The 71,672-nt window shown below is 48.2% G+C and overlaps 2 long non-coding RNA genes across 2 annotated transcripts; both read left to right on the top strand.

Moving 5' to 3' along the window:
- The first annotated feature begins 8,268 nt into the window (after nt 1–8,268).
- LOC116454476 lies at nt 8,269–12,694 on the top strand. The gene is made up of 2 exons (XR_004244114.1): nt 8,269–8,476; nt 9,788–12,694. It is a non-coding gene; the product is annotated as an uncharacterized LOC116454476 (long non-coding RNA).
- A 49,659-nt stretch (nt 12,695–62,353) lies between these two features.
- LOC116454527 lies at nt 62,354–63,914 on the top strand. The gene is made up of 2 exons (XR_004244129.1): nt 62,354–62,473; nt 63,013–63,914. It is a non-coding gene; the product is annotated as an uncharacterized LOC116454527 (long non-coding RNA).
- Nucleotides 63,915–71,672: the final 7,758 nt, after the last annotated feature.

Raw genomic sequence — 71,672 nt, forward strand, 5'->3', positions numbered from 1 at the left:
ATTCTTGCCCTGAACAAATCCTCCTTTCAGGGCTTCTGTGTATCTTTCTCTCTCATTAGCATTCTTTTTTTTTTTTTTTAAATAAGTCATAAAGACCTGGTTATTTTTAAAGTTCACGTCTTATATGCTATGCAGATGCAGGGACCAGAGAGACAGAGAAGTAGCAGCGTTGTTAATTCATTCTGGGCAGAGATTTTTTTTCTTCCTACCTTTAGATGAGAAGGAGTTTGCTTTTGGCTGAAAACATTCGAAGTAAGTGCAGCACTTTGGGAAATAGCACATAAAGGGACTTTAGAGGGAGGGAGAAATGAAAAGGATGGAAAAGTCGAACAGTGACAGAGGTAGTCAGAGAATTTACAAATTATTTTCTCTGACAATGTAGACAGCTCCAGGAGGCTGCCTTCTCTTCCAGGATAAAGTCACTTGTCATTCCGTTAGGGAAAGACAAGGGATGTGTCAGGAGTTATTTGAAATGTAAAGTATTGGTTTTAGCTTCTTTCTTGCTCATTATGGTAGTAGCAAAGTGCTCTCTCTGTGTTGATGGAGAGGCTGAGATTGCAGCAGGGAAGGAGGGCTGCAGGACCAAGGGGGATCAGAAAATACCAGGGTTGGGATAGACCATGGAGAAAAAGGATTTGGGGACCCACAGAATGGAAGATATGGGGCAAAGGAGTAGGTTTGTACCAGGACTGAGGAGAAATGGGGATTATGGATAGCTCTGTAGGCTGATCAGCTCAAGAAAGACTACAGGGAAGGGGGACAGCCCAGCATCAGGGACCCCCTAAGGACATGGGGCCGCACAGATGAGGACACCAGGAGATGCTCAGGTGAAGGGGAGCACTGACTATTTGTCTGTCACAGAGCCCCCTTCTGTCCTAGTCCTCTCTGCCTCCTCCCCCAGCCTGGGTTCCTTTAGTGCTCTGCCTGTGTTAAACAGGAATGCTCTTCCCAGAAAATTCCTGGGTGAACTTTCTCCTCTCTGCACCGGTCCTGCTTGGAAGCATCACATGAATGCAAAGTGCAGCACAGACACAGAGCAGCATTGCTCTGTACAGCAGGATCTTTCTTCCCACACTCCCTGACCATTTCAGACTAATCCAACTATCCAAATAAAAAAATCCCCACATTCTTTCTCTGGGCACATCAGATACTCCCACCATCTACTCTCCCCTGATCCCACTGCAAAGGAAGTTTCAAACCAACTTTCTATTCAGTGCTGCAAACCCTGGCTGCTGAGGGACTCTGGAGTCAAGGGCACGAGAAACTCCAGGCTCTGGAAAAGTTGGTTTGTGGAGAGCACACTCCCTGCTAGTCCGTGGAGTGCTCTGCTGCTCCCAGCTATCCCAGCTTTCCCTCTTTGGCCTCTCCCTGTAATGGCTGCAGTTAGCAAGAGCACACCGGTGGCAGATAAGCATCTGGTAACCCATGGCAACCAAGTTCCTTTAGAAAATGGTCTTCCGATAATTTCCTAAATGAACAGGCCTTTTTTGTCTTGTTGGAAATGGGGGAGAAAAGAGGATAAGAGGATGGGAAAAGGCACCAGGTGCGTTTGTGTGGACAGGTGCCACAGGCATCCCTGGGTGCTGCAGGATCAGACAATTTGCTCACTTGTGGGCACCTTTCTCTTTCCAGCCCTCACAGGATCTGGGGATTTGGATATCCCACCAGCAATTTCTTCCAAATCTCTCCATAACAGGCTAAAGCCGCAGTGACAGGCTGAGAGGGATGGATGACCTCAGGCAGAGGCACAGACAGGGCAGCAGACAGTGAGCCGGGTGTTTGTGCAAGCCGCTGTTACAGGATGAGGCTGATTATATTCCATTCTGGATTTGATTAGATTGCATAAGTAGACAGACCAGCAGAAATGAGCTGCCTGGGAGAGCAGGACATTTAACTAAAGGTCAGACAAAATTGCCCTGGAAACTGGTAGGTAGAGAGAAGTGTGGAGATGGAGGTGGAGCTGTGAGGGCTGGCTCCTGGTAGAGACACGGGAACAGAGCTTAATTGCTGGAATTTCTGAGAGTTTGTACAAGCCTCACCTCAGAGGTGCCCTACATAAACTCACTTGTACTGCAGCCCTCACACTGCAGTGCTCCCCTTCCACATGGCAGCACCCCAAATCCCCAGGGCACAGCCACCTACACTGCCCACCCTCCCTGCATGGCCGCGAGCATCCCCTGAAGACCACCCCTTCTTGCATCCAGCTGAGCTGACCACAGAAGAAGGAAAACACAATATTCCACTCCTGCCCTCCACTGCTGGGATGGCAAATCCATCCTCACCAAAGGGAAATATTTTCCCTGTTAACAAAACCAAAACTGCAGGGGAAGTGACACTCACAGACTGTGTTGACAGCATCTGTATTATTTTTAATATATATTTTTCCCCCTTCTCAATTAACTTTTCCATAAATATATTTTTCCAGCAGGCCAAATAATTGGATTTTTCTTTGCTAAAAGAAGGGAACATAAATTACTCCTGTTGGGTGCAGATTAGGTTATGGGATTTCTTTTCTTCTGTCACCGTCAATGCCCCAATGTCAGAGAGCTTTAATATTTAATGCATTCCTAATTAGTCTCCATTGGCCCAGGGCACTTAACAAAACCTGACACCAACCATCGAGTCAAGTTCATTTAGAGAGCACAATTACCCAACCATCATTTCCATAGTGCAGCTGGATTAGCCACGAAATTCCCTTCCCAACCCCCAGCCTTGCTCCCACCTTCCCACAGTTGCAAGTTAATTATGGGAAAAAAAAAGAAAAAGGAAAAAAAAAAAGAGAGGATTTGATTCCAGTGACAGAAGATACAAATTATCTCATTTGGTCAGGGCAATGACATTTCCAAGATTCCTTTAATCTCTAGGAAGCTCTGCCGTGCTGAGCGGCATTTACCGAAGGATGTTGCTGCTTGTGGCACTCCTGTTGCTTTGCATGCTCCAAAGATCTGGATTTCATGTTTCCCAATGCACAGGCTGATCACCTGGGAAAGGAGGGGGGGAAAAAAACCCATCTGGAAATATATATAACTTTAAATAATACTTATTTGCCCAGAGAGACTTGGCTTGTCTTGAGAGACTCAAGAGGCAGGAAGGGGCACAGGCTGGGAGAGCTGGGGTGGGGAGAGATGGTGATGGCAGAGGCAGCAAAAATGAGCTGGGGATGAAGGGAGAGCCCAGTTTCACTGCACTCAGCCAAAACACGGGATATCCAGGCTCTCCAGCTTTTGGGAGCTACCCCTGGTGTCACCCAGGTGCAGCTCCTGATAAATCCGAGCGAAAGAAGCTCTGAAGCGCTGTGTGGAATCTCCGACCTTTTGCTGCTGGCTCAGGGGACACAGCAATGCAAAGTTCAGCTGCATGAGTTCCCATCTCAAGAAAGACTTTGGCTCTTTGGCACAAGGAGCCCTGAGTATAACTGAGCTGGGTAAAAAAAAAAAAAAAGACAGAAAGAAATGTCCCAGGACTTCACCGCTCTGGAGCACAATAATAACCCAAACTCCTCCGCTGCCAGCTCTTGTTGCCAGCAGAAATGACTCTGTGTGGCAGACTTGGGCTAAAAATTATCATTTAAGTGGCCAAATGTTGTGAACTGATCCTTTCTAGGATGTCAGTAACACCGAAACCAAACCGCTTTGTGGGGATGAATAGGCTTGACCTTCATTTTCAAACGATAACCACAGGAGCTTCTCACAGACAATATCAACAATTACAGAAAAAGATCATATCTGTAAAATCTGTCACCCCGTGAGTAATTTCAATTGCAATCACAAATGCAAAATGTATGTTGCATGCTGGAGAGTAATTTAATTTGAGACCTCAAAAATGGTCAGATAAAAATATAGGCTATATTAATTAATACTTAATACCAGTTTCCTCCTCATACTTTCCACAATGGTCATTGAGGATAAAATTTACCAAAAATACTTTGCTAAATAAACAGGCACAGCTTTTATGATGCCAAACTTTTCATTTCTCAGTTAATTGCAGCATTTGTAACCAAGCCTACACTCACAAATCATACGATGCTGCTGCTCTTTGTATGTTGCTGGCCTGAAATTGCAATTGGTGCAATTGGAAATGTTTGATCCAAGCTCATCGATTTCAATTCTTCTCACCAGTACCATGGAAATACTTTTTTTTTCCAAGAAGAATCACTCAGCTCTGCTATCTGTCTGTATCTGTTCAGTATTCAGGAAATAAATCCCTCCACAGCTTCTAAAACTTCTTAAACTGAGCACTAGGGAAGCCTATTCCAGGAAATGATGATATTTCTCTTCAGTGAGCGAGAAATAACCACTTGTTGATCCTGTGAACTCATCTTCATCCTCCTCGTGCAAAGAGGCAGCAACTGCAGGGTTAATCTGGAATATTAACTTGTTAGATTGTTGTTCTGCCCTGGGGCCATCAGGAGCTTAAATAGCCAACAGTTAATTAAAAATAAACTGACACTTTACTTTAAGGATAGTTTTAATAACCATTTATAAATGTTACATTAAAAATTCATACACTGTTATCAACTCCTGCTAAGGATTTACAGCACAATGGAGGTGTCATGAATGTTTTATAGCTTCTGTGGAAAACCTCTTCCTGAACAGACATTTTCAGAGGTCTGTGTGTCTTTCCAGGGCTGCAGCAAACACCCAACACAACAGCAGTGTGGAAAATATAAGGAGATTCCCGAGATGACAGGGCTTGAGTTTAGACTTTGCTCTGCAGCCTACACGGCCAACACATCAGAGGCATCAAATACTTCAAGGAAGTGTTAAAAACTCCTCCTGATTTCTGCTCTGAAGCAGCCCATTCATCCATGAGCTTTAGGAACAGCCACACAGAGCTTCCCAGCATGGACTGCATCAGTTTTCTCAGTAAGAACCCCCATGAGGGTCACTATAAACAGTCAGGGGCCTCCAAAAGTTCAGAAAATTTGATTACAATCTAGAGCAGGGAAAATAACCTAGTGCTGCAAGGTAATCTCCTTTGTCAGCCTCTCCAAACTCACACACAGAGGCAAACACCCTCCCAGACACCAACACCTCGGCCCTGTGTATGGGTATAAGCTGGTCTCAGGTACATTTTTTACTCCTGTTTGCAGCTGAGGAGAGCCAGCAAAGCTGTTGTGCTTGGAATAAGTGCTCTTTGACCTGGAAAGCACGGAGAGATTCGTGCTGTCGAGTCAAGGCTCCCGGCTCTTCCCTCCCTGCCTGCCTGTGGCTGCAATGTGTGATGGTGCCTTCCCTCCCCATCTGCCAGGAGGGATGATAATCCCTCCCTGTCGTGGTGGGCTTGGACAGATAAACCCATTAACGAGGGGGAGGTGGCACGATAGCACAATGAGAACTGCTCCTGAAATTATTATGGATAAATTGGTCTTACTGTCATCATTAGCTACCTCAAAATGAGCTTCCTTTGACAATGTTGCTGCCCCTTTTGTTTTAAAAACACACCAACACTGCCATGATTGAAGCTGGCTGTCTATATGCTTCTGCAAAACAAATTCAAGCTCATGGTTACTGCTTGTCTGTGTTGCTTCTCTCTCACTCTCAAAGTGACATTAAGCCGGGGAGATGCTGAGTGAGGGAAGGAGGAGATGTGGCTTCCAAGGCCCTGTGAGGCACTGAGGCACAGAAGTGATTAAATCCACAAGGTGAGGGCTGACCACCTCCCTTGTACTTAACACCAGCCGTGCAAACACAGGCACTCGCTGTGCAGGCGCTGATGGAGAACAACCTTCAGCCTCCTCAGCCAGCCACCAATCAAACTGGCATTAACCTTGCTTGCTTTTGCCTTGCCTTTTTATTTTTCTCCTGTTTTGCTGCGTTTTAGGGGAAAGCTTCTCTGAGTATTTGCTTCTCTGGCATAAAAAAGTTTAAAAATTAATGAAAAATACTTGGTGTCAGGCAGGTGCCAAGCTCTAATTAGGGTAATTGATAATACAATGTTCGAAGGTAGCAGAAGCCCTCAGGCTGCCATGCAAACACCCCTGAGGAGCAGATAAAGATGAAGCAGGCATTTGTCCAGGTTCATTTCATCAAATTTGCACCCTTAAAAGCAGCCAAACCAAGGCTGGATTTTATCCTCCTGCCTACAGCTGAGGTAGGCTCCTGGCAGGATCTTCCAGGCACCCGCTTCTCCTCTCGCTCCCTCTCCAGAACCAGGGAGGGTGAGGGCAGCGTGCTCAGAGATCAAAGTTACACAAATGTGAAACCTCTTGGGACTGCAGGAGCTTCTGACCTGCAACCTGTCCCCTGTGGCAGCCTTTGGGTGGGCCTGGTCCTGCTGTCCACTGCCAGCCCAGCGTGCCCATTGCTCCCCAGGCTCCACTGCCAGAGCCAAGGAGGTGACAAAATGTGGGCTGATTTTAGTGGGTGGCAGGCACAGAGATCCTTTAAAATGCTGTCCTCTCCATCCTGCATTCCCGTTCCCTCTTCCTCTGCCCTGTAATCTAAATGATTGTTTTCATTCAGGGCAACTTCTCCTCTTTTCCCTCCAGTGACGACAGTTTTGTTCTGATGGAGTCGTGAGGTTCACCAGATATAGTGAAGGGCTGTTTCTGCAAGGACTTCAAAAAGCTTGTTTCATTCGCTTGGTCCCTTTCATCCTTTGTTGTCCCTGGTTGTGTTGGGCTCCCAACTGCTCCCCTGCCTTATCTACTCAGATTTCTGCTGAGGGCTCAGAGGCAACACAGTCAAAATCCACATGTGATGCCCAATCTGAAAACTGCTGCTCCCCAGCTCACACAAACGAGAAAAGGCTCAGAGGGGCTTCACACACACACAGAGACACACAGAGACACACAGGGGGACCCAGGGACACACAGAGACACACAGAGACACACAGGGGGACACAGGGGCACACAGGGGGACACAGGGGGACACACAGGGACACGCGGGGGGACACAGGGAGATACAGGGGGACACAGGGACACACAGGGACACACAGGGGGACACAGGGAGATACAGGGGGACACAGGGGGACACAGGGACACACAGGGGGACACAGGGGGACACAGGGACACACAGGGACACACAGGGGCACACAGGGGGACACACAGGGACACACAGGGACACACGGGGGGACAGATGGACACACAGGGGCACACAGGGAGACACAGGGACACAGGGGGATACAGGGACACACAGGGGGACAGATGGACACACAGGGGCACACGGGGACACACGGGGGGACAGATGGACACAGGGACACACAGGGGGACACAGGGGGACACAGACACACAGACACAGGGACACACAGGGACACAGAGCCTGTGGATGCCACCACCACCTGTTCCTAAAGAGTTCCACCTGCTGATACAGGAGGATGATGTTTCTGTGGATATTCAGAGGATGCACATCCCATGCACTCCCACTTCCAGCTGCTTGTGGCCACACTGACCAACTCTCAGAGATTTTTTGGGGGATACTGGGCACTTTATCTGTCTCTGCACCCCCTCCCACCATGCTGCAGGCACCCACTCTCTGCAAGTTCCAATTCCAGCTTGCCTGCATGGGAATTGTGGCTTTTGGCACTGCCTGTCCTTGCAGAGGCCACATCACACACTGCAACACCCATGCACTCACTGCTGTGCACGTCTCTCCCACACCCCCACCCTCCATTTCTTCAGGAGCACAGGAAAAGAGTTTAAAAAGGAGAAAAAAAATACATAGCTTTAGGCTGAAACTGGGCCAGGACATCCCATCCCATCCCGTCCCAACTGAGGGTTATCCCCAGCTCTGTACGCAGTGCCAGCAGCTCCTGGCAATTTCCACAGCACCCCATTCTTGCTCTGACTGTGCTACAGCTGCTGTGAGCCAGGAAAAAGGGGTGTTTTGTGGATCCAATTTGTAATTTTACACCAGATCCTGAGAAACTTGATGCCTGCACTTCTGCCACCAAACCAGGACTTGGGAGAAGCCTCTACCCAAGCATGGATTCAAGGCTTTCCTGCCCAGAAAAACACACACTCTGTGGCATTCCCAGCTCCTACCTGGGCCAATTTGCTCCTTGTATTACTGCCTCGGGAGCATCATTGCCATGTGTTCACTCACCCATATCTCCCTGCAGCATTTTTAATCTAATCCTCTGTGTAACTGCAAGGCGAGGGTCATTTAGAGCTATTTTTCATAAAAACACTATCCCAGTCCAAATAATAATAATGCAGAAGGAAAAAAAAATTAAAAAAATAACCAGAGAAGTTGTTGGAGAGGAGAAAACAGGCCTGGATTAAGCTCAGAGACTTGTCTCCCTCTACTGGCTCCCAGATAAGGCAGACAGGAGTCAAACTCCTTTCTCAGGAGAAAAACAGCACTAAACACGCTGTCACACCGTCCTTTTTTTTTGGACTTTATTAATGCACACACCTCTGAAAGAAACAAGGGCAATCTGAAGAGGTTTTATGAAACGTGTCTCCAGTTCATTATTGCAAGTTAGGAATCAGCACTGGAATATTCCTACCTGTGTTCTCCTCTTTATTTCCAAGGTAAGATTTCTTCCTGCTGAGTATTTTCCTAGCAATTCTCCTGATCTCGTTTTCAAAGCTCCATCTCTAGATTTCCCTCTGATATTATTTGTCTGCCCTTGCCCCACAGCTTTCCTGCAAACCTGCTCCAGCACAGTGTGCAGCATCGCTGCTGTGCTCCCCTCCAAATCCCTCACCCAGCCTCACAGGGAAAGGGATTTTCCTGCCCAGGAATGACGGGAAGGCTCTGCCAAGCTTTCCTGTAGGACTTTTGGTGTGGGAGAAAGGGAAGGAGAGGCAAAGAGCAGCCACATGCATGGATCTGATTTCAGGATGGAGCCTTGGAGGCATTGGCACCACCTCTCCCTGTGATATATCATTCCCAAATGGATTCTCTGCCTTGTACATTGAACGTCTGGGAGGGGGTGAGGGAAGAATCAAAATCTATTAACCAAAAATTTTCATGAGGGGTATAAAACTCTGGACTTAGCCACAGTCTGCATCAGGGTCTGAGACAAGCCACAATTATTATCCCTGTCCTCATTACTTTTTTTGGTTATTTTCCATAAAAACAATATTTCAGTCCAAATGATAACCATGCAGAGGAAAGGGAAGGAAAGGGAAGGGAAGGGAAGGGAAGGGAAGGGAAGGGAAGGGAAGGGAAGGGAAGGGAAGGGAAGGGAAGGGAAGGGAAGGGAAGGGAAGGGAAGGGAGAGAACTTGTCAGAGAGAAGAAAACAGGCTAAGGTTACATTATACTGCTAATATTTCTATGTCCAGAGCGTCCACAGGTTTGGGGTTCTTTGGTACAAAACTTGGCTGAACTGTCTGGATCTTCAGCATTTTCTAAGTTTCTTTCTGCTTGATAATCTGCCTCTTGAAATCTGTAAGAAAGGGAGTCTATAATGAAATGAAATCTCTAAGAATGTTCCCTGAGTCCTGTGATCATCTGTATTACAAACAATTAGGCTCTTTCAGTGGCTTGACTCTCCAGAAATTACTCTTCCTACTTCTTTCTTTTGGTTGAAATGTTAAAGGAAATCAATGCCGTTAAGAAAAAGACATCATAATTTGCAGGGGGAAGGGCAAACATGGTCATTTTTAGCCATCATGAAAACAAAAATTGCTATCCCCAGCTTGAGAAATATTGTGATGAAGTTGTTTTTCCAATCAAAGCCCCATTTGTGCTGGACATGTTACAAAGATCCTGGTTTGCCTGCAGGTAAGAGCTCATTGGCATTTTTACTAATGTGCCTGGAAGGGAAGCAGGACACTATAATTCTGAAGAAAAATAGCTGAGAATTTTGCCATTTATGTTGTTTTTGATTTTCAGATGTTGTCCTGTTCATACACCATCCAAAAGGCACTGAAACTGCCCTAGAAAGTTTTCACCTGTTACACAGAAATGCAAAAAAAGGAAGAAACATGAGAAAGGAACATGGGACCTTTTTGGCAGCTATACTATCACAGAATCAGAATTATTAAAAGTTGGAAAAGACCTCCAGGACCATCAGGTCCAAGTGTGCCCGATCCCCGCCTTGTCAGCCCAGAGCTCTGAGTGCCACATCCAGCCCTTCCTTGGACACCTCCAGGGATGCGGACTCCAAACCTGCCTGGGTAGCCCCTGCCAAGGCCTGAGCACCCTTTCCACGAGGAAATTCCACAGCACAGGGTGCAGGAAAGGAAAAAACTTGCCCATCTGAAACTGTGAAGGGCAGACTGGGGAGAAGACAATAAAGAATCAAAATGGAAGATAATAGGAGTGACACCAAGTTCCTCAGCGAAGAGGTAGAAGAGAATGAGTGGACAACACATGATATAAACAGTGAACCTTGTGTTTAATATCAGGAATTTTCAGCCTGGATTGTAGATGCTGGGGCATCCACAGGCTATCTCCGGGAGATCTGAGAAAGCCAGCAGAGGAAAGTGAGCCAACTGCAAGGGCTTATTTTAGACTTCCACCTCCAGCAGGCAAAGCCTTAGGGGGCTTCAAATCCAAACAGGATGGAAATGAGTGTTTTCTCCCCAGCCAGGTCAGCCAGAGCCCACCAGCACCACAAGGTGGGGTTAGTCCAGCGTAGATCCGCCGCCGACAAGCGCCAGGTAGTGAATAATAATCGCAGTCCCACTTCCTGCGGCTCTTTCTCCACAGAGGTTTGTTATTGACCCAGCGCAGTTTAGCTTGTGAGATGTGATGAAATCAGCGCCGCAGGGCTGATGGCAGTGGCTGCAGGCTATTAAAGCTCAGATGCCATCTTTAACTTGTGCTGGGGGCTCTTCTTTATTCATGACATGACAGCCAGAGGATGAGGTGTCAGGCGTAACACTAACATTTCTTGGCACCCACTGGTTTGAATCGCTCACAAAACTTTGCCTTATTTAGGAGCCGATTTGTGTATTTATAATTAATATGGATTAGCTGTTATTATCTATGCAATATGGCAGGCAGGCGGTGGAGAGAGGCTCACAGCTGTTCAACCATGCAAATGATGCCCACAGAAAGTACAGTTTAGTACTGGGATATTAATACCAGCACACAGAAGAAGTTCAGGACCAGGGGTGGGGAATATAAATAACTATGGCTTGGAAACTTTCCCAAGATTTCCCTGGCCATAGAGCTGAGGTGCAGGGCATAGACCCAGGCATTGGTTCCTCCTGTATTCTCTAATGGTTCTCACTGTTCACAGCAGTTATGAATGAATGAAAAAAAAAATATCACAGCTGGCCTCAAAACAACCATCTAAGCTTTCTGTGCTTGCTCCCAGCCAAAAAATTCCCAATGCTTTTGTTTGCACCTGGAGTTTTTGAAGAAAGGCATCGGATTTGACAAGCATTTAGTTGGGAAGGTTGATCTGTTCTAAAAATAATCCTCAGGGAAGGATCTGGCTGCATGGCCCATTCTCTAATATTCTGCTCAGTGGAAGAGGTACTGCATCCCTGATGGGTCTGGGGTCAGCCAGAAACCCCAATTTGCTCAGCAGCCCCTCCCAGGCAGTGCAGGTGAAAGGGACCTGGATTGATGTGCTCATCCCTCTGCATGGGCTGTAAATCTGAGGCACTCTGGACAGGCTGCACTCCCTCTCTATGAACCTCGCCCAGCACAGCACATAATTCTCTCTAGGAAATACTGGATGAAAATCCTGGCTCTGTTTTTCTCTCCAGTCACAGAGGCTTCTGCTTTTAGACACTGAGTTCTGCCAGCAAGACGCCCTAAGGTGAGGCTTTTCCCTGGATTTCAGGCTCAGCGATACCTTCAAAGCCATTGCTCCTATGTCAAGCCTGGCTCAGAGACTCCTCGTCAGCAGCACTGTGTTAAAAGTCCCAAAAGCTCCAGCTGCAACTTATGCCTTGTTAGAAACCAAAGCCAGTCAGTGTCCAAGAAACCAGGACTCAGTGGTTCTTGTATCTTCAGGATTCCTTATCCAAAACCACCAGGATCTTGTTCAGGAAAAAGGGCCTCTTTTCTGCAGGAGAGCATGTCCTGCTCTACCAGCACCTATCTGGCTGAAACTCTTCTGGTAAAGGACTGGGAGAAGATGATTTCCAGGCCTGCAGTCTCAAGAGAAGTAAAAGTGGGGCAGAAAAGCACCGAGCTCCGGCATAGCCTCCTCCATATGGGTGATGAATGCAGTAGGGTTTGGCATCAGCACTCACACAGCTCCTCTTGGGCTTGTTAAGCCTGCCTAACTATATCAGATATACTGACAGGAGTCCTGTTAACAGAGCAAATCCAAATCATCTCCTCTGCCAATATCCCAGAAAAGAGGAAAGGAGTGAGAGAAGTGGGATGCCACAGAAAGGCTTTGATTTTGCACTGCCTTGCACAGAAAGGGCTGCTTGGAGATACTGAAACAGGGTGAAAGGGAAGAGGGGAGCAGGAGATCTAACAAAGTGAACAGAAATTGCAGCTGTCTTCAGGTCTAAATCTGCACAGGACACACATATGTCTTCAGGAGTCAGAAGCTCAGCCTTTGCCTATTTCCTTCACTGAATCCTACTGCAAGGTGCTTTACCTCAGCTGTGGTACCAGTGACACCTGCTCGGGGTGACAGAAAATCCGCAGGTCTCTTCCATCCCAAGTGGCCATTCAGCATGTCCTGACAATGTGCAGCACAGGGAGGAGTGTTGCCCAGTGTTGTAAGCAAGGCTGGGCCTTCTGACAGCACAGACCAGGACTGACAATTGCAGTGCTTGATCTGCTGGGTGGGCAATTTATTAAAACAGATATCTAGGGCTTTAATCACTCTGCCAGGCTGCCATCTGCTTACCTCATGCTCCATCCTGGCTCAGGCCAGGTCTCCATGTAGGAGAGGAGAGCACTTTGGGGTCTGTGTCATAATTCACTGTGTGCACACTCAGACTGTGCTGTTTGGGGCTATGGATCGTGCCACATGTGAGCAGCCCCAGTGACGCTTCCTGTGAAATTAGAGGGGGGGCTGGACCAGCACAGGGAGTCCCAAGGTTTGGTTTGGCCTCTGGGCTTAAGCTGGGAACAGAAGTGATGGGGGGAGCTAGTTCCCCTAACCTCACTGCCGTGTCAGCAGGGCTCGTGGAAAACATCTGGCAATATTTACAGAGATGTTATTCACAGATACAAAGTCAATTCATCTCATCCACTTTCTTGCTGTGATTCTCAGTGGCAATAGTGTTCTCCAAAACCTGAGCTCTCTCTGTCCTGTGCATAACCTTAGAAACCACATTGCTGCCCTCCAGGTGGCTTCTGCCAACAGCTGAAAAACAGGACTTCAAAGTGCTCCTGAGAGGGGTTTGGACTCAGTTTGACTGTGTCTTCTTCACATCACCCATCTGGACCAGACTAACAGGACCCAGATGTGGCTTGACTGTGAGGCCTCCTGTTAGTGCAAACCCTTTTCCTCCTCAGAGCATCCCCAGCAAGCAAGTCATGAAGGAAAGGTCCATCACGGGCCCTTGCTCACCTGGTAGAGAATGCTCCTCACATGGAGGAGAAGGTCCCTTTGACTCAGAGATCTTAAAGGTTACTAAGGTTTGAGAGCATTCCCCAAATGAGTTATCTACACCACTGGCTGTGGACTGTACAGTCTGGGAAGGAAAATTCTTTCTACCCCTAAGGATAGGAGTTCATTGGAAGAGTTGCTTCAAAGCATCCTGCAGTGCTGTGTGGTTTGTGCCTCTGACAGCCAGGCTGAGCTGCACTAAATGGTTCAGTGTCCTCACTGCTGTCCCCTGAGGCAGCAGAGTGGTCCCAGAGCACAGTCAGTACCCACCAGCTACCAACGATGGAACTCAGACACAAACCAAGAGCAGAAGTGTTCAATAAATTCAGATTTCTCTCGAAAGACTGAAGAAGGCTCCCAGAACCATATGCCAGAGGAATGGAAAATATAAATATCTCATAATGAGATAGACACTGGAGTCTCAGGGAGATAAGAGAAGTGCAGGGAAAGGAACACAGTCTGCAGTGGGGCAGACGTGGAATAGGAAATATTTCTGCCGTAAGGACTAAGGGATCCCATGGGTGACAAATTAAATGCGTTGTTATTCCTGGGCAGGTAGTTTTTGTTCGTGAAGGCTCCCAATTTTCTGCCTACATTTTCCAGTGGCTAGTCCACATGGGGAGCAGCTATGGCTGGGCTGAGCCTCGGAAGGAAGGGATCCTCAGGTGGCTTCGTGCCCACTGGGCAGGGGGATTTGGGTAGATTTGACTGAAAACAGACAGATGGGCTTGGAGTCTTATGGAGCTGAGAACAGGGATTAGTTAGAAACCCCTTCACTCCCCAAAGATAAATTTGGGTTTATTGAGATGCACATGAGTCATGGGATGAGACATGGGGCGCATCACTTAAAGCATCGCTGGATGGAGATCTCTTGTCATCGTGCAAAAGGCAGTGCAATACTGGGTCAGGGCACAGGATTCTGCCTTTGCTTAAATAAAATGATTAATACCAGATAAAAACAGCCATGAGATTTTAGTTCCATGACAGCTGGTACCCACCCGGTGTCAGGGACCAGGGGCGATTGGAGAGCTGCCACCTTCCTGCTCCCAGACCTCCTCCTGAGAGCAAACTCATTCACCCAGCCTCCCTGAGGAAACTCCACAGACACGAGGATTAAGGAAATATTTAGCCAGCCAGGCAGGGGCACTGTCCCAGTGAGAAGTCCATCTTAACCAGTAGGGGTTCAAAACTAATTTGTCCATTTGATTTCCCAGAAGCTGATGCCTTCAGTGCAGTAAATGAGTCCCGTAAATGGAGGTCACAGCAGGGCCTGATGTTCGCTTTTGCTCCTGTCAGGAGCCGAGCATAAGGGCTTTCACATGCCACTCTGCATTTCAAACCAGCAACAGCAGCCTGGGAGCATTTAAGTGAGCCCTAATTAGCACTGATAGATTTCAGGGTGCTCCGAGCTGGCTGAGCAGCCTCTGCAGAGCTGGGAGCAGTCTCCTTCACTGCCTGAATGACAAACAGGTTCGCTGGGACTTGGGTTTGAGACAGCTCAATAAAAGCAGTTATGACATGGCCACAGGCCTTGAATTAACAGCTGATCCAACAAAGAAAAGAGGTGAAACAGCAAACAATTAATGCTTTTTCTTGTGCCATTTCCTAAAGACAAACTCCCAGAGAGCTGCAGGTTTGGAGTTCAGCTGCTTACCTGTGTTTTCTCCAGTCCTTTGGATCTGCAAAGCTGGGGATTGCTCATATTAAAAATTGTGCCAAGTCATAAATTCCTGGTGGTTTTAAAACTCTCTGTGTTTGTTTGATACTTTATGAACTGTTGCAGAATTATTCTGATTAGGTTAAGTGTCTGTAGCTTGTTTTAAGCTTGGCATGTCTCCAGTTGTGACAAGGATGTGTGGGTCAAAAGCATGTGACCTGTATGTCTTTTACTCACAGGGCTATAATTCTGCGTGGCTTTTGTTCTGGGGAGGGGGAGGAGGGGGGAAGAAATTAAGTAAATCAAAAGTAGACACAAATCATTCCATAAGAACTAATAAATCCATATATTTATGTCACAGTTTCACCCCCAACATTTTCCCCTTAGAGACACCTTGCCAGAGGCATTTTTGGCCTTAATCATCCCCATTTCATAATTAGCTCTGGCACTCCTCCACCCACAGTAGCTCTTTCCTGTGAGCTGGATGCTTTCTGTGGAAGCTGGGATGTTATTTTATTCCATCTGAACATGAGGAACTACTTTCCTGTGCAGTGACTGAGCACTGGAACAGATTGCCCAGAGAGGGTGTGGAGTCCCCCTCATCCCACAGCTGTGTGGACACAATCCTGTGCCCTGTGCTCTGGGATGAGCCTGCAGGAGTAGTGAGTTTGGGCCAGATGGCCCTACTGTGATCCCTTCCATCCTGTGACTCTGAGACAACTTTGCTTTTCTTTGTTGTCTTCACACACCCTCCAGATGCAGCCCCTGGGAATATGTGAAAGGCAGTCTGAAAATATTTGGGCAAACTCATGAGTTACCATTCATGAGTCTGGGTTCAGAACTGCTCTAGGCCAGTGGCCATGGTCACTTCAAGCCATGCAACCGCTCACTTGCTGACTCCACAACAGCACATCCTCCATCCCCAGCTGGAGCTCTCCTGTGGCACAGGGCAGATATTCTGATGTCTGCACAAGTTCAAACAGGGTGCACTGACTTTCCAGTGTGAAATAAACTGGAATCCCATGTTTCTGTCTGCTCACTGCAGTGACATTAAACAGCAGCAATGAAACAACAGCAAAAAAAAAGTGTGTTGTGTTTGGAAAGTTAGTGTAGAAGGGCAAAGGGCTTTATCTACAAAAGCAAGGTGTGCAGGAGGGAAAGAGGAGAGCAAAAACCTCAAACTTACACAGCTTAGGGGGGGAAAAAAGGGCAGTTAAGAAGGGATTTAATTGATAATGGTTTAGATAATGTCAAGTGAAGTTTCTATTCTCAGCCCAAGTGCAGATGATGAGGCAAAAGGACTAAATGTAGAAAATAAACACCCATTCAAAGCTAAACTGAGAAACCTTTTGTCACACAGAGAATCCTAAGTGTGTGAGAAGTCCCAGCAGGAGAGGTTCTCAAGGCAAAATAACACTGGGGGCATTCAGGAAATAATTAGCTGACTTCCTGGAGGGAGCAAGTGGGGAAGGCAGGAGAGTGAGAGGAGAGGGACGACTGGAATGAGATAAAGTTCTAATAGAAAGAAGGGATGAGGAATGTGGGGCCTTTAACTCATTCCACGAAGGTGGAAAAAAGTAAGCAAGTAAGTAAAGGAAGCAGCAGCTCTGTTGTGCTCGATTTAATGAGCTCCTCTGGAGTGGCAGTCTCAATCAGAGGTGTCAAATGAGGCTCCTGCTCAGTCAGAGCTAAACCACCCCAGCTCACAGCATTGCCTCTCCAGGTGGCCCCTTAGCACAAACAAGTGACCCACGGGCTGCTCCTGGTCCTGGCAGCCAGAGCACGAGTGTTGGTGGGGGTTTGGTCTTGTTTGAACCATCCCCAGCTGGACCCCCCAATCCAAATGGTTCCACGATTCCATGACCTGCGTTGCTCCTGCTTTGATCCCCATTTCAGCCGTGGGTAGCTGCAGTTGCTGACAATATTATTACTGCCATTATCGATGCTGCTGAAAACCAAAGCTTTTTGTAGGAGCTCCTTCCAGCTCTCAGGGGAGGAACCATCCATCCCATCTGGCTCAGACACCAGGTGTGGATCCAGAGAGTTGCCTTCTAAACACGCCTGTCTCTCTCAGCTACCTACAAATAACCATCACACTGCCAGGGCCTGACTTTTGGGTGGTCCAAACGGAGAGAGGCAAATGTTCAGCCTCAACCAAAGCTTCAGGGACTTGGGCTTTTTGCCTGGAATTTCTTTGGAGTACTTTTGTGTCATTACCCTCTTGCAAATAACTTTTGATTATTCTTGCGCAGGAAATTTCTGCCACAATTGCTGTAATCTCACTGGTTTCTCATTTTTTTCCTATAAAAGTGATAAATGATGATGCTTTTAAAATTAATTTCCATTCTAGCAGCTCATGACAGCCCCTTTGTCTGTGTTACTCGGGACACAGCAAAAACATTAAGAACGGGTTTTATCATCAGTGCTAGCACACAAGGAAACCTAAAACAGAAAGGAAAAGCTAAGCACAGCCAAAAGGTGAAAGAACCACAAAAAGATGCTTTTCTGTATCAAATACAACATTTGATTTTCTCCCTCACAACCATACCCAAACCAAAGGATGTTCTTTTTAAGAGAATATGTGGAAGGTTTCTGAGCTCCAGCCCTGAAATTCCTACATCTCCTCCAAGCAGGATAGCAAACATCTTACCCCGACTGCCTGTCAACCCTTAATTGGAGCACTCACCTTTAAGGAAAAGAGTTCACTGTTTGGGGCTATTCCACAAGTGACTTTTCAGCAGTAACTGCTAATGAGGACAACAATTAGCACTAAATGTGCTCATGGCTTTTGCCAGATAAGTAGAGGTCCACCAGGAACCAAAGGGAACCTGTCTCAGGATCTGACCTGAGCATTCAGCTCAGGCCACTGGGAGATGCCAGAGGCTGACCACTGTCACCTGATCCCTGTCACTTCTTACCATCGCTGCTGGATCTGAACCACTGGCTGGGACAGCCAGCTGCACTCATGTCCCCAGACTGTTTGAAAGACACAATCTGTGCCACCCTCAGCCCTTGCTTGGGTGCAGTGCTCGTTTCCATTCCTTCCTCTCACAGCCTGCCAGTGCAAAGAGCAAAAGCAGAGCCTAGCACCAGACCCAGCTAGGAAAAGGTCACTGAAGCCTAAATCACACTCTGGCTGCCCCTAAGGGTGCAGGGGAGTAGGGCACTGTTGCTGCAGGCTACAGATGAAATGGGACAGAAACACAGGAGAAGAGCCACAATCTTCCCCCGAGACCCCTGACGGGGGGCAAATTAATGGGGAGAAACAAAGACTGGAGATTAACGTTTGGGCTTAGTGAAGGAGAGGAGATTGTAGGATTGGAGATTGTGTTGTCTGGGAGGGGCCAATAGAGAGTGCACAAACCCTTTAATCTGCCAGGCTGTGGCTGTTGGGGAAGCGTGTTCCAAACCTGCTCCATGGCACTGTAGATCCTGTTGGCCTTTGTGCTGGTTTAATTGGAGCTTTGCAGTAGCCCTTGGTCACTGCTAATTGTCCTAATTGAGATGGCATGAGAGTGTGCAAGTGGGAATATGTGTCCGTGTGGGTTTCAGAGGAAAATCCATCCTCAGCCTTCCCGGCCATTGTCCGATGACTTGGGCTGAATTATGTGATTGCATCAGCTGCCTGCTGTGCTTTAGAAAAGCTGGGTGGATTTATTGCAAGCTTATGAAGACCCAGCTTTAGCCTGCATTGATGGCACTTGATTACTTAAGGGAAGGGGAGAATAGAAAGAGAATGAAGCAGTTGCTTGGTTTTGGCACATTCACCCTGCTGAGGTGGGATCTGCAGCCTCTCTCCCTACACTCAGCCTGCCTTCTCCAGCTGGGAGGGTTTGTGTGTGCACCAAACTGGATTAGACCAGGAGACCCCATTTCATGTCTGGATTTTCTCCAGGCTGAAAAGAAGAAATGGGGTAGAACTGGGAGCCTTCAAAGCATCATGGTATGTTTGAGTGCAGGAGGAGACAGCAGCTTATCCAGCCTCTCTACTTCATGTGATCTCATCAAGAAACCGAACACACATCTCAGTATGCCTCTGTATCCAGACTAATTGGGCAATGTGGTAATTGGCCTCAGCACAGTGGCAGGTGCCCTGACAGGTGTCCCTTCTCCCCAGCAAGTGCCTTTACTGTAACCAACTGTCCATAATGGTGTGAATCCCTCCAGAAAGCAGAATCCACCACCTCGCTAAGGCTCTCATCTCTAAGCACTCACATGAAAGCCATGACCTGAGCCAAAGGAGTTCCAAACTTTGCAGTGAGAAATCCAAGAAAAGAAACACCCCTGTACGTGGCATTCCCATAGTGGCAGCTGATTTCCTGGGGTCTTCCAGGGTGCTTTGTTGTCCCTCATTTCACAGGGAGATGAGGTGCAGAGCTCAGGGCCCTGGTCTCAGCATGTGGCAGTGACCCAGAGCTGGGCTGCTGTGACACCAGGACTACACCCTCCTGGGATATCTGTGTCTGAGACTCTCCACCACTGCGAGGGCCTGGGAGCTTGCACAGATTTTGGCAGAAGGAAGCTTTGGCAGCCCACAAAGATGCATCACTTTGAGTTAATTTATAAGAACTTGGACAGGGAGAGAGTTCATTTAATTGAAAGATGTAATTATCAGGTGTTGGAGGCAAAGGGGCTCATTAATTTCTGAGACATGCTGTTGACTGAGCTGTCCTCATTTTCATTTTTCACTCCACATCAAGGCTGAATCCGTGTGTCAGAGAGGCCAGGAGACACCAGATCACTGTTATCTTCCACAGGGCAGAGGTTTCTCTTTCTCCCAGCAGGAACCCCAGGTGTGCAGTCCTGCCCTGTGCTGCCTGACACCAAGGGCTCCCATGGGGGTGTTGGCATTATCTCATTATGGCCTGGACCCGGAGAACTCGCAAACCTCTGGTGACAGCATGGTCTGGGCTCAGGTGGAAGGTGATGGATTACCCAGGCCACCTCCACTGATGGGAAGGAATCAATGAACTCCCTTAACACATCTTCTTCCTCTGGCTTTAAGGCTCGAAACCCTAGAAGTGTCCAAGGCCAGGTTGGACAGGGCTTGGAGCAGCCTGGGATAGTGGCAGCTGTCCCTGCCCGTGGCGGGGGGTTGGAGCGAAATGAGCTTTAAGGTCCCTTCCAACTCAAACCATTTTGAGATTGTGTGGTTCAGCCTGAAATGAAGAGGGCCATGGTGCTTAGAGGCTCCTACAGGAGGGAATCCCACTGGGGACCAGTGAGAGGTGGTGGCTTTAGGCTTGTCATGTCCTTTGGCAAAGAAATCCCAGTCACAAACGTCTCCATCAGGATTTTTACACCTATCCCACTATCACTCCCTCCTCACCCTTGTGCCTCACAGAAACCAAAACTACCCTGCTGCCACCCTCCTCATATTGGTATTCCCTCCAGCTTGCCAGTCTGCGCTTAGATTTATGATTTATTTAGAATTGGATTACACCAAGGCTCAAGGCCAGCACTCCCTAATCCGTCACCGTCCCCGCCACGGCCAAACACAAACATTTGTTTTAGCTGCATCAGCATCCCTGGCTTTGGAGAAGGATGCATTGTTAATTGCTATAGCAACCACGACTCAAGGTTTGGGCTCTTTTCCTATTTTTTTCATCCTTCTTCCCCCGCTGAAAAACACTGGCATTGTCAAGTCATAGGTATTTATAACTTCATATAACAGTGGCATATCTAAGTTATGCTGTTGAAATGCATCACAGCCAGAGTGGTTCTGTTATTTGTTTTTGTGCTGAATAGCAGCAAGAGCTTTAAGTTATTGTCTTTGCACATCCATAAAAAGGGGAAAAGAAGGGATGGATAATTGTTGCTCATATTTACAACGATTGGATGCAGAGTGCCAGGGTGCAAGAAAGGCTGCTCCCAGCAATGTCACCCAAGATGATCCTGAGGACCGTGTTCCCTTCAAATATGCTGATGGTGGATGTCTATTTGAGTTGGGAAATGAAGGTTTTGGGCTTGGATGAACAAACTCATTATGCCAGGGATATTTTTTGCCCCAGCTGGCTAAAGTTTGATGAGCTAAGATATGAGCACTCTCGAAAAAGTGGAACCAACACAAAAATAATGAGTAAGCCCTTTGAAATTACTGAGCAGAAGCACAAGCCAGGAAATAATCCATCTTTAATGCACCATGAGGCACAAGCAAAGCGTTTGCACTCAGCCTTTCCTTGCAGTTTTCTAGTCAAGACCTTGTGGAGATTCATCCTTCACAAGGCTCGGTGTTCTGACCACACACCCACAACCTGCTGGGACAACCCGGAGAGCACAGGACAGGAAACCATCAGGCTCTGGTCTCTCCTCACGGGCTCTGCAGCCTCCAGAAGTCCACAAAAAAATCTCCTGTTGCAGGGACTGGAGGAGCAGCAGGAAAGCCAGAGTATGAGATAATGAGATAATGGATCAGGCGGTAGGAGAGGCTTAGAAGAGGAGCCTCCTAACAAGAAATGCAACTCTCTCTTTCACTGCTCTGTGTCCAGGGGCAGTTATCCATGCCTCATCTTCCCATGATCCCAAAGTCTGCATTCCGTGACAGTGTTAGTGCTTTGGTGACCCAGACTGGTGGGGCAGGGCAGTCCTGCCAGACCTTCTTCTCTCTGTAGGGAGACAAGGAGGATAAGGAGAGCTGGGGTGATGGACAGAGGCCGTGGTGCTATGGCAGGGGATAACACGAGGACCCGCCTCAAAGAAAAGGAGAGACTTTCCTCCATCTCCTGGACCCATTTTTGGATGAAACCCATTTGTTCCTCTCAACACTGCACACCCTTGGAGGAATCCTGAGGTAGACACGTTCATCTCCTCCGGAGTGCATTTGCCCTTGTACTCACTGGCTATTTTATTGCTCAGCTTTGTCCAATCAGTCTTCCCCAGTCTGTCGTGGTTTTGGGTAGTTTTGGGCAGACTAGGTCACCATCCTGATGCTGAAGGGGAAACCTCCCCAGCTCAGTTCATGTGAGGCACCTGCTGCTATTTCCCTATAGCTGCGGGGTGGACTGGAAAGTGTATAAGAGAGGGCATATGGATTTGGGATGAAATGAGGTAGGGCATTTCCTTAAACAGCTTTAAAACCCATCAGTGATTTGATTTGCTTCCTGAGAATGGTTTAGCTCAACAAACAATTGCAAGCTACACAGTGGCAAGGTAAAATGGAAAGCCCATGGGCATTAATTATATATATAGGTATTAAAAAAGAAGCTACTGCTTAATTATTGTTTGCAAATCTCGGTATTTAAATTGACTTATTTGCAAATGTCTGTTTAGAAATTGACTTTGTAATTATAAAGTCGGTGCAGGCATATCACAGGCCCTGGAGGGGTCTCTAACGAGGAATGATAATGTACCAGGCAAAGTGAACTATCCTGAGCTGCATTTTAATAACCAAGAGGTGCTTGGAAGGGGGAGCGGAGGGTCCACGAGAAATCCCAGCGCCAACAGAAGAAGATGCAAGAGGCAGAGGAGAGAGAGCTGGCTCCACAGAGCAGAGGGCCAACGCGTTTGAGAAGGGGCTTCAGGGAACTACAGCTCTTCCTGCAGCCCCTGCAAGAGGGGTGAGCTGGCAGCAGGCTTGGTTTCAGCTCTGGAATGTGAATGAGGCCGGCTGCTGGCAGGGAACCGTGGCTGCTGCGGAGCCCAGCACCCTTGCAGAGGAAAAGACTCCGTCCAGCACAGACCCAGCCATCCCTTCCCCACCTGCACTCCCTGCAGCTGATGGCATGGACTCAGGGTGATTGTCCCTCAGCCCCTCCATGGGCATGTTTGCAGGACTCACACTGCCTGTTCACCAAGATATTAGTAATTAAGGTGATTCCCCAAACTTACACAGCTTTCCTGGACTTGAGGCCGTGTTCACCAAACTCTGTGGCTGAGGATCGTCTACATGAGGGTGTGGAGAGCATGTATGGCTGTGCTCTGTCATGTGAAGCAGGGGATCTCTAGTGAGATGCAAGGGCTTTTGGGTCAAGAGTGGCTTATTTTACCAGATCACAAATCCTTGTCCGTCCCAAAGCAGTAACTCTTTAATATTTAACTTCAGCACGTGTCCAAGAGGTGTAGTTACACCATGGGTTATATGAGACTGTTCTACCTTTTTCTCTCCATCATCTTTGACAACAGCACTGCTGCGTTTCCAGATCCACTGGTCTGGGGCATTTCTGCTTCATGGACCATTCACTATTAACTTTAAAACCGGCCACTGGCTAGTGATTTCTTGCCATAGTTCATTAACCAAGAGGGAACAAAACTTGGCTGCTAAGCGGCACATTAGCAAGATCAACAGCTGGCAGGGTGCAAAAATAATAACAAAAAAAAAATTATCATAAGCAAAAGCTCCAGGTTTCTGACTCATCTGCTATGCACAGTCATGTTATCCCTTATTCGTGAGCATTCAGATGGCGCCAGTATATTCATGAAAATGTGGCAGCTTAAGACAAGGTCTGAAAGTTAAATAGGATCCAGCGTCCTACTGGAGCAGAATAATATTAGTCTTTTGAGTGAAATTATGAGTGAAAGTGTGGTCCTTGAGAAATCAAAGGCAAACACCCAGACACATTTTTTTTTTTATATACCACTGTGAAGGCAAAGGAACTCCGTGATTTAAAGCCCGACTGCTTCCCTGGGCAGCAGAGCTGTGGCAGTGTCAAAGCACGGCTCTGATGGACTCAACACCCTCCTGATGTGTCTCTCTAAATGCTGCAGTGCTGCTCAGTGTTTGCTGTCTGTTCCACTGTGCAGCTTGTGCCTGTTAAATACAGCACAAATTCTGCTTGGAACAGCAGTATCTGCCTTGTTTGGGAGAGATAAGAAACCCCACCCGTTAAAACCAGTGACATGGAAGATCCAAAGTCCTTAATGTCTGCTTGAGCTGGCCAGAAATAAGATATCTCCCATGTGGGAGCCAGGTAGTCGTATTAGGACAGCTGTAAACACAAAATCTCCATGGAGGGATCTGTTCCTAGGCACAAGGCCCTGCACAGTTGGATCAGCCTGTGCAGGAAAAGCAGCCCAGGCAATGACACCGGGATTTTCTGCTTGTCCTGCTCACTACTCCAATGTGTTTGTAATTAAGTCAGTGAGGAAGGAAAAGGAAAAGAGGAAGAGGGGAAGACCAAAAAAAAATGAAAGAAAGGGAGAGGAAGAGGAGAGGGAGAGGACAGAATAGGAGGGGAGAAGCAGCTTGTATTGAATCAAAAAGAGAAAAGAACCCCTCCAAGCAGCTTGATTAGATTTGAAATCGAAGCATAAGCTGTTTGTCTCATTAGTTTAAAAAATGTGCACTGCCTCTCAGTATCAACTTGTCTGTTGTCCTCAGAAGATCTCTGTGCGGGGATGAGGTGTGTGTGTAGCCAGAGCAGATTTTCCAAGCATGAGATCCAGGCTGTGGGATCAGGGCAGCACAGTGTGAGCCTACACAGACTCACATGTTCCTTCCCAGGCGGTTCTGCTCACAGATCTGTAGCATCTCATTTACTTTTATTTTCCCCGTAATCCTTTAATTCAAGGGTTCTGTTAGGACAATAATTGTTCAAACAAGAAGCATATTATATCTCATATTCCTGCATTAATTAAAACTGTCCAAAATCTCACAAAGTTTGTCACTGATTCAGAGCAAATGGGACCTGCAGATAATTAATGACTCTCAATAACAGTTCTTAAAAAAAATTGGTTTCTGGCAGCAGTCAGCACATACTGGATAGATTTCTATTATATAAACCTGTTCAGTTCTTAAAGACAAAAGAAATAGGGAAAACATGCTGTTCTTTTCAATATTAATGAGACCATTATTTATTTGGAAAAGAGGTTTTTTGTGTCAGATATTTTCATGTCAGCTGAGAATTCCACCCTTAAGGCCATAAATAATTCATTAAGAAATATTTGTGATGGCTAATTATTTATTACAAATTCAGAATCTGTTTACTAGATAGCTTTAGTTCTGTTAATTAATCACATTACCTTTTAGATCCCAAACTCACGCTGCCTACGCCGACCCTGTCATGAAACACAACATTTGTGAAACGTGGTGCGTTGTACATTCTCCTTCTTGGGTGGTTTGAGTCCTGCCTAAGGAATGTGAGTGTTCTGTGCCTCACTGTGGACATATCATTAAGCCCCATGACAACCAACAGCTCCTAATAACAAACACTAATGAAGGGCTTCCTTTCACCTTGAGGAGCAGTGGAGCTGCAGGCTCGCTCTGCCCTGGCACAGATTGGTACTACCAGCGCAAATCAATGGTGGCAAGTTGTGACACAGTGTGGCCACAGCCTGAGTCAGCCAGCTGGTGAGATAAGGCAGCCTAGAGCTCAGCTCAGGCATCTCCTGGAGTTCAAGACCACCTAATAGACCTGAATGAAGGCTGAGCCAGGGGCCTGATGGTTCCCTTGGTCCCCTAATTAAAAGAAGAATATTTTTTTCCTAGGAATTTCTTCACCAGTTGAAATCATAAGGGGAAGTGGAGGGGCAGCTCCGATCTCTGCTCCCTGGCCCAGGGACAGCACCCAGGGAGCGGCTGGAGCTGGGCCAGGGCAGGCTCAGGCTGAGAGCAAGGAAAGGTTCTTCCCCCAGAGGGTGCTGGGCACTGCCCAGGCTCCCCAGGGAATGGGCACGGCCCCGAGGCTGCCAGAGCTCCAGGAGCGTTTGGACAGCGCTGCCAGGGATGCCCAGGGTGGGGCTGTTGGGGGGTCTGTGCAGGGCCAGGGGTTGGACTCAATGATCCCTGTGCATGCCTCCTATGATTCTATGAAATTCCAACCCTTCTCCCTCCACACAGTCATTTCCCACACGTTTTAAGGCTATTTTAGACTCTACCTTCAGGTTCAGCGCCTTGCCCTGATGTCCCAGCTCCTCTGGAGCACTTGCTCCTGCGCAGGAACAGCCGAAGCCTGTGCCCCCCAGAACCCACTGACTCCAGCCTTCATCCCCTTCAGTGGCTGACCTTGAGGAGAGCACCTTGGACTCTCCGTGTGGAGACAGCACCACATCTAATGAAAATCCATACTGAGAGGGTATGCAAAGATCAGACTTGATTAATTCTTTCCAGAGGTGCCTTCACAATGTCAACATTGATCTGCTTCCTAGACACACAGTTTTCTCTTGGCTGACAACCATATGCCAGTCAGAGCTCTGCTGTACTGTAAATTTAAACAGATATGGAGATAGGATCATTAAAATACCCTGAGAATACACAGCAAGTCATTGTTTTGCTGCTTGTGCTGAGAAAAATCTTGCAGTAGCACTGAAGAACTAAATGCTCTGGGCCACTCTTATGGCAAGGAAGTTAATCTGACAATGAAATTGGATGAAATGCCTGAGGACAGGAATCAGGACGTGGGTGTCTTGCCCTGTCTATGCTAAAAAGTTGCTGCTTTATAAAGGACAATTGCAGATGCATTTTTTTCCAGCCATAGCCAGCCTGGTCTCTACAAATGGTCCCTCCCTCCCAGAGTGCCTGCGTTTCAGGCTGCCCTTGGATGTTTTTCCATTAGAGATAGTTTAGGGATAAATCATTTCATCTTGCCAGAAGGCAGCAAGCTCCACCACCATCTGTCTTCCTACATATACAAGAGGACCTTTCGGATTTACCCTGTATTTCTGCAAGTCTGGAGTCCTGTAGATACGCTGGCTTTTGATTCATGTAACTGAGCCATCCAGACTGACTTCTGATAGACTTCACCTGAATCTGGGGAGGGGTTTAGCCCCAGATCCCATCAGCTGTTAAGTTACTAATTGAATTCAGGTGCAACCAATCTTTGCTAATGGACAGGTTATCTTTCATTATCAATACAGAAAACTGCTCTTTGGGGAGGTCCAGTTGGCATCTCCAAGCAATGATGAGCTGGTTTTTATTTTTTAAATTAATTTATTTTATTCATAATACGTCTACTATTATTATAACTATTATTAATCGTGACTATTATTATTAATAAAATACACAAGTCAGGGCTATGTAATTTTAATGTCCTTTTTAAGGCCAGCTTCACCATTACTTAGATGTCTTCCTGTTTCTTTTTGTTCATCTTCCTCTGTTTGGTTTAAATTTAAGTCAAATTAAACTACAAAATGTAAAAAAAAAGTAAAAAAAAAAATAGAGACTTCCTAATTAAAAAGAAAAAAATCTTAGAGAAAGAGAAATAGAAAATAAATTCAGAAAATCTTTTTTCCTGGGGCCCAAACTTCGAAATCAAGGCTTGTAAATAATTACCACATGACAAGGACAACACATGCACTGAAGATGTATCGATGGCTCTGCTGTCCTAAAGGTCACAAGCACACATGAGAGATCTCCTTGCCAGGGTGAGTGGTGCCCAAGAAAAATATGTTGAGAATTACTCACCTTTCAAAGAAGTTGCAGACAAATGAGAACGGCCTTTCAAAGGGGCAGCACGATTGGAACCAGATGCCTTCCCTAAAATGCCTCTAAAAGGCAAATTAAACCAGCAGCTCAGCAGCATCTTTGCTACCCATCATGCTGGCATTTCTAGAGAGAGGGAGGTTGAAAACAATCCATAACGAGCTGTCTGTGCAGAACTCGAGCCCTTCCCATGTGCTAATCTATTCCATTCCCTCCTCGTGCCTCACCTGTGCCGTGCCTCCTGCATCTCCCAGCCAGGCATTAAACAACATGTGCACGTCTCTGAGCCTTCTGCTCCAGCCTGAAAACTGCTCTGACTTCCACAAACACCCAGCCAAGAAGACATCACAAAAGTACCTAACCTCATCTTGAGAGCGGGAGAGGAAGAGTTATGAGAACAAGTTTAAAGGAAGAGAAAGGGAGAGAGAGAGAGACAGAGAGATTTTATTGCTCAAGGGGAAAAAAAGAGATTATAATTGAACTGCAGAAAATTCTCCACATCACGGGTAATGATGCCTGGGTTACCTCTCTTTATCTGTGCAATAGAGATTAGCAGACGGGGTCATAAAGGGAAATTAAAGTCAAATAAATTCTGGGCCAGCACTTGGTAAGTACTGATTTCCTACCATTTAGAAAAAAGGAACATCAAATGAAGTGGCACAGCGTAAGGTAGCAGCCAGTGGAAAGAGCCACGCTGCCATAAACATTGAGCTGAGGGGGGCCAGCCCCTCCCCTGCCACAGGCTGCCCTGGGGAAGAACTGGGGGAGGCTTCCCCCAGCAGCAGGGACGCTCCAAGGGGATGCTGTCAGACTCACACCCTGAACCCTTCAGAAACTGGGGTCTCAGGCAAGGCAGACATCAGAAGCAGCTCCGGAGATGTGAGATATTATCTCCCCACTGGTTTTTTTTTGCCCCTGCCCTGCTGGTTCCCACTTTTCCCTGAAAGATGGAGGAATGGAAAGCATCCACGTGCTGTGACAACTCCCGTGAGGAACTGGAGACTTCACCAGCGTCCCTCTCCCTACTCAGACCCCACACACCCACCCTTCCTCTGGCAGCCTGTGCTGAGCCCTCAGACCTGCACTGAGCCACTGTCCCCTCTCAGCCGTGGCTGTAGCTGCCAAGACACAGTGAGGGGACACTCCAGGTCCACCTGGCAGAGCCCCCAGTTTGTGTTTGACAGACCCCTTGGGACCACAAGTCCTGCTCTGGCTGTGTGCTTCACCCTTGCAGTGGGGTGTTTTGAATGTCTGCGGCCAGCACTGGCAGAAAGGACAAGAGGTTTGAAGGACATTATCCTAAGATTTTCCAATCCGAGACCCCTTCAAGAGGCTGATTCTCTAAAATTGCTGGAAAAAAATCTCTGGGAATTAGGTTTCTGAAGGTATCTCAGAAACAGAGTAAATAAAACACTTGGGGAAAAAACAATCCAAAAAACAACCCAAAGCAGGCATTACTACAAATCACTTTGGATCTGTTGAAAGCTCTTTCCTGCTCCTTTTAGGAGCTTGTTACAAATATTTTTTCTTTGGCTTTCTTAAGTAACATTTACTGACCTTCACAAAAATATTGCAGCATTTCTGGCCAGTAAAATATTCAGGGAACTTTCTGGAGGAAAGGTGATGTCTGTATTGAGGTATCTTTATTCTTTTCTTGAAGTGTCAAATTAAATCAGCATTCACCTTCCCCTTGCCAGGATGGGCAGTACATGAAGAAGAAGAAGAAGGTTTGGCTGTCAGAAGCTGTCAGCTGGCGAGAGAGCTGGACAGCCTAGCCCAACCTGTCCAGTGCCTGTTACTTTGATGGTGAACTGGACCTTACATCTCCCCAGCAGTGCTTGGGGCAGTTGAGCACGAAACTGGCTCGGCAGCCGATAGCAAAGCAAGATTTGCAGCCAGCAGCCACACGCTTATTCCTCAGAGCTGGGGCAGCCGTGTTCCTTGGGGACTTCAGACTTTTTTGCAGTGAAAAGAGCCTCATTAGGTTCAAGTGGGGCAAGGAAATTGGTCTTGCAAGAGAGGACAGGGACAACTGGAGGAATAAAGGCAGGGGTGTGGGTAGCAAAGATGGACAGAGATCAGAGAGAGAAAAAAGCCCATCTGCACTCGTCTGCACTCACCCCTTTCAAGGGAATGTGTTCCCAGCCATTCATTCCTTCATTCCCTCCCTCTCCCCCTCTCCATATTCTCTCTTGCCTTACTTGATGCTCTTTGAAATCAAGCACTTGGTTTACCCTTCTCAAGCAGAGCTGATCTCTCCCAGCATGACTCTGACTGCAGCGGGAGGCACAGCAGGACGCTGGATATGGAAACCTGGCATTAGTATCACTTTCAGATGACAGCAGATCAGAGAGCTGGACCTAGGAGGGAATTAATATAGGGCTAGGATTCACTTGGAGGGTTTGCTGCTGTCATACTCCTCTCTAGATGTGAGAGAATTAATGCGAGGGGCTGGGATTCTCTCCATGTGCTGCGGTGGCTGCCTGACATCCTCAGGGAGCTGTGGAACCTGGGCTGTGAGTGAGCACAGAGGATGGCTTTGCTCTGGAGCCAGCAGGTATCCCAGAGAGCAGGAGGGACGGTCACTTAGAAAGGTCACAGGTCACTGATGACCTCTCTGATCCCAAATCCACCAGTGCAGGTGACTGAGGGTTGGTTTAACCTCAAATAAACGAGCAGTTGGCAGGCGTCTTCTTGCTCCAGCATTTTCCTGAGGGATTCACACTCTTCATTGGGGGTCTGGTGGAAAACCATAGCAATGCCCCAGATCTACAATTAACCAGTCAAACATGGAAAAGGCACCCTCAGATCCACTGGGACCATCTTTAAATGTCTTTGGGTAAAGGGTGTAGCTGAACACAATGGGCCCCTAATCCCTGACCCTCTGTACAGGCAGGGACAGAGCAGGTTTCTCCAAGGAGGCAGAATTGCAACTAAACTTCCCAGCTCTAGGTAAAAGATAGTGGCTTTATGTGCAGGAGCTGCTGATTATCCAACAGCAGAACTTTTTCCATAGACACTCATCCCTGAAAAAACCCAATGTCTGATGCCCTTAAACAATTTCTCTCACCCTTGGGCTCACAGTGGAATCACACTTTGAGATTTCCTGGTTTTGTTTTCTGTGGCCCACAAGGCACCTTCCCTCTCTGGGGAACTTTTTTGCCCAACAGCAAGTTGGGCACATTCACAAGGACTTGTGTTTGTAGCCAATAGAAAGGGGTGCAGAAAAGATGGAGAGAAAGATCTGTCGTTGCAATAGAAAGTGACCCACATTTTGTGGAGGTTAATGGTTATTTCGAACAATACATCCCTGAGCCAGTGGCTCTGCAGGGCAGGAGGCAAAGGGAGGATTTGCTTCCTCTTTTCAAAGGGAGAAAGAGGTTTGGAGCCTGGAGCATAAACACAGCTGAGAATTCTGAAAATAGACAATATCCTTCAAATGCAGCCTAGGGATGGGACCGAATCACTGCATACACCAATTTCTCTGGAAAACAACCCAGACCAAACCAGAGAGGAAGTAGGGCCTTGGAAGCCAAATAAAGACAGAACAATGGGAAAGGGAGCACTGGAGGGAAGAGCTCCGGATAATTACATTGTGCAAGCACCATGCTGGGGAGCAGCATATGCTGGAGGAGCCCTTGCTGGGGACACAGGATGAGCAGGCAGGAGGGTGGCCAGGCAAAACCCGGCCCCTTCAAAGCAGCACATGCCAGGCCAAGCTCAGAGCAGCTCCAGCTCCAGTGAGCTCAGCACAACCATGCCAGGGATGAAAATACCCCCCGTGCTCGAAACAAAATCCCTTCCTTCCACTGCCAACAGCACCTGCTAACAAGCAGCAGGCGAGGGACTAATATTGTAACAGATATTTGGGTCACAGGCCAGGTGGGTGTGTGTCACTTGGTGCCCCTGAGAGGAGCAGGGAGGGGGCTCAGCTCTGCACAGGCCCCCGGGGAGCTGGGAAATGGCACTGAATTGTTGAGCTGAGAGCAGAGGTCTGGGCTCAGCTCACCCAGTGCTGAGCACAGCGGCTCTGCCGCTGGGTTTCGAGGGATCAGCTTCACAGTGTTTAAGAGGTGACTTCCCAAGGAAACAGGTGGAAAGTCAGGAGTCAGTCCTTTGTGGGAGAGTTGAAAACAGTTTGTTGAGTCAGAAACTGCATTGCTGAGGCTGTGCTGGCAGTGGGCTCGGTTTGGGGAGCAGGGCTGGGTCAGGCCAATGCTCTGGTGGTGGCCAGGTTTGTGTTGCTGTCTGGAACAGCCTGATAAATGCTTTTGTGCCTTTTTGTCTGACAACTCTGTACATTTTATATTTAAGTTTTTTTATTTAAACAAGATTTTCTATCATTTTGGCTTTTTTAAATGGAAACATCTTGACCTTATGCTATAAAGATAACTAAGCATGTTTTTTTGAGAAAGGGAGATTCCATGTTCTGTCCTGAAACATTCCACTTACATTTCAGCTTCCTTTATGGAGGGAGTTAAATACAGGAAGCAACTAGAGATTTGTAGCTTTCGGGTCCAAATTCCGCTCAGCTGTGCGACCAGCACTGCAAAGCCCCCCTGGACATGCCCATGAGAAGCAGGACTTTGCTGAATAGGAGCTGCCCTCATCCCAAGAAATTCTTCCTCTCACCTCCCTGTGAAGAGAGTGGCACAGGAAAGGGATGTGCCCATAAATCTGTCACCCCCTGGTTTTCCACCTGGAGTTTGCAAATCCTTGGAGGGTCTCCATTATTTTGCTGATGGATCCATGAGTGGTAACTACAGAGATCAAGTCTGTTGTGCCAGAGCTCACATCTGCCATGCAGGGTCTATGCCTCCCTTGGGGGAAAAATTAGGGAGCCAACCAACTGCAGAATGTGCAAACCATTGCTGCAGATGGGCTGGGTGTCTCCACCCTTTGTGCAGTATAAATGCAATGAACCCAAACGGGCACAGATGCACCCCAAATACCTGTGTTTACTAACTCAGCTCAAAATGCCCAACTTACCTACATAGATTTACCTGCTCTGCCTGGCTGTGACAGCTTTCAAGAAGCACCGAAAGCAGCAAGTGCCACCAGAGGGCTTGGAAAGGGCTCTGAGAAATCCTCCATTAGCAGCAGAAACTGTCCCCAGAAACACCTTAGTGATCCATGGGGCAGAGTGTTAAGTTTGGACATTTTGTCAGATTTTCTGATAAGGTAAATACCTTACCATGCATGTCTTCCCAACCTCCCCCACCCTGGCTCATCCTCCCTGGCCCCAAAATGAGGAAAATGTCATTTGTGCAGGACACTTCAGTGACTCTGCTATCAATCCCTGGCAGTTTCATTTCAATATTGACTGGCTCCGTGATGATAATTGATGAGAGATGCAAGTGATGGAAGAGAGCAGTGCTGAGCAGATCTTCCAGCCCAGATGGCAGGAAGCCTCTTGCTGTGCCTCATCCCCATCCCATTTTCTGTTTCAGAAGGGGAAAAAAAGAAAAAACCTTTTATTTCCTTTTTTTTTTCCCTAGGAAAAGGCCACTGCAATTTTCCAGATTCCAGTTTGCAATCAGCGTGTTTTGAGTGTTTGAATTGAAAAGCCTTTCCCTGAGAGAAAATAAAGAAAAACAAGGAAGGGCAGAGGGAACAAGGTGGGATGAACATGCCATTGACGATACAAAACCTGAACAGCTGAGCTTAAAGCTTGGAGGGATTTTGTCCAGTTTTTGAGTACAAATCTCTCCCCCAGACACCCTGCTGGTGAGGGCAATCTGGAAAGCACAAAGACACAATAGGTCAAGAGTTAAACTCCCCAGCTCAAAAAGCAACAGGGTACATGATCCAAAGGCTGCACTGAGACATTCAGGAGGAATAAACTTCCCTGAAAAGCCACCTTGATTGAGTGCTCCATGAAACAGCGACTGCAGTAACACAGCCACTGCTTCCACCACTGACTCTCCTCACTCCATTTTAATATGCCAGCCACCATGGGCCTGTTGGTTTGCATTCCTAACACCTCTCCAGCTGCTCAGGATGGGCTTTCAATATCCCCATCCTGAGAAACACTGCACCCAACTTCTTTTTCATGGTGTCATCTGCACTGAGGGAAAAAACTTGGGAGCACTTGGGAGCGTTTCAGCCTTGGCTGGGAGAAACAAGGATGGCATTTGGAGAAGTGCCCAGGCCATGGTGTTGCAGGCAGGGTTAGCAGCTCTTCTCCTCAGCCCTCGTGCTAGGCTTATTCCTGGAGGGTGCTGCTCTCCTACCCTGGGCTGGTGAGGCCACTCTGAGGTGAATGAGGCATCTTAGAGCCCAAACTCCAACGTGGGCTCCCCTCAGAGCTAAAAGTCAATGTGGGAGTGGGTGAACAAGGAAATGGTGAGGTTTTATATAGTTACATACACATGTACACCTCGAGCTCCTCGAGGCTGCTCTCAGAAATGGCTCTGAAATGTCTCATAAATAGGAGCAGAGTAATTGTAAGGTATATTCTAATAACTGCAGCTATAATAACACCCCCTCCTCCCCACTTTCCTCTTTAGGGGTGATCTGCCAAATGAGAAACAAAATTACTGTGTCTGTTCAGCAAATTCTTACTGACAAAATCTTTAAGGGTTGACAAGAGTAATACACTGAAAATTAGTTTAGAAGTGTTTCAAGTTTCAAAAAATCAATCAAAATCAAATTAAGTTCTGAAGACGCTGTCTGTAGAGTTTAAGGAAAATAGAGATCAGCTGCAGCAACGTGAGATGTGGGGCTCAGCTTCTGGGCAGGAGACTTGGACGTGCTCTGCCCCCTCTCCTGGCTTAGGGTAGAGTGACAACAGTCATGAGGGTTTGCTGATGCTCTGGATACTGGTGAGTGTGGGTGCTAACAAGAAGAAACTCAGCCTAAGTAATCCCCAATAGAGCCCTCAGTGTGGCACTTCCCCATCCTAAATGTGTGTCTTAAGCAGTGAGCCATAAATTGGGGGTTACCGAGATGGTTTTCTCTCCTGCTTCCTGATGGTTTCTTACACTCTTGCATTTCTTACATACATTCCTAATGACAGATAGAGGGGGAAAAAAACTAAATCAAAGCTCATAAAAATCCTCATCAAGGAGGAAAATCAGTTTATAAAGTAGATCTGTTGCAGAAGGTGACAGGACCAAGCCTGGGCAGGGGCAGACTTCAAGTCTATTTAGCTTTGAAACATCTTCATGTTTCCTTCTTGGCTGCATGATTTCAAATAACTGAAGCTTCTGCTGGCCCTGGCGTCAGTGAAGAAGCCTGGGACTCAATGTCTTCTTGAGAATATGTGAAAAAAAATGGTGTGAGAGTTTGTGGTGTTTCTGAGCGAGCAGAGCCTTTCTGGGGAAGCAGGAGCGTGGCTTGCTCAGATGTGTTGTCTTTTTTGCCCTTCATCCATATGGTACCCTGACCCCATCCTGGCCCAGCAGATCCAAGAGCTGGTGACCTACAAATCCTCAGCCATCTGCTTTGCAAACTCAGCCTGCGCCGAGCTCTCCTGCCTTGCTGTTTCAGCACTCACTCAGAGTCAATGGGCTTGCTTTAGGTTTCCAATTATGTCTTTCTTAATTATATTCCTCCTTGGGGTCCAAGAGGCCCTGGAAATTTTCCCCCACTCTGTCTTTTCCCATAACTGTGAGTCAACAGTTCAATTATAGTCTCCTTATACAGGCATGAGAATTTGTTTCTTGGGCAAAGTTCCTTGATAAGATGATATGCTACATAAATGTCTCTAGCAAAACACATTTCACAGTGAATTTATCTCTGCACAACTTCCCCGCCTTATAGCACCTTATCATTCCAAGACGTCTCAAGGCACTTTCCAAAAGGTGTGCAATAATAATACTTCACAGTTAGACACAGCCTTTCATGGAATGTCTCAGGGCTGTGTGCAGGGAAGCACTCAGCTCCATCAAACAGCTGGGAGCAGCGAGGCCAGGGCTGGGGGAGAGAATTGCCCAAAGGAATAAGGGACATGTAGGGTTTGTGCTGGAGTCCAGGACACCAGGAAGCCTCTCCTTTGCCCCTAAAGTTCTCACAAGTTCACTGCCCACCAGTGTTGGGAACCAGCCATGCTGTGGAGAGGAAATACATCCTTGTCCTGTGGCCATGGGATGGGGACTCAGCTCCCTGTCTACCTCATCTATCCTACACCCAACACGTGTGTGTTATGCAAGGAATAAAAGCCCCCAAAGCCACAAGCAGCAGAACGGTTGTGATATGCTTTGTGTCTATTCCTGACATGAAGATGTTTGTGCTCTGCCAAGGATCCTGGCCTCTCTTCTCTGGGAGACGGAGCTCTGAACATTGCTGGGATTTCCCAAGAGAGGAATCCAGATCCAGTCCCTGGCACTGGGCATTTCCTTCCCCACCACACATCCCCCTACCTTGTGCTGAGCTGTCTCCCATCAGCCTGGTGTCCTTGGCTCCAGCCCTGCCTGTCACTTTCCTCCTCACTCCATCATGTTCAGCAACCTCCCCTGCCCCTCCTCCCTCAAAGCCCAGCTTATATCATCAAAAAATCACTTTGGCACCTTCCCTGTCAGCAAACGGCTGTTTATCTGCTGTATCATTAAAAAGATCTCCAAAGCCAGACTTGGAAAACAGCCCTTCTTTTATTTGATGCAGGATCATCTGAAAGGAGGATGAGAAGCAGCGAGAATATGTTTTCCTTGTACAGATCAATATGAGTTTAACCTTCCCCCTCAGCAGGGCCTGCCTGCCCACCTCCTTAGCTCATGTATTTCTCCCTCCTTCCCTCTTTGCTCCCCCTTCCTGCATCCCAGTGTTTCCAGCACTCCTGGCACATGGACCTCTTGGTCCTATGTGCATCAGGGCAGCATTTCTGCCTTGCCAGAGCAGGTCCTTTTGGTCCAGGGAAGGGTTTCCTGGTTAGCCAACTCACAGACTCAGTCACCCCACAGATTTCAGATCCTTTTTGTCTCCTCCTTGCTCCGTTTCCTTACCGCTCCCATGCTGTGCCCCACACAGAACTCTTCTTCCAGCTGTTGGGTGTCACTAAATTTATTTTCTATCTCTTCCCTTTCTTCTCTTCCTCTGGGGAGGAAATAATTGTGTCCTTCTCTCATGCCCCCTTCACCTCTGCCAGTGGCAGATTTACTCCTGCCTGGCTTCCTGGCAGCTGCTGCAGCTGCAGCCCCGAGCAGGGGATCCGGCATCTTCCCGTCCCATTCTCACTGTGCTGCATCCCCAGAGGGATCAGAAATAGGGAGGGGAGTGGTTTGGGTCCTGTAGTGCGGCTCTGAAGCCTCAGGGTCAATTCAGGAGCCACCTTGATAATTGGTCAATATTATCATTTTATACACAGGGAAACTGAGGAACATTCTGGGGGGAGGACACAGCCATGGTCGCACCAGCAGGAGGTCACTTCCTCCTGGCTCACATGTCACAGATGTCTTTGCTAACAAGGGAGAAAGTCTGAGACAGGGCGAACACGAGGATGGTCCATGCTGCTCTCACCTGACAGGTACAGATCAACCACCACTCACCGGGCTTAGCCAGCCACAGGAACCAGTGCCAAATTCATTTTTAAAGGAAAAAGGAAAAGCCTGAGTCCTTTCTCAGCTCAAAATCCAGCAGCAAACCCCATCCTGCTATTCATACCCAGAGACAGAGAAGCACTTCTCTCCTCTCAGGAGATGGGAGGGGAGCAGACAGGTTGTTACTGTAATAGCAGGAAAGACGCCCACCACTGTGCTAAATGATAAATTTATATGTACCACGTAATGAGAGACTGCTCCTGTTCCCAGAGCACTGACAGCCTGAGGGAGAAATGCCAGCACCTTCTCCAAGGTCACAGGGATGGCATCCTGGTTTCAGACAGCACAGGGAAAGATTCCCTCCCCGTTCCTCTCCACCTCCTCTTTCAGAAGGAATGTGCTTAGCCAGGCTCTGAACCCCTTGGTTACCTTGTCCAGACTCAGGGGATTTATTCAGACAGACAGACAGACAGGGAGGGTGACTGATCCATAATCCTGGTCCTTCATCCCCCACACAGGGCCCTCTTCCCAAGATAGGAGCTGAGAAAGCATCCCTGCAAAGCTAAAAAAGAAGCAGGAGGGATTCCAAGAGCCAACAGGCAGTTCAAAGTCTCACACACACAAAGAAGAAATTAAAAAGACAAAAGCTAGAGCTGAGGTGTTCTGTCCACATCCAGCCAAACCCAGGTGCTGTCAGAGGTTAGACGCTTTTGCAGATAAAGGCAGGTAATAGGGCATGACTAGATAAGGACAATAAGAGGAGAATAAAGGGAGCAGGGCAAAAGGCAGAGGTGAAAGGCCAGAGAGCAGAAGAGACAGCAGCAGATCAGCCTGACAGAACCGTGGCTGGGGCTGTGCAGAACCAGGCTCGGGAGCCAGGAACTGAGCAGAGGCACGTGGGACATGTCCTGGTCCCCACAGCACTGGGGCCTCCTGTGCTTCCCACCTGCGCTGCTGCTGGGTGGGACACATGGCACTCCCAGCAAAGTCAGGATTGCTGCTGTCCTGATCAGGAATGTGAACAAGAATCACTGGTCACCCTTCCCAGGTGGCCCAGCACGAGACCATACTGGAAGTGCTGTAAACAATTGACAAAAGCATCCAGAGAGGCCTGGGCTGGGGGATATTTCTCTCCTGACCACAAAGAGACGGCCATCAGTCAGTGTTCCTGAGCACTGACTGCAGCAGTTCCATCAAGGATAACTCTGGCTTTAGAAGTCAAGCATGATCTAAGGAGTGTCCTGCCCTCCTCCATCCCCCGCCTGCTCTTCCCTTGCTCTTCAGAGCCCCGGCTCATTCTGCACAGAGCAAACACAGCTCCTCTGCCCTGTGGAACAGCCTCAAGCCTCAGAAGCTGTGATGAGTGCCCGAGGGCAGCTGGAATGCCTCAGGGAACTCGCTGTACGGCAGGAACCTGGGCACTGGTAAAGCTGCAGGGTCGCTGTCCCTCGGAGGGACCTCATCCCTTTCTGTGGGATTGTCTTTGGAAAGCCATAATAGAATATTTGATACATCATCCCCTGTACCCTGGGCTCTCTGTGGTGTTGTATCCCCCTCCATCCCATCCTGCACCGGGGGGCTCTGCAGGAATGGGCTGAACTTTGGTTTCCTCTGCAGAGCATCTTGATGCTCTCACTTGGTTCAAACCCCATAATTACATCTAGAGGCTTGGAAAAGGCTCAGCCTGTCATTGCTTTGCAAACCCTGCCTCCCCAGTCAGGAAAGGACAGAGACACTTGGCTGCTCCCAAGGGATTACCTTATTTCACTTTCTTACCACTTCACACAGTCTGGGATTTTCTGTTCCAAAATCTGCTGCTGTAACTGTGAGTTCCACACTGGAGGTTGTGTTTTTCTGCTGTATCTTGGTACCACTTTTTGAGAAGAACTGGTAAAGAGTTTGCTTTTCTATACATATGTAGATACCAACTGTATAGATACAAAAACCTGGATGTTTTCAGCATCCAAGAACACTCATCCCTGCCCGAGGACAAGGATCCCCGTGTGAACTCCTCCGAATAAAAATGGGTGAGTGGGAAAGAAAGAAAGAGCAAACCTGCAGCATCATCCTCTCTGCTCCCTCCTTCCTCCAGAGCTTTGCTGAAATGCCAGTGCCATGGGGTAATCCAAGAATTCTGTTCATTCTGCCTTACAGGTGGCCCAGGTCTGTAAGAAATGGGCTCTCACCCCCTCACTGAATGTGATGCATCAGCTCTGGCTGCTTATTTACTGCAGTTAATTATTCTTGGGAGGGAAAGGGGCATGTTCAGGTTGTTTTTCTCTGTCTCTCAAATCCCTGCCATCTCGATGGGATGCAGGAACTCAGCTGCACCCTGCAAGCAAGGTAATAAACCCCGGGCCTTCAGCCCAGCAAAGGGAATGGCCCCACGGGGAGACAACTTCTCAATTCCCTTGACTGCTGGCTCCTCTTCCTTGGCAGCTATCACTTAATTCACCTCAATTTTTGTTCTGCAAAGGATTTCCTTTAAATCCCCATTGAAGGATTCAGCAGTGAGCTTAAACTGTTGGTGATTGGATTGAAAAACTTCTGTGAGATGCAGAAACACCATCCCTGCCTTGAATTTTGTGGGAGCTGAGGGGGCCCAGCACACTGTGCTGCTTCCCCTGCATGATGCAGGATCGGGCTGTGAGCCCTGGCACTGCATTCCCCCCCCCCCCCCCATTCCCCCTGTGCACAGCCACCACTGCTGGGGAGTGTGGTTTGTCCCTAATAGAGAAATATCCACCGCCTCCAATGATTTACCTTGTGTTTGAGCAGCCTGATAATTCCCAAATCTACTATTCCCTCTCACAAATGTGGAGTCCTCCTCACTTACCAGCCTTCTTGTTGACAGCTTAATATTAGGGGCTCTGAAGAAGACATTGAAAACCTGGAAAGATCCTGAAAACCTGGATTCTCCTAACAAGCTGTATGCTGTGCTGGCAGCCTCAGTGGAGAAAACTGCTTTCAGAGGAGACTTAAAACACAGTCCTGTTCATTCCTGGCTAATAAATCTCCCTGTGTGGTTTTTGAGAAGCTGATCCTGATGTCTGTGCCCCAGTAAAGTTTCTAAGTTTCTCTACAACCTATTTGGTGGCGAGGAGAGCCCAGTAATTTGAATACAAAGGGTGCTTTGCACAAATTGTTCTTTGCCTAATGCTTAGCTCCCACCATGGCCTAGAGGTGGGTGCTGCAGCTGATAGCCCACACATGAGCTCGGGCATGATATAAAATGGAAAATTATCCCTGCAGCTGTCCCAGAGGACTCAGAGATTTCCAGGGGCAAGGAGAGGGGAGGGTAGTGGTCACTAGCAGAATAAATGGGAAAATCCATAGGTCAATGAACTGAGTAGAGCTACAGTGACAAATGTGATGTGTTCATGGCTCCTGACACAGCCCCAGCCCTGCAGTGGGAGCGTGAGGGCAGCAGGTATTGGTGTGAGTGTGACCCCAAAGGACCTCCACCGTGAACCTGCTTTGTCCCTCCTTTCAGCATTCAAACCTCGGTGCTCTGCAGCTCTCTGTGTTCAGACACAGCTTCTCCTCTTTTCTATTCACCCCTTGTCATGCCCTGGAGAAACCCACACCTCAGGGTAATCCAGGTCCTTGCTCCATAGCTGGAGTTGTGAGAAAAAGGGAGGAAGAGGGAAAAAAGTGTTCAAGGATAGTCATTAACCATCCCAAACCTACTGAGGGGTCAACATCGTTCCAGCTCCACCTGGGCCCACACACAGCTGGAGCCAGGGGCCAATTTCTAAATTCCTTCCCCCTTCCCATGTTCACAGACACTTCTCTCTAGCTGGGAAAGACAGAGACCATGGGCACGTGCAGCATTTGACAGGAGACCCAGGTTATTGATTCACAGCTCTACCTCCCTGAACTTTTCTGGAGGAAAACAGGGCTGCTTTGCATAAGGCAGGCATATGCTGCAGCTTTGGCACGAGGAGAGCCGCTTGGCATTTCCTTGCCAGACTTTTCCCACCCTCCTCTGATGCCATCTGCCTCCGTGAAACACTGAAATTCCCATCTGTCAATTTTGCTGTAAACACACTATTATCCAGGCTGCTGGGGGGGAAAGTGGCACAGCCAAATCTTGGTCATTTGTAGAGAGGGACCAGTTGAGGACGAGTGTCCCTCTCACTGTCCCACCAGGCAGCTTGGTGGAGGGAGCCATGCCTTTCCTTTTTCTCCTTCCTTCTCCCAGTGGCACACCAGCTGTGGGTGCCACCAATCCCTCTGTCCATGCCCTGGACCTCTCAGAACACGGGGGCAAACTCAGAGCTCAGGCAGGGGCTGGTGGGGAGCTCCATCCATTCCCAGCACCCAGGTCACGGCACCCAGGTCATGTTGCTCCCATTTGCTTCCCTTTCTGCCGTGTCACGGCAGGGAGGACAAACCTGCACCTGGCCACCCATGCCCAGATCCCTGCAAACATCCCAGGGACAGTGTCTGCCCAAGAGCAAGGTCAGCACCAGGGAACAGCCTTCCCTCGCCAGTTCATGTCAGCAGCATCTCTGAGACCAACCCTGCCTGTCCCCACCTCTGGGTTTCACTGCAGCCATGCCCAGATCCGGCGAGCTCAGATGCCAGAACTGCAAGGGGTTTTTTCTGCATTCTCCCTGGAAATCTCCCTCTTTCTGGCTGGGGGCGGCTTTCTCTGGCCACAGCAGACAGCAAAACACTGACAGCAGCCTGTGGCGTGAGCTGAGCCCTGTCAGCCCAGCTATCAGCAGTCAAAAGATCTCCTCATCAGTGCTCTGAGATGCTATCAACCCTTGCAGGGGCACCAAAGCCAGAACTTTCCAAGCTGCATCCATCTGCAGGATGAGCGAGCGAAGGGTGACAACTGAGGGAAAGAGAGGAAGCTGCAAACAACCGTGGGCTGGGAGATGTTTTGGGGGTGGGAGGGGATTACGCTTTGTTTTATTAAATATTGGGCCCTGTGTGGTGTCTCCAGCCCAGACTCCAGCTCCACCACCTGTTTCATTTAGCTGGGCAGAGGGAGGGGGCCGTGGGGTGGCGGAGGAGCTGGCAGATGGCAGCGTGTTCCCAGAGATAACACGGGGCTAGTTCAGAGGTTACTAATTGGGTTTCTGCTTGCCTTTCGTATTCCATGCAGACCCGAATGAGAACATGAGGTTCAACACACACACACAGCTCCTCCTTCCCCCAGGATGCTGCCCTCCGCCCCGTCCCCCCGCCGGCTCCGGATCACCCAGACACCCTGGATCCACTCAGCAGCCAAAGCGAAAGGGAGAGCGGGGAAACAGCAGGGAGGTTAGAGGAGAAGCAATTAATAAACTCCTCATCCGGGGCAGACCCTCAGCCCTGCAGCCCTTCTGCGCACTCAAGGCACCAATTCATGCAGCCAGACTCGGAATGCCACACCAGGGGTAAGGGAGGTGGCAGCAAGGCCGCCTCAACGATTAAAGTGTGTGCCGGAGGACAAATTGGTGGGCTCTGGCTTCAGGCAGAGCCAGAGGAGCCCCACACAGGGTGCCCCAATCTCCTTCTGGTGGCTGCCCCAGTGCACTCATCTTCCTCTTCCTACTTGGCTGGACAAGGCTTCAAGGGCAACGTTCAGGGAGGATGGCAGAGCTGCAGAGGGGAACCCAACCACGGCACATCTGGGCAAAGCACACAGAACCACGGAATGCTACAATGGTTTGGGTTGGAAGGGACCTTCAAGACCATCCAGTCCAACCCCCTGCCATGGGTAGGGACACCTTCCACTAGAGCAGGTTGTTTAAATGTCACTCAAATGGACCCTGTCCTTTCCAGTGTCCATCCCCAACCCTCACGTCTGGCACAGGGCTACTCTTGAGGAAAACAAACTCAAGATCTTTAAAATGAGCCCCGAGACTTGCTTGAGCCTCTGGCTACAGAGGAAGGCTCATACCCAAGGAGGACAACCATTACCCCAGCAGAGGTTTGGGGAGCACATCGCCTTTGGGCAGTCCTTCTTCTGCAGCCCCTCACTCTGTGGGGTGTCTCATGCACATTTTGTGCTGCAATGCATCTCCCAGGCAGAGGCAGGGAAGGATATTCAGGAATAGAAAGCAGGAAGTGCACACAAAATCTTGGAAGGGGGAGGAGGATGGAAGTTAACCAAGAAAAACACAACGCTCTTTGAAGAGGAAAAGTAAAAAAAAAAACAAACCAAAACCCCAACTCTTTTTCAAAGCATTTTGCAAATATTGCTTTTCCTCCTCTCCCTCATTTTCTGACAAGCTGCAATCAGCATTCAATATTGTCACTCAGTGCCCAATTTCAGAGGGGATAGGTACCCACGGAGCTCTTTAAATGAAATAAATAAATACATCTGGCCACGTATGGCAGGGGCTTAGCTGGGAGCTCAGCTCTTCTGAAAATCTGGTCAATCACGGTGACATTGATTCAGGACAATTACTCCTGATTTACACGGGTGTAAATGAATAGAATGGCATTAAACTGCTGACTGGGGAGTCCATACTCAGGCAGAGCTCATCAGAAAGCCGAGTTCCCATTCTGTAAAAGATTGAGATCAGCTTCCCCATCCAAATCAGGACAAAAATGGTCTATTTTTCTTAAAATGGAACAGAAAGAGGGGGAAAAAACCTCACTTGGGTTCAATAAAAACTTTGGGTTTGACTGCCTGGCATTTGTCATTTTGACTCTTTAAAAAGTTATTCATATCTAACAAAAGTAGGGAAGGCAACTTTCCTGGTGTCATAATGCAACTCTTGGCTTTGAGTTTTCCTTTTGCCCAACTGAAAATTAATTGGGACTAGGGAGGACAGAAATCTGGGGTTTTTTACCAAACAATCAAACCTGTCCTCCACCTCTTTTCCCCTCCTGCATTTTCCACTGCCACACTGTCAGTGAGATTTCCAAGCTCATTCCCACACCAGCCAGGTGCAATCCTTGCCCTGCATCACCCCCTGGCATGAGCAGGCAGCTTTGAGAACACGCTCTAGGCTGTGTGAAGAAAAGGAGAAATGTCAGGAACCTTTAAAAGTCAATTTTTTTAGGGATAAGGAGTCTTCTCAGTGTAAGAGCTGCAGGCAGTGGGGCAGTGAGGACAACCATGGGGAGGAGGGAAGGATCCCTCTCACAGTGGCACCCTGGCATATTTTTAAGCAGGATTAGTTTGTGCGGAAGGAGAGGAGGGGAAGAGGCTAAAGCTCTTAGAGAGGCCCCCCCCCCCCAGTTTTTAAAGTACTTTGTGCCTGGATATGTGCTCCAGACATAAATCACTGTAGCTCAGGATAAATGGGAGCCCGTAAGTGCCATGAACACTAATGACAACATTCATCAAACCCTGAGCCGCTCCATATTGCACCAGTCTCCGGGATGCCTACGGACATATGGACCCAGCTCGCTCCAGCAGCCCCCGCTCCCCTGCACCCTGCACTCCCTGGCAGCCTCAGCCTCCCCGCAGCCAGCTCGGAGCAAAGCACGAGAGACCATCAGGCAGTCGTGTGCTGTCCCCTCAAAAATCAAAAATACAGGGATAGCTCCCCTTGGAGCCCCATCTCACAGCACTTTCCCATCCCAGTGGTCCTGAGCCAGCAGCACTCCAAATTCCCAAAACATTGGTCTTGAAAAACCAACCCTCCATCGAAAGCAACACAGGGAATGTTCCCTGAAGCAATCAGGTTATGGAGACTCCATGGCCAGTCACTCACTGGACATCCTGCAAAGTGCATTGCATCACCTTAGTTGGCAAGCAAAGCCCTGAGAAGGGGGTTTGAGCAAACCAGAGCTGCTCCACAGCAGCACCAGGCTATACCAGGATGTCTGATGGGAATTGAATCCCGTATTTATCCTCTCTGTGCTTAAGTGCCTCCCGTGGGACAGGGCAATCTGGCAAAATAGTTTTTATAAGTCTGCTCTTATAACTGGGGCTCTGAGGGGACATGGGGAGTGCTGTAGATCCAATCAGGACAAGCAGAGAAGTGGTGAGGTGAGAAAAGAAAGGGCAAACAGGGGGTGTCTGCAAAGGCATGGGGAGAAGGAGGTCCCTGCATGGGGAGAGGGAGGTCCCTGCATGGGGAGAAGGGAAGTTCTTGGATGGGGAGAGGGAGATCTTTGCATGGGGAGAGGTCCTTGCATGAGGACAGGTCCTTGTATGAGGAGAAGGGAAGTTCTTGCAGGTGAAATCCATTTGATGGTCCTTGTGTAACAAGTCTGAAGGAAAAACGAAGTTCCTGGGTCCAATATTTCACAGCACAGCCTCAATCATCAAATAGGTGAGCCTGTAATTAATTCTGTTTATTGAGAGATGTATTAAACTGAAATTTCTCTGCAGACGTGCCAGGTTCAAGAGTAAATGTTCTCGAAGGGGAATTGCTGCTCAAAACTCAGAAGGACCAGAAACCAAAAGGATAAGGAAAGCCAAGTGATATCCATTGCAGAATTCATAGCAGGAACCTAAACTGGTTTCTCTTTCATACCCCCGACTGAGCTGATTTCTTGCTAGACCAAACTCCTTCCCTCTGAAAAATCTGAAGGAACAAGTTCTTATTTCAGCCCTGGATTAAAAAAAAAAAAAAAAAAAAAAGCAGCATAGCTTTCTCATTTCCTGGCTTTGAGCTTTAAGGACAAGGTGAGCAAGTGATTTCCTCCACTCCCTAATTTAGTTAAGGATGTTGCACAAGCTGGGTTCAATTTAAACACCGAAGGAAAGGCTACATCCACAAATGGTATGGTTTCCACTAGAAAAGAGGGAGAAAAGTACAACTCAGGTAGTATCCTAAGGAAAGGGTTTTTGTAAGTCTGTGGCATCCCTGGGGCTCTGAGGGGACATGGGGAGTGCTGCAGATCCAATCAGGACAAGCAGAGAAGTGGTGAGTTGAGAAAAGAAAGGGCAGAAAAGGGGGTGTCTGCAAAGGCAAAAGGGAGTTCGTTTGCTTGCTCACTTGTTTTCTTAAAACCTCTCAGAAGGTTGATTTCGTGTCTGAGCTAAAGCAATTATATCTGGAGATGTTTATCCCAGTCCTCTCACTGCTTTTCCATGGGCATGAAAGGGGGGATATCAGCACAGACTGAAGGGGAATGTGGCTTTACTGCAGTGAAAATTGGCATTAGTTTAGGACAGTGCTCTGAATCCCTCAGAATATTCATGAACAGGAAGATTCACTCAAACAGAAATAAAAAAGTTTATTGAAATATGAAACTGCAAATAGAAATGGCTGTTTGGGGCCCTTTGCAGCAATTATGGAGGAGACATTCATTTTCTAGCTTTTATATGCAACTCAAACGACGCTTTAATGTAATTTTATAATTTATTTACTCAGGGAAATCCCAGCTTAGTTGTAGCATCTGTTTTCTTTTTCCTCCTCCCTCCAAACCCCAGCGCAGACCGTTATGATTCCATAGCCAGTTATGAGCTGGAAGAAAGGCAGATGATGCTCCTGAGGCCACGGTGGGAGCTAAAACCACCAATGAACTTGTGAGACCCCCAGTGCCAAGTTAATGTCGTCTCTTCCTCTGTCTTTTCCTTAGAGTTGTCAGACCTAGGAAGGGATTGGAAGGGGATGGTGAGGGGGATCAGAGGCACAGGCTGTGTTTAAGGAAGGCAGGATGGGGTGGGGCATTCCACTGGGAGCCAGTGGGGTCAGGCTCTTTGGAGGTGCAGGAAAAAGGAAAAAAATGTGTCCTGGTGGGAGAAGGTTAGGAATTAAAAGCCACCTTTTACCAGGTGTTGGGCAGCGATCACATCTGTCCAGGGAGTCTGCAGCTCACACAGGCAGGGAGGAGCAAGAAGAAACAAAGGCTCGAGGACATTCCAAAGGCTGCTCCAGGAGGATGCACATCACTGGCAGACCCTGAAAAATGTCCCAGAAATCCCAGTGCAGCAGCAACTGCAGCTCCCAGTGGATATTTCATGGTGAGGGGCTGTAACTCCCAGTATTGCCTGGGGACCAGACACCAAAACCTTGAGAGCACAGTCAGTGGGGAATGCTGGTGGAAACAGCTTCCTGCTGCTTTTCCAAGCCAGAGATTTGGGGTTAGGGAAAGGGAGTTTTTGAAATACATTTCCTCTTTCATCAGAACTGCTGCTCAAGGAGGAGTTAGAGAAGTCAGAGATGCAAGATAAGGGTTCTCCAAGTTTGAGCCCAGCTGCACCACACAGTTTTAAAATATATATATCTATAGGTGCCTACCAAGTGCCTTCATCTTATTAGACTGAGCCAAGTCGAGCTGAGTTCTCAAGACAGTTAATTTCATAATTCCCTCATTTCATGGGTGAATTTCATGTGCAGAAATGCAAAGAATTAGTGGTATGTGTGTGCTTTGCAGGTATAAGACCAAATGAATCTGGATGGAAGACATTTTCTTCCATGAAAAATGTCAAGTTATTTTTAGAATTCTAGGGAGGAAAGAAACTTCATCCTGGAAGGTCAAAAATTTTATTAAAAAGCCAGGAAAATAAATTCTTAGAGAATGAAAGTTTTCATGTTCCTACTTCAGGAGAAGTTTAATAACTTTTTAGTCACTTTCTTCTACTGCCCCTCTGAGTCACCTGCTCAGGGGAGTCTGTGTGTTGCCAGAAGGACAATCCTTCCAAAGGGTCTGGGTTTGCTATTTGCTCAGTGAGTCAGTCCCACACACATATCCAAGGTGGCTTTGAAGTTTAGGAAAAGTAAACATTGCAAAGATTGAGGTACAGATAGTTGCAAGCTCTTTCCCTCAGTGCAGGAATCCTTCTCCTTGTCACTCCCCTCCACCTCCAGCCTTTCCAAACTGAGGCAATTGTGATGTGAAGTGGCTGCCAAGATGCAAAAAAAAAAAAAAACCCACAAACAAAAAAACCCGAGCTACCTACACTCAGTGCAAACCCAAAACAAGCAGCCTTTCAAACCCAAGAACGGTTCTGGGGCCATTAATCACACACAGCTCACTGCTACAGCAGGTGACCACCGGTTAATAAAAAGGAGCTGGAAATCAAACCCAACAATGAAGTGTGATGGGAAGCAAACTCTCTTCCTCCTCCTTGGATGGCAGGAGCTGAGCTGTTCTGTTGGTTCAGTTTTTTGGGGGCACTATAGGGAGGTTTATTCCTTGAGGCTGTGCCCTTCTGGCCACCAAAGCATCTGACCTCTGTCCCCTGCTGCCAAGCTGGACGGGGCTGTCACTGCTCCCTGAGCACCCTGTGCTTCTGACTGATCCCAAACTCTTTGCATCCAAACGAAGTACCTGCCCAGCACTGAGGCTTCCTCTCCTTGTCTTGTAGGTGTTCCAGTCCGGGGTATGTTCCCCTGCTTTAACATGGTCACATCTCTCCATCCAGAAGTTCTCCTTCCAGTGCTCACAATGCTCAAGCCCCACAGACTGCATTCAGCTGGGTAGGATGTCCTCTTCTCTTCTTTTACACAGGCTTGGAGTGACAGGACAAGGGGGAATGGCTTCAAAAGGACAGAGGTCAGGATTAAATTGGATATTGGGAAGAATTCCTTCCCTGTGAGGGTGTGGACGCCCTGGCACAGGGTGCCCAGAGAAGCTGTGGCTGCCCCATCCCTGGCAGTGTCCAAGGCCAGGTTGGACAGGGCTTGGAGCACCCAGGGACAGTGGAAGCTGTCTCTGCCCATGGCAGGGGCTGGAACAGAATAATCTTTAAGCTCCCCTCCAACACAAACCATGCTGTGATTCTGTGACTCTCCCTGCCTCTCCTCCCGGCCACAAACCTGCCCTCCCAGCTACCACGTTTGCATATTTACTCCATTTCAAGCAGCTCTTCAACTTATTTCCCATTCATACAGAAAGGGTTCATCAGGGGAAGGTCAGAGACTTTTCTTGGGGAGCATGACCTGAGTGGAGCCATCCCTGTCCCCCACCAGTGCTGTCTGGCTGGGCAGCCTGGGGAAGAACCAGGGGAGACGTGATGAACAGGGACACGGGACATGACACCGCGTGTGTGTGTGTGTGTGTCAGATCACATTTGATTCATTGAGAACTGAGGGAGAGGGCAATTGAGAGGAAGGGAAAAAAATAAATCAGTGGGGAAAAAAAATGCCCAGATAATAAAAAAATAAGTGCAAGTGACTGAGAGAGCACATGAGGCACTTGTGAGCAGCATGGGCTCTAATCTCGTTACTGCCGTCAGCTCGGGAGGCTGATGTACCCCTGAGGACAGGTTGGCATTTTGATGCTCCTCGTTAGGGAAAGCATGAACTGGGAGAAGCTGCATTAACAAGCAAATCAATTTATGGTTGGCTGGCACCAGGATGAATCCGGCTGTTTGTCGGCGGCACTTTCCTGGTGATGGATGGACAGGGGGAGCTCTGGCAAAGATCCCTTCTTGCCGTTGGAGCGAGGGCTTGGTGGCAAGGGAGAGGGAAGATCATGGGATTTCTGTGGATCTCCCAGAGAAAGGGGCTGAACAAACCCATCTAAAGGTGAAAAATGAGGGTATTTTGCACAGTGCACCACTGCTGACCCACCACCCGGCCAGCCCGAGCCCAGTGCCACGTGCCCAGCAGGGAAATGTCATTGCCACTGAAAGAAGACATCTCTGATTTACAGCAAAAGTCAAAACCCCCTGATTTCAGCCTAGCAGGGGAATAAAAATCAAAATCAAAATCTCCCAGTATCTGCACAAGGACGATGCTTGGAGGAGTATCCCAGGAGGAGGGCGGGATGGATTCTTGGCAAACCTTGGGAGGATCACTTGGGCCCTTCCTGCTGTTGTTTTTCAGAAGGGCTGAGAGGGGTTTGGAGGCTTTGGGACCTCTCAGGGGAGAGGCCTCGCTGGGGTAAGAGCATCATTCCAGGGGAATCAGTGGTCAGGAGGGAGACTGGCAGTGATTTGTAAATCTTTGGTTTTTCTGCTGAGCTGAGCTGCTGTCTCCAGCAAAACAGAACTTTAGACTGTCTCACATCTTTAAACAGCAAATAGGGGAAAAAAAAAAAAAACCAACAAAAAGCTGTGAAACTTGGACTTTCTCCACACCCCCTCCAGCAAAGGAAACCTCTGGCTCTGAAAGCTTCCTCCAAGGCACCTTTTGCAGAACAAGGGTGTCAATCACAGGGTTTTGTCTTGCTCTTTCAGGATCCAGATCAAAACTCACTGAAGACAAAATCCTTTTCACAGACATCCGTGGCGGGTTTTTTCATCGCACTGTTATTTTCCATTTAGGAATCTGATTGAATTAAACCTTCCAAGCCCTCCACAAGGGAGAAAGAGAGGAACAGCGAGTACCGAACTGTCTCCTGGAGGCTTTGGGGAGAGACTGGCAGCAATTTAGCACTAACCATTAGTACAGAGGGGACTGTGGGCTCTGATTCTCTTCCCACCTGCACTGATGTTAATCGGGTGTAACTCTGCTGACTGCAGCCCCATGGGCCAAGGGCACAGTCAGGCTGCTCTATCCTTTCTACCTCCTAAATACCCTGTTTTCCAACCAAGCTGAAGTGGGAATTTATAGGAATAATAATGATGATTAATCATGATTTGCACTTTTCAAGCATTTTTCTTCTTGGGAACTCGAAGCTCTTCTGAAAGTGAAATTAATTATGCTTTATAACCCCTCTCTGGAGTAGGTCAAGGACAGTTAGGGGCCATTTCCACCTCCCAGGGAAGCAAAGGGAATGTGTGAGCAGCTCCTGCACAGGCTGAGACCAAGGACCTGGCACTGAGCAGAGACCACGAGGGGCTCAGGGGAGCAGCAAAGCACCACGAGCAGAGGCTGGGATGACCCTTAGATTCCCAATTCTCCTCCAGCAAAATGAGCCTTGGCTATAGCTGCAAGTGAATTGTTTCTCTTGTGAGAGATGAATGAAGTAATGATATTAATAATAATATTATTATTTATTTGCTTCCATGGTGAATATAATAAGACCTTTTTAATTTTCTCATAACACTTAAGGGAGAGTTGCCCATGCTACTGATCCATGTGCTGGTGATAAAGAGGGATGACTGAGTTGGGAAAGATTGAGATTCATTTCCCCTCTTCTTCTAATTAAGACCAAGGATTCAAAGCAGGTTCTCTGGTGTACCAGGTGAACTTCTCCCTCCAGAGCTTCTCAGATGTTCTACTCCTACTCTCTTTCTTCTTTAACAGAAATTTGACCCAAAATATGAGAAATCTTTTCCAGTAAAGAGTCATCAAATCAGGCAGAGTCCCCCCGAGCGTTGGACCCCAAAGCCTGCACTTCACAACAGAAACAATGAGCCTCTCTCAGCCATTGCTCCTAATCAGGCCCTGTGTTCCTCATCCTGGTGGAGCTGAAAATACACTTAAGACAGTAAGTATTTCACGAGTGCTCAATTAATTCACAGGAAGCCTAAAACCAGCAGAAACCTCAGATTTCACAGGTCCTGTTGGCTGTGAAGGAGCTTAGGAAAAGCACAGCACTATGAAACCAAGGCAGGCAAGCCAAAATTTATCAGCAGGCTGAGTCACCACAGGAAGGCTCCTCCGTGCCATGGAAGCTCAGCAAACCCCAACCTCCCTCCCCATCCTGCCTCCTCATTTCCAGTTCACCACAAAATGAGTCCTTGGCAGCTTTACTCAGTCTGAGTTCAGTTTCCCCACTCGCTGGGAGCTCAGGAAATGCGTGAGGTGCTGGATTCCAGGTTTCTCAGTATCAAAGCCCTGGTGAGTTCAGCTGGGTCAGTGTTTCTGAGCAGGAGAAGTGTGGGAGAGAGCGGAGGAATGAGAGAGGAGGGAGTTTCAGTCCCGGGGAAATCCCTGTGCAGTTGTGGGGCTGCTGCAGGTGATGGCACTGAGGTCCCCAGGACCAGCATCCCTGGGAACCAACAGCAGTGTAAGGTGAAAAGCAGAGCATTTAGTGAAAAAAGGGAGCTCTCCTGCTCACACAGGTGAGGTGTTTGTGGGGGTACCCCCTGGAGTCACAAACACACGCTGAAGCTCCCTCACTGACAGCTCCACATGCCCGGCCAGGGGCTGGGGTTTAAGACAGGTTAATCAAGAAATAAACCCAGTATGATTAAACCTGCAGCACAGGGAACGGTGTCCTCCCATTGCAGGTGACAGGGATGTGCCCAGCCCAAGCCTAAAAGAGCTGCACAAGCAGCACCATGGAGATAAATTCTCTTTTCCACACACAAGTGCACTCACAGTGAGCTCGTCCGTGGATCTCAGTCCAGCAGCACACCCTGATGTGTGTGCCTCTCTGGTTTTGGGGTGTCATGGGAAGGACACAGTGCCATGGGTGACAGAGCTGGAAGCAGGAGAGGACCCCACCACAGGCAGCCACCTTCCCCTGGGCCTTCCCACCCCGCAGGGAATGGGTATTTATTATTATATTTATAATGTTATTAATATTATAAATATAATAATAATAATTTTATTGTTATTATATCTTTTATATTATTATTATTTATCGTATGCTCAGGCACAAGAAACTTCCTCAATAAAATTAAGCTTGCAGGTATGAGGGGAGAGGCCTTCATTTGTTTGATTTTCAAGGTCCTTCATATCTCTCATCAGCAGCATCTGTGCCTCCAAGCTCCTTCAAAGCCCTGCTCCTTGGGAAGAGCTGAAGGCAATGAACCTATGCAATAACTGCAGGATACCCACAGACATTACACCTGTTAAATCATAATTCAGCAGCTGAAAAAAAAATAAATTAGAAATTAATCTATAAATACACACATATTTATATGCAAATATTTATGTATGAGTATGCCTTCATTTAAAAGCAATATTATAAATTACAATTCACCTGGATCTGCAAATTACATACACCCACTGCTCTTGCCATGGCAAATGAAAATCTAAACAGAGCTGGGTCAAAAGTTGCTCCACCAAAGGTTTTTTTCAGGCAGTGGATGCTATTCCATGAATGCAGGGACAGGCTAGCAGGAATAGGACAATTTCACTTATATTTTATTGCTTAGATACAGTTCTACTTTGCCATTTATTTTGGCTTTTTTTGGACTCTTGCCACACTATCACAAATCAAGACGGAAGTGTCAGAATGAGCTATCAACTGAAGCTAACAACTACCAAAAGCCCAAAGAGTTCAACACTGATGCTAATTGTTCTAAAGACAAGTATTTATCTCCAGGTTGTGCTGTTCCTACAGAGAGACCAAAAAAAGTTTTATTCTACTCAGAAATTAAATAAACCCTGGGAATTTCACAGGACATAAAATCCATGTTCAGCTCTATTCTACTTACTAACTCCTCTCATGCTGATGCAAACTTTCCCTCCACATTTCAAAACACCAGCCCCAAGTGCCATCCACTTCTATTCCTGGGAATATTCTACTCCACACAGAGCCAGCACTGTGAGGAAAACACTGAGACTCCTGCCAAAATGCACCCAAGCCTGTATTTCATCCAAAATTTCATTTCTATATTTAGTTTTAGTGCAATTCCTACTGCAGTGGTTCTGGCAATGTCCCCACAGCTTTTCTGAAGTTGAAAATTGAACAGTGTTTAAAAGCAGCAGATAAATAAGAAAAAAAAAAAGATGAAAGCACAGCATGGTTTGGACACTCCAGGCCCTCTGCCTGCAAACCCTGCACAGTCAGGATGGAAACACGGACAGTTAAAGTGGGGTTTGTGTGTCTGTGTGAGATGGCTGACACCGTCAGAGAATTCAATCCTCGTTTCAGGAGGTTTCCATATTTTAGAAGTGGGATGCTCGCTCAAGGGAGGAGTGATGCTTTTCCTGAATACAGACATTTCCCAGGACATGTAGGGATTGGACAAGGGGGAATGGATTTAAACAGACAGAGGTCAGGGTTAGATTGGTTGGCTTTTAGGGAGAAATTCTTTATGATGAGGGTGGGGAGGCCCTGGCACAGGTTGCCCAGAGAAGCTGTGGCTGCCCCATCTCTGGAAGTGCTCAGGACCAGGCTGCAGCAACCTGGTCTAGTGGGAGGTGTCCCTGCCCATGGCAAGGGTGTTGGATTTCGATCATCTTCAATGGCCCTTCCTACCCAAACTGTCCTGTGATTCTACAATTTAGCTGAAATAGCCCCAAACAGCTTTGTCTGGGATCAACCAGCCACACACACAAACAACCACGAGGACCACAGAGGGGAAGAGGCCAACAAACCCCAGCACCGCCGCGGGGGCAAACTCGGGGAAGCACAAGAAACTGCTGGTGCTGGCAGAGACTGAGCCCATTCCCCTTTTCCCAGCCCTGGGGAGCAGCTCTGCACATTCCCAAGCTGCATCCCCATATCCCTGTGCCACATCCCCACATCTCTGCATCCCCTCATCCCCTCATCCCTGCATCCCCTCATCCCCTCATCCCCGCATCCCCTCATCCCCTCACCCCCTCATCCCTTCATCCACCCATCCCCTCATCCCCTCATCCCCTCACCCCCTCATCCCCGCATGCCCTCATCCCCTCATCCCCACATCCCGTCATCCCCCTCACCCCCTCATCCCCCCATCCCCTCATCCCCGCATGCCCTCATCCCCTCATCCCCTCACCCCCTCATTCCCCCATCCCCTCATCCCCCCATCCCCTCATCCCCGCAGCTCCGCATCCCCTCATCCCCACATCCCTTCATCCACCCATCCCCTCATCCCCTCATCTCCTCATCCCCACATCCCCTCATCCCCTCATCCCTGCATCCCCAAATCCCGTCATCCCCCTCACCCCCTCATCCCCCCATCCCCTCATCCCCTCATCCTCTCATCCCCTCACCCCCTCATCCCCTCATCCCCTCACCCCCTCATCCCCCCATCCCCTCATCCCCTCATCCCCTCATCCCCTCATCCCCTCATCCCCTCACCCCCTCATTCCCCCATCCTCTCATCCCCGCAGCTCCGCATCCCCTCATCCCCACATCCCCTCATCTCCTCATCCCCACATCCCCTCATCCCCTCATCCCTACATCCCCTCATCCCCTCATCCCCCCATCCCCTCATCCCCACATCCCCTCATCCCCTCATCCCCACATCCCCTCATCCCCTCACCCCCTCATCCCCTCACCCCCTCATCCCCTCATCCCTGCATCCCCTCATCCCCCCATCCCCTCATCCCCGCAGCTCCGCATCCCCGCGCCGCCCACCCGTGGCCGCCCGTCTCCCGTGGAGCTGCGACGCCACCTGCCGCGCACGGGGCTCGCCTGAACACTGCTCGCAAGGCCACTAAAGTCCGGCCAGGAAACGCCCAAATCTCTCCTCGAGCCCCATTTCAGGCGGTGCCGGAAGGGGGTTGTGAAGCTGTAGGGGTGAGATGCAGCCAGCCTGATCCTGGGACAACCAGAAAGCATGATTTTATATACATAGGCATGATTTTTCTATTATCTATCTCTATCTATCTATCTATCTATCTATCTGTGTGTATACCTACGTATGTACGTGTATATATATACATATATATATATGTGTGTGTGTGTGTGTGTGTGTGTGTGTGTATGTATGTATGCATAAATATGTGCATACCTATATATATAGGGGTTTTTTTATGGTCTGAAGGATTTCTTTTAAATCCTCAAGGAAATCTGTCTCAGGAAGAGCAGATGGAGATAGGAGGAAGGGCTGATCCTAATCCAATGTGTCCCGAAAGGCAACGACGCTGAGCCTTGGGAAAACTCCCTTTGCACAGCACTCTCTCCCTCTCTCTCTCTCTGCCAGCCCAGCGTCCCCACACAGTGACAATGCCCACTGCTCTGTGTGGGCTTGTCCCAGCACTGTCTGTGGAGCTGGGGAGCCCTGCAAGGAGAACCAGAGGAATGGTGTCCATGCAGATGTTTTACTTTGCATGGAAAAACAACGATTTTCTCATGGAGGGCTCTTTCCCCATGGTTCCTCTCTATTTTCTAGGCCAGTGTGTCTTGCACACTTCTCTAAACTTTATTGTTTGGCCCAGCCCACAGCATCCCAGTGCTGTCCTCTGCCTGTGCCCACACTGCAAATGAGACACCAGGAGCCTGGCAAGGGAAAACCAGGGAAGCAGGATATGTGTCCTGCCCACTTTATCCATTTTGTTGTTATATAGGATACCACAGGTTCCCACCTGAGAAATGCCAGGCAGCCTGAGTCCCCTTTGCCCCATGCCCAGCAGATGTGGGCAGCAGGGCTGCAGGGTGCCAAAGGAAATTGATTTTTAGGCAAAGTCCCAGGGAGACCCTGGCTGGAGGCAGAAGCCAGGCAGGGCACAGGGAGCTGCTCAGCCTGGCATGCAGGGTCACAGCTGCAGTGGCCACAGATAAAAATACAGAGAGGGCAAGTTTGAAACAAGCTCCCTGAGCTTTTACGGCCACCAAGGGTCCCTCTGAAGGCACTGATTGAGATGGTTTGAGGTCAGCATGTTGGAGCAGTGCTGCTCAGGGAGGACTTGCTGCTCCACAGCACCTCTGCTCCAGCCAGGACTGGCAGGGAGCAGCAAAACAGAGAGTTTGCTTCGGGCCAGGGCTCGTGCTGGGCAGCTACAGCACAGCCCTGGTCACGGGGACCAAGGAATTACACGGAGATGGTCAAAGAATGAGGGGTTTTCACCACCATCAGTGGTGAACTCTACAGGGTCAGGTCTTCAGGTCCACACAGAATTCCTGGGCATCCTGGCAGTGCTGGAGAAGGAACAGCCTGGAATGTGTGGACTGTTTCACTGCACGGTGTCTGGAAGTTAGTTAGTTCTCCTGTTTGGTGCAGCATTGACAGCTCTGAGAGGCTGAGACTTCTGCACACAGAGGGCCTCTGCTCTTGAGGTGCTGCTGCTGTCAAGGGAGTTAGAGGAGCTGACTTAGTTTGCAGGAAAAATGTGATTCCAATTCCAAAGTTTGCTGAAAATTTCCTTAGGGAACAAGGAGAAAAAACCATCCCACTGTCTCCAGAACAACATGCTGGGAAGTATTTATTTTGATAACTCAAGCCATTCTATGCTTCATGATTAGTTTTGAAGGGGAAAACAACCTTAACCCAACCCACACAGCAATCTGCCCAGCTTCCTGCACAACCTCTGCAAAACAGGATCATAAACACTTCTTTATCCAGTAGGCACGTTAGTGAAGCTTCATTAACTCCAAAGCTCAATTAAAGTCTCTAAAAGGCTTTGAGCTGCTTGACCGAAAGGCTCTATGAAAATTAATTTAGTGCTTTTGTATCTGCTCAGCACCAGGACTGCAACAAGATGCTCTGTCCCCCAAAAGTGGGTACAGAGAGGTGATGGCCAGTGAGGGGATGCAACAGGTGGCTTTTCTGAGGGCACGTGGTGGCCAGAGGGCACGGGCTGGGTGCAGAGGGGAGAGAAGAGCTCTGATTTTTAAACACTGGGTAGCTGCTGTGCAGCTGGAGGCTGAACACAGCATGCTCATCTCTTCCCAGCTGCAGCATTCGCCTGGCCTGGGAGCCTGATGAGACAGTTTGGAGTAGGAAAGGGGGGGTTAATTGCACATTTTATGGCTGCTAAGAGTCCCCCTGAGCCACAGAGCTGCCTGCTGCACGGGCAGAGAGTCACGTCCAGGCTGAGCAGCGCACAGAGAATCCCCAGCCGCGCACGGGGACACTCAGATAAATGCCACCCCCGTGCCTCGGTGGCAGATTTACCAGGCTGTTTGCATCTCCGGTGTAAATCCAGGCACTTAGAGATAAACTCAGTCCATCACCAGGGATTGTTTCAACAAAGCAGGGCCTGTCAGGAGCAGGGTTATGTTGACAGAGTGGCAGTCCCTGCTGTGCCAGCTCTTGGCATCCCCCAGCTGGAGCCTTTATTTACAGAGCCCTCCGTGCAAGGAGCACGGCTCCTCCCAGCATGCGTCACTCTCTCCCAGAGACACAGAATTAGCAGGAGATACGGGAGACCGGCAGCATCCTCTTGGACTTTCCCAGATAGCCAGGAGGAGCAAAGAGTGCCTGGAGCCTCAGAAATCCTCAGAGTGTGGCCATTTCCTCAGTTTCCCCATCTACAGCTCAGCCTCAGAGTCCATGCAGAAGGTGGAGGGTCTGGTACCTTTATGTGCAAGCAGAGTTTACCAAAGAAGAGGAAAAGTGGAAGGAAATGAGGGAAAGCACTGAGAAAAGCAAAAAGGAAAAAGATGGGCACTGGTGACATGCTCTGCTCTGAATGCACGTACAGCCCCATCTCTTCTCTCCTGCTCCCTGACAGTTCTGTCTGGAGGTTTGCATTCAGCACAGGCTCCTCTGTAACAAATACGAGAGCTTTATGCAATAGAATAATTGTTTAGTGTTGAATAATTCTCTCCATTTGTACCCTTCAAGCCTCAGACGCCGAGCAGAGCCGACACTCGGCTCCGTCAGAAAAGAACAAAAGCTTTCAGGTATGGAGAGAGCTGGGGAGAGCAGCAGGACCCCTCCCTCTGCCCACTCTGCCCCAGGTCCCCAGGGTATCTGGCTTTGCCACAGGCACACATGGGTTGCTCATGGTCAGCCTGGTGCCCAGCAGGACCCTCGTGTCCTTCTCTGCATGTGCTTCTGCCTGGGGTGATTCCTCCCCAGGGAACGTTTATTCCTCTCCTATTTCGCTTTCTGGGATCCCTGCTGGCCCATTCCTCCAGGTCCCTCAGAATGGTGCCCCAACCACCCAGTCCATCAAATGCTCCTCACAGTTTCACATCTCCTGCATCCTCGGAGGTGCTCTCTGTGCCATCTCCTGTCTGTAATGAAGATGTCAAACAACGCTGACCCCAGCGCTGACCTCTGTGCTCCCCACCAGTCACTGGTGTCCTCTCCATCACCTGTGTGAGCTCACAGGTCCCACCCCTGTCCCCTCACCCATTGCCCCACTTGGCTGATTTGCTGGAAACTCTCCAGAGGTAGATTTTTATCCTCCCCAGTATAAAGATAGGGGAGGCTGGGACCAAAACTTTCCAAAGAAGTCACTCATAACAAAGAAGCAGGGGAGTTCCCACTGGGCTTGGAGTTGCTGTCTCAGAGAAGCAGGAGTGGACAAAGCTTGCCACTAAATATCCCTCCTGGCAGAAATTTCTGCACTTTCCCAAAGGCCAGCAGCATATTAGTTTCAGAGGCAAGAAGTTTCTGCTGTAGCTCACAGCTTAAAAGAGCAGGCAGAGACAGCAGCTCTCAAGACTTCAGCACTGTCTTAATAGAAGACACCGCAGTAAGGGAAATATTATATTAAATCTCTATACTTATACGTGTAACAAAAGTGGTATCAGCAAAATCCTCCAGCATCAAAGCAAATCACTTACCTATTTTTAGCTGTGTGATTTAGTCACACACTCTGAGGAAATAAGGTCAGGTTCTTTGCGATGTATCCCTTTCTCCCTGTCTCCTGCTATTTTTTTCCTGTCCTTATTAAAATTCTCCACTCTGCAGCAGAGCTTTGCGAGATGGAGCCTTTGCGGAGCCGTCACCATCTGTGGGGTCAAACTGTGGCCCTGTCCCAGTAGGAATCTGTCCTGCTGTCACCGTGGCTGGATCGGAGGTAACAAAGACAGGCGAGGCAGCGCCAGGATTTGCATCCCAGCACCTCCAGCGCTGCCAGGGGCTCTCCGAGCAGGTCCCTGGCCAGCTCCGTGGCACTGAAAGGGTGTCACTGGGAAATGTCACCCCTGATGCCATCGGGGAGCTGGCCTGGGCATGTCCAGCTGGGACACTGCTGCCTCTCCCTGCAGCTTTCAATCCCAACCTACTCCATGCCTCAGTTTCCCCAATCCCAGTGTCTTGCTTTGGTCTCCCCTCCAAAAATGGGCAGTTCCAAGCTGTCAGGAGGCAAAATTAAGTTTGGGCTCCTTTTAAGTGTCATTAGAAGAGCAACTCCAGCAAATCAAATAATGGGGAAATTATTCTATTCCTTTGAATATTTTGTTTCCCAAGACCTTTTTTCTAGAAATTCTTCTGGCACACATTTTTTTTTAATTACAAAAAGAAATTTTAATTTTTATATTTAAAACAGAAACTGTGGCAGAACTCCCATAAAGGAAACACTATTTTCCACCCATCTGTACAACACCTCAACATTATTAGGAGTAACAGACAAGTAATGGAAGTTAATTTAAGAAATTAAAGTTTATTTATTTATTTATTTATGTTCAGTGAGATTTTATTCGTTCTGTTTTGATTTCAGCTGCTACCAAGAGGTCTGCTCTGGGAAGCAATAGTTCATTCATCTCATGATGCAGCTGAACTTTGAACTTCTTGGTCCAGCACATAAAAACCTTATTGATAATTCACTGTTATTTCCAAGTGCAGCACTAACTGCTGTCTAACACACTTCAGTATTTTACCTGTTGAGCACTGACCATGATTTATGCCCCTTCTGTCCTGTGAGTACAGCTCCTGACCAAGGAAAAGTCCATTTTGCTTTGCAAGTTGCAGTAATACACATAAAACATTAAAATTGGCTCAGACTTGATTTCTGGACCATGTAAAATCAAATTTATTAATAAGAAGGTATAAAAACCTTCATTAAATCAGTTTTTCAGTCAGTCTGAAGTCAACTGAAAATTTCTTCATTTTAATAATCTACAATTAAGAGCCATTTTAGAAAAGTTTTCAATGTGTTTTAAATTCTGAGACTGTAAAGCAGATGACCTTACAAAATAAATTATTTCAGTTTCGCTAATCAAAATGATGCCACAGTTGCAAAGATAATAGTGCCAATTAAACAAATAATAACAACTAAAATATTTTCACTGGACATACTGATATAGTAACAATCTCCTAGGAAAAGAAGAGCCTCAATATTGTTTCCAATTTTAGATGTGGGCTATAGTGCCCTTATAACGAGTTATTTTACATCTCTCTATTGATATTTGCTCAAAACTTGCTGCTGTTTTCTGTGTTCATTATTTACCACTGGGAGAATGTATTTGGGTGGTGTAAATGATGTTGTTTTGGGTACTGCTGCAGAGTTAAGGTTATTGTTGAAACTTTAATCAATACCTTTGATGCTTTTTGCCTCTGTGGTTTTTGACCTGCTGCTTCTATATTTGTTTTAAATCTTGCCATTGAATAACAACGAAAGAAATCCGACTTTTTTCATTAATAACTGCAAGGTACTAATTATGTTCTGTAAAATAATGGTCTATTTACTGCCTTAACCTATCTTAACAAAGATTTTGTTTGGGGATATATTACTACTGAAAAAGCCTTGACATCTTAATACTCTCCTGGGCAAATCGTTAGAATAGATCCCAAATGCAATTAAAGAAGGACTTTTTTTAAACCACTGTATTAGGAGATAAATAGGCACAGGCTCCTCTCTGAGTGCTTGTTTGTAAATCTACAGAATCCCCATTAATTCCGTGCTTCCTGCCTCAAAACTGGGCTGCTGCAGGTGGAGCAGGAGAAATGGCTGGGACAGGAGTAAGGGTTTGGTTTATTTTTATTTGTTGTATATGTAGTGAAAAACTGAAATGAGGGAAATCCCCAGAGGCAGCAGCAGAGGAGGAAACACTGGAATTAGAAATAATGACCTGAGGTGGGAATCTCCTCCTTCTGAGGATTCTTTTCCCTCAACCATCAACAAGGCTTTCTCCAAGCATCCACAGGCGTGGAATAGCCTCCCATTCAAATTTCCAAAGCATCTTTTCAAAGATCATTGCCAGCTCTGATGATCTTTTGATAGTTGTGTGATTAGGGGAGAAATAGGGATTTTCTTGCAGTTTCTGACCACTCACACTGAGCCATTTCTCTGTGATTCTTGTGAAGCGGGAACTTTATAACCTCTGGAGTCTCCAAGAGATGTTTTAGAAAGCCAGTCTTAAAACTACAACTGTTTGAGAGAAACCATGGGTTATGATTTAATCAATCTTAAATATTTTCCAGCGGAGACACAGCTTTGGGAGGACACGACCCTTGAATTTGAAATGAAGGGAAATAGTTGTTTTTTCCTTTTGAGGAGTCCAAATCCTTTCCTGACAGTTTTCAAACCTGCAGCCCTTGACAATTTAGCTTTTCTTTTTCTTTTTTTCACTGCGTTTATGGAGACAGGAACTATTTTGAGGGAGAAGGGGGCAAAAGGGAGGGGAATGGATGAGCACAGTCCATGACCCTGCTGAGATGGACAGACATGGGAGAAAGCAGAGGACAGACAAGCTCCTGCACAACCCCACAGTCTGAACCACCGAGGAGAGGTTTCTGAGCACATGGGGGAAAGCCCTGGGACCAAAGCCATTTTTCTCCTGGTTTTTGTGCCCCTTTTGTTGTCAGGAGATCTTTCGAGAGCAAGACCAAATAAAGAGCCTTCAAACTCTTTCAGGGTAGGGGAGGGAGGGAGGAGGTCGGTGCTGCCTCTCTGCCACACATTGGCGTTCAAGCAGCTGAATTAATCCATAGTTTCATGCCTGCTGCTCCCCCGGCTGGGCTTTTATAATTAGAACAATCTCGTTCCCCAGTGTTTATGGAAGGACTCCAGTGCTGGCTCTCAGGTTTTCATTACAGCTGAATTTAAGGGCATTTATTTGGCTTATTGCTACCACTCCCCCGTCCTTATTTGCTAACAAGGGCTTTGTTCCGTGCCGGGGATTTCAGAGGGACACAGGATTAGGGCAGCCCCTCCTCTGTCCGTCCCAGATCTGTCTCCCCAGCACTGCCCGGCTCCGCTGGATTACGGCGCTGTGCCATTCTGCATCCATCCCTCCAGAAAGGGGATTGATTTACCCGTCTCAGCCTGCTCGCTTCCCCCCCACCTTCCTCCCGAAGAACAAACAGCATCAGGTATGCCAGAGCTCCTCATGTCACCGCTCAGTGACTGCACTTTGCAAAACAAAAGCCTGGAACTGCCGGCCGGAAAGCCAGAGTGACAGGCGAGAGGGTAAAACTGAGGAGGAAAGAGGGAAGAACGATTTTCAAGGGAAGGCTTTGTGGCAGGGCTTGGGAAGAAGCAGAGCAACTCGCAGCACACCCCACTCTCACACCCAGGGCTGGGAAATATGGAACCACTTTTTCCTGCAAGGGTGTTTTAAAGGAAAATGTCCAGTCCCCGTCCCATTTTCCAGTTATTTTGTCTCCTCAGACTTCCAGAGTTGTAGCTGTCCTGTGTCCATGGTCCTTAAACCACACAGCCCGGATCCTGCCGGACACACGCTGCCTCACCACAGTTTTGTGCAATGTCTGCAGTTTCAGCCCTCTGGGGGTTGGGGCAGGAGTGAAAGTTGTATTTTCTTTAAAAGGACAGTTTCAGCCTTGAAGAAGGCATTAGAAATCTCGCTGTTTAGCCGCTCACTTTCTTCTCACTTAGCTTTTGTTTTTTGTAGATTTATTCCCCTCCTGGTGATTTTCCTGGAATTTAAATATGTGCCAGCAGTTTACAAGCCTTTCCCGACGCTGCCCTAGGCAGTACTGTGTGTTTTCACCTTCTCTGCCTTCAAGATTTAGCTCGAGGGTCCAGCCCCCGTGGTAAAATACCTGGCCCTTAAAATTCCAGCCTGCTGCCATCGATCGCAACAAATCGTCTTGGGTTTACTGCTCAAACTGAACAAAACCGAGTCTTTAACACACCAAATGCCGAAGCCATAAATACAAGGGCTCAGTGGGACAGGGGAGGGGATGGAGAGCGAGAGGGAAATGGAGGGACGAGCTGTGGCCACGTGCAGGGCCCCATAATAGGGGCACGTGTGCTCACCAGGCCCCGATTCCCCCCAACCTGGCACGCTGTGCTCACCCCACACCAGAGATGCAGAGAGCTATTTCCAGCAGGTAGGTCATAAATCTCTTGTTTATTGCCTTTTATTATGTTGTTTCAACAGCTCTTAAAGCTGGAACAGCGACCAATTGATAGCTGCTTTAAATCTCCTTCATTTTCTGCACATATTTATTTATATTTCAGGGAGGGGGGCATCCATCTTTTTCACACCTATCCAGCATCTCTTTCCCTCCAGGAGTCAAATGGCAGCTCTTTCCCTTTACGAGTCATGTTTTATAGGTCCCCCTCCACTCTGGAAACGCTGCTGGTGGCTGGGAAAGGGCAGCCAGGGAGTGCCCCTGAAAGGGAGCAGTGTTTGTGTTTTGCTAGGAAGTGCATTGAGATTGAATTCAGAGCAAGAGGAACAAAGTGGAGAGAGAAAAGGAGAAGAGACAGCCTTGATGGAGAAGAATTGACTTCCGTGGAATGAGGAGGAGAGAGCCACAATTAAAATACTCTGGTTTATGGCAGACTGTTATAGCCTGGATCAATTTTCAGTTGTGCGTTTGCAATTGCATTCCCTCCTCTTGAACGACTGTCCTACAGGGTACAGGACAGCATGTGCCACTTCAGAGATGGTGTCTGATGAGGCCAGAAGATCTTTATGGAGATGTCGGAGAATTATGGATTAAATCCCAGTAGCTCTATGGTGCTTGGGGAGATCCCACCTGGAGCATCGCTGGGATCCACAGCACAGGAGAGACGTCAACCTGTTGGAGCGAGTCCCAAGGGAGCCACAAAAATGATCAGAGGGATGGAACAGCTCTGCTCCATTGGGTTGAGAGAACTGGGATTGTTCAGCCTGGAGGAGGCTCCAGGGAGACCTCCTTGCACCTTCCAATACCTAAACAGGACTTGTAAGAAAGTTGGGGACAAAATTTTTAGCAGGGCCTGTTGCGATAGGCCAAGGGGTGATGGTTTGACCTGGAAGAGGGTGCATTTGGATTAGATAGAAGGAAGTGTTTCTCTGTGAGGGTGGGGAGGCCCTGGCACAGGGTGCCCAGAGCAGCTGTGGCTGCCCCTGGATCCCTGGCAGTGCCCAAGGCCAGGCTGGACGGGGCTTGGAGCAGCCTGGGACAGTGGGAGGTGTCCCTGCCCATGGCAGGGGTGGCACTGAATGATCTTTAAGGTCCCTTCCAACCCAAACCATTATGGGATTTGCTGATCTCAGGCAGCCTCTGTGCAGTCCCTCTCACAAACCCCAAGCTTAAGGGTCACCAGGGGCCTCTGAGGGACAGAGGTCACACCAGCAACACCAGCAGTGCCAGAGCTTCCTCCTCCAGTGAGCCTGGAAGCAGGGATGTGATTGATGGCAGCACTGGGGACCTCAGGCATCACTCTCCCAAAGCCTGTATTTTTCCAAGAGTTGATCAAAATCTTATTACGTTGGTCAGGGTAGCTATCTACTGGAAAAATAGAGTTTTCCCATGAAAACATTTCATAAGGATATGTCCACAGCACCGAAATTTATAGTGGGGGGAAAAAGCCGAGTGAATTATTTCAACAGTGTTTGCTCCAGTTCTCATTTTGATTACCTTCGTTTTGACAGGTATTTTAATATATTCATATTTTCATGCTTTGACCTTATCAGAACGAAACGTTTCATTCCATCTAAATGAAGGGATTACAAATGGGCTGGATGAAACTCTTGGCTGTTCTGAATCTGAAAAATGTGACAACTTCTGTTCCGTAAAAAAGTTCCAAATTTCCACATCTCATCCGCATTCAAAGCAACTCCCCAAAGAGTGAAAAGGTCTCGCATGAGCACCAATTAGAAGTCTGGGACCACTCACCACACAGTAGCCCTTTTAGGCAGGTTTCCAGCATTCATTAAGACCTCTAAACTCACAGCTAATTTTCATGCTAGATTCAGACTGGTCACATCTGAGAACTCGCTTTAAGGGTGTTTTTTAAGCACCTGAAAATCCAGTCCCAGGTTCTCTGGGCACATCTGATTCCACAGCCCTCAGCATATCTTTCAAACCTGCTTTTCTTGCTGGAGGTGAGGGATTTTGGCAGCCCAGCAGCTGAAAGCAGCCCCTTTGCAGGGATTTAAGAAAAACACTGAATACCAAAAGAACCCTGCACTTTAGAACAACAACAAAAAAATAAAAACAGTCACAGCAATGAGCATCCTTCACAGTCAGTGTCCCAGGGCTGTGGCTTGTGCTGTGCTAGAAGCCAGCCCAGCCAGAAGGGTCCCTCCCACACCATCTGGGAGGGCAGAAAAACCCATCTTCAGGCATCAATGATTATGTATTTCCACCCAGTGCAAAGGGATTTGTACCAATAATTCCCAAAGGCCAAGTGTGAAGTAACTAAATCGTGTGCACATGCCAAATGGGGAGGGCGAGAGGGGGAGCAGGGTCTCCAGTCACTCCCTCTCATCCAAAATGGGAATTAACTGCCTTATTTTCTCTTTAAATTAACATGAGGACACAAATCCCAGCATTTCCCAGTGTGCAGCTCCTCGCTTTACAAGAAATGCCAACAGGTCCCACATCTTGACTGGCCCCACCTTCTCTGATTTATGTGACAATTTTCTCCTGCGAACTGTGACAAAGCCTCGGCATTGCTGATGGATGGGATGTCACCAGTGAGCAAATTCTCACCTGGGAGCTCTTGAAGCCAGGGGCACACCTATGGTCCGACATCTTCATTTCAACACTCCATTATTGCAGTTTTAAAGCATTCTCATATAAAGGCCAAGTGGACACGTAAATGTTTGGCCAGCGTGAGCTGGATCAGTTAAAAGGGTGAATAGCTTTTTTAATTATTTCATTTTTTTATGACTCAGATGTGCCAATAAAACTCTTGGCCAGTTTTCCACAGCTTTGCTGAACTGAGAGCAAATTAAACTGACAAAGCAATTTTTTCCCAGGGGTAGAAGAGCTGCTTTCTAGGATGGCAATCCAGGCAAACTCTTACACTTAACCCAGAGGGAGAGTTGGGATTTGTAAAACTGCTTTTCTTGCTTTCAGAGAGACATCAGCTAAGGTTCCCTCTCACACACAGTGTGAAGGTAAAGGCATTCCTTCCTGAAAAGCCCCATTCCAAGGAAACTAACAGATGATGCAAACAAGTAAGCACAGAAATATACTAAAGAAAAGGTGGGATCTAATCTAAGATAAATCTGAATCCAAAAAGGAATAAGGGTGGCACAGAACCACCAGAAGGTTCAGCGCTGAAACCATCCAGCTATGTCTTAAGTGAGCATGGGTAAAAATTCAGAAGAAAAGGCAGATTCCACCCTGCCTTCCCATCAGACCTGGTAGCTATCAAATTACTGCCCTCAGCCTGGGAAATCTCGATGGGCTCTGCTTGTGCTGAGCTGAACAAGGATGCTTCTAATCATGGCTGGCTCAGCAGGGCTGTTCTAAGGCACATGGAAACGAGTGGTGTCCTCACCCCTGCCTGCAGCCTCTTTACACTTTACAAGAGCTGTGCTGATGGGGCAAAGTAGGACAGCTCCGGGGCCAGCCAGCACCTGGCTGTGGGCACCTGCATCCCAAACCAACCCAAAACACGGCAACACATCCCAGACAGGCCACTAACTGACACGTGGGTCAAAGGTTTTGGGGCTTTTGGGTTTTATTTTCAGTACCATCAGCAGCAGAAAAAGCACTCTGGAAATCCTTGTATGAGAAAAAAAAAACACACGAGGCAGGTTAAAAGGTGTGTCAGTCAGGGATGAGACTCCTGGCACATTTGCAGATCTACCTGTCCTAGGTGCTGCCTGAACAACCTGGCATCACACGGTTTAACCCCCTGTGCCTCAGCTTCCTCCCTTGGGGGTGCAAGGCTGCAGTATTCCCCCCACAGAAGCCTCTCTGCATTTGGGAGGTGGCACAGAGGCCACTGGTACCAGAAACCTGGCAAAACTCAGACTTTTGGATCCAGGGCGCTGCTGTTTCGCATTCACCAACTATTTATTAATCAGCACTGTCACAGCAATCAAATATTGTCCACAGCAGCTTCTGTGGTTCTCCACAAACAAGAACAAGCCCTGACAAAACTTCTGTCTAAACCCAAGTGCCAGACTGCCTGCACTGGTGACTCAGTTTCTTACTATTTCTGCCTTTAATAGCAGCAGCTCTGATAAGATTGCTCGGAGTGGCCCATGTTCAGCAGTTTAATGGGTACCAGCCCAGACAGACTAATGGATCTAGAGACCAGGAAAGAGCAGGAAGGTGAGCTGAGTGGAGAATATTGAGGCTTTTAAGGCAGAAAAGTAGCAGCTAGACGTAGGGTAGCTGACTCACAGAGCCTTGGTGGAGACAGATATCCTCGCTGGGCGTCCCCAGTCATCCATCACCCCGTGACAGGCCCATGAGAACCAGGCATTTCTTGAAACAATTTGCAAAACGCAAAGCTGAGCTGGGAAGGGATCCTGGGGCGTGGGGCCAGACATGCAGCCAGGTGAATTATTGTCAAGTCTGAGCTCACAGGCTTTTCCCTCTCCTGCAGAAGTGCATTTCCATTCCTGTTGCCTCATATCACCACCAAGGCGATGTCAGCACCCCAGAGGAACCAAATGTTCCATCCAGCACCATCCATTTCTCTGGCTCTGAGAGTTCCAGACAAGACAAATCTGCTCCTCCTCCTCATAACTCTCAGACCCTAATAAACGAGTTCTGCCAGGGAGCAGGAGGTGTTGAATTCACCCCTGTGCAGGGACTTGCCTCAAAGGTGTTTTACCTGCATGTTGTCCTGGTGGGTGACTTTTCAGAGTCTGAGCCACAGAGAATGAACTTCAGTCTCCTTCAAGATGCATTTCCAGACAGTGGGATCTGTGAACAAAAAACCCCCCAAAACATTTAAGGTATCTGCCATATCAGAAATGGACTAAATAGGGAAGGATTGGATTAAAATTGCTCTCATGCTCCTTCAGTGAAACCTTTAGGACTTTTGTTTTGCTTCTTATCAAAAGAAAATCCTGACTACATACGAGGGGAAGAAGACAGAAATCAGGGCCACTATGTGTCCTTCTGCAAAAATATTTGTAGGATGATATTTATTGTTCCCAAACTGCCTGTGCAGAGAAGGACCTGTTACCTTCTCCTCACAGGTGTTAAGTGTTCTGAGCAATGAAGAAAGGTTTGCACCAGCAGGAAGGTGAACTGAGAACATCTAAAAATCATTTGAGTTGCCAGCAGAGAATGAAAAACCTCCTGGCCTCGTCACTGGAGTGATGCGAGGGGAGGCCGGGAGGGGCAAGGGACTGGAGAGAGAAAAGGAGTGATCCCATAATTAAACAAAAGGCTTTCTCTAAAGCCCCCTGTGATGGATGTGCTCCTGCAGGCTGGGAAACAGCTGGTGCTGCTCAGTTTTGTTGCACTGGCCATAAATAACAGCTCTCCCGGGATGTGTGGGGAGGGTAAAAATGGCACTTGGCAGAAAAATTGCGACAGGGACAAGGATGCGATGGAGACCTCGAGTAAGGGATGCAAAAGCCAAGGTTCAGACAAAGTGCTGATTTATCCTGTCCTGCCCTGGAGGCGTCCCTCCCCCTTCCCCAAATCCACAGAGCGAGCAAGGCTGGAATCAATAGCTCAGCACGGCCACAGAGAGGAGGAGGAGGGAAGCAGCGCATGCACAGGATGGTAGATAGGAAATAAAACCTGGTGGGGAAACAGGCTTTTTCTTCCAGGGGAGGGAAGAGAGTGGCATCCAATGTCACAAGCAATGCCATCCTTGTGACAACACCCAGACAACTTCAAACCAGAAGATTTCTGCACACATTGCAGGGATGGCAAATCATCCTCTGGCTGCTGGAAACCAACATTTGGGGAAGGGAAGACATGTCCAAGTCAGAAAGAAAAGCTCTGGGAGAACTCAGCTGCTCTGGTAATGCTCAACCTCCCCTCTCACGCTGCTGGCTGTGTGCATTTTAAGAGCCCTGCATCAGCCTTGGCCCTGGGGGAACAGGGAAACTGGTGTCTGTGGGGATATTTGGCAATCCCAAACAGTCCAACATCACAGAGAGAAGGCAGGGCCAGGATCCAGGCTTAGTCAAGAGGTCTCTCAAGCAGCAGCTCCACAGCAAAGTGTCCTGGTCACACAGTCAGTACCAGAGACCCTCAGACATCCCTCATCCCTGGTCCAGCCCCCTCCTCAATGAGGCCAACGTGGGGCTGTGCAATAAAGCAGGAATTTCTTTAAATCATGAGCTGGGCTTGAAATCTTTATCTCAAGCCAGATGGAAAACCTCCATGAACATACTCACCCTACAACACACCCAAGGACAGATTGCAGATGCTGGGGGTTCTGTCAGACTTTGCTGCTGCTCTGCTGTCTGAGGAGGTGGCTTTCCAGGAAGCCTGTCCTTTGGGCTTGAAATCCTTGGGTCATACCTGCAAACCTGAACTCAGGCTTGCTGATTGCATTCATCTCCATTTCTGAGCAATGGTTCTTTGGACAGAGAAGTGCTCCTTCTCCTGCAGACCTGAACCTCTCAGCTAAGGCGCTACAGCAATGTTGTGCACCTTTCCACTTTAGTTACTTAAACTAAATTGCATCTCATCCCTGGCAAATTTGAAAGGCAGCCGGCAAACCCGCCGAAGAAGAGCCATGATGGAATTCAATTTGTGTCGACTCTGGGCTGGCAGGGATTTACAGCCGAGCTCGATCCAGCACAATGCACTTTATTCTTTTTATAGAGCAGCCTGAATGCAATGGTGGAACAGGCACGTTGAGGGGAGCCGAGCAGAGGCAAAAGAACAGGAAGGCATTTTATAGGTTCAATAAGATTTATGAAGAAAGACGTTTCTCTGGAGCAGGAAGCAAGGGAATTTCCAAAAGCAGCAGAAAACCTCTGCTCTTCTCCAGATGCCTTTAATGGGGAGAGGAGTCGATCGTGTCCTTGAAGGTTTTTATCATCAAATAGAAAGGAACAGAAAGTGGAATTATGCTCCAGTGACTTCATTGGCACAGGGGGTGTCCAGGGGTCCAGCACCTTCAGTGCCCCAATTCTCCACACCACACACTGTCTGCTTTCATGGGGCGCAATTGTTGGCTGACTTCAGCGATGGTGAGGGGAAAGACTTTAGGTCTAGAAGGATATGGTGGGAAAGCATGACCCTGGCTGAACTGAGGAGAACGTGCAATACAAACGCTGCTGCCATTAATGGTCCTATCAGAAGAGCAGTGCCTTGGGGTTGTGGGAAGTTATTAACTCCCAGTGACCCACCACAGAGCCTGCTTCTCATCTCAGCTGTGAGCACCAGTTAGCAGAAGAGGAAGCTGTCAGCTGAGAGTGCCCTCCCTTGCAGGGCATCCTGACACAGCTGAGGCGGACTTTGCATCCAGCTCCTAAACCTCTGTTTTAACTGCAGTGAAATCTTCACTGGGCTGCAGACAAAGCCTGAGCAAAGTCTGGCATGTCAGAGCACTTCTTGCACGTCACTCAGTTTTCTGTAAAGTCAAGATGCTGATATTTACCTATGAAATCCGTAAAGCACTTGGAGAGTCTCAGCTGTAAAGAGATGTGGGGGAATGGATCTCTGCTAAGAGCTCTGAGTGAGAGCTCTCCCCCTCCAACAGGCAGAGAAGCCTTGTAAGACCCCCCATCACAATGGGGCTGCAGAATATCTACACCACCACAGCTGCTTCCAAGTGCATTTTAAAAATCATGGGGAGCCCCCAATAGCAAAGTGTCTTCTGAGAACCCCTAAATACTTTCAAGGCCCTGAGACTCACCATGTGAGCTGGCACAGCCCCCTTGGGGTGTCTCAGTGGCAGAAGACAGGATTTTGCTGTCCTTTCCTTATAGCCATCCCCGTTCCCCAGCTCCAGCTCCACTGGCTTCAGCTGCAATTAATTGGAACATCTCCCACTGATTCCTGATTAGCTGCTTTTGATTAGGGTTTAATGACTTCACTCGGCCCCTAATTCACAGGGATGAGCTTGGAAATGCCTGAGAACAGCTCAAACACAATGACATTTTCTCCCACCTTGAAGCCCCCACCTAAGCTCTGTACACACGAGCCCTGCTCCTCTGACCCTGCAGGACCTGCCATCCCCAGCCCTGCTCCTTCTCCCTGTGCCATCAGGCAAACCATGGCTGGGGATCCCAAAATCTATCTCCTGATGGTGGAGGATAGAGCTGGAGTGAAAAGATGGATATTTCAAAGCCACTTTGGCGCTCGGATAATCTACAAAAGTCAGGGCTTTGTATGTGGCTTAGCTGCAGACCTGAAGCCTGCCTGGAAAAGTCAGGCTAGAGTCAGGATC

This window comes from Corvus moneduloides, chromosome 21 (genome assembly GCF_009650955.1).
Source record: "Corvus moneduloides isolate bCorMon1 chromosome 21, bCorMon1.pri, whole genome shotgun sequence".
NCBI lineage: Eukaryota > Metazoa > Chordata > Aves > Passeriformes > Corvidae > Corvus > Corvus moneduloides.